General features: G+C 38.2%; 1 protein-coding gene and 2 long non-coding RNA genes across 6 annotated transcripts in view; 2 read left to right on the top strand and 1 right to left on the bottom strand.

The window, feature by feature from the left end:
• LOC127946691 (2-oxoadipate dehydrogenase complex component E1) overlaps positions 1–4,794 on the top strand; it is a 13,824-nt gene extending 9,030 nt beyond the window's left edge. Inside the window, exons 16-17 of the mRNA XM_052543405.1 lie at positions 3,787–3,872; positions 3,984–4,794. Coding sequence (XP_052399365.1) covers positions 3,787–3,872; positions 3,984–4,085 — 188 coding nt within the window. The 3' untranslated portion in view covers positions 4,086–4,794. The remainder of the gene's footprint in view (positions 1–3,786; positions 3,873–3,983) is intronic.
• Positions 4,795–22,477: 17,683 nt separating this feature from the next.
• Positions 22,478–46,405, top strand: LOC127946694 (uncharacterized). Of its 4 annotated transcripts, none has more exons than XR_008151138.1 (3): positions 22,478–23,912; positions 33,981–34,373; positions 45,919–46,405. It is a non-coding gene; the product is annotated as an uncharacterized LOC127946694 (long non-coding RNA). The 4 variants fall into 4 exon arrangements; XR_008151140.1 differs by lacking the exon at positions 45,919–46,405 and adding an exon at positions 39,636–39,774 and having other exon boundaries at positions 33,981–36,244; XR_008151139.1 differs by lacking the exon at positions 45,919–46,405 and adding an exon at positions 38,015–38,560 and having other exon boundaries at positions 33,981–36,244.
• On the bottom strand, positions 24,950–34,174 carry LOC127946695 (uncharacterized). The gene is made up of 3 exons (XR_008151141.1): positions 34,010–34,174; positions 26,633–27,256; positions 24,950–25,022 (listed from the first exon to the last, which is right to left on the bottom strand). It is a non-coding gene; the product is annotated as an uncharacterized LOC127946695 (long non-coding RNA).
• Positions 46,406–72,089: the final 25,684 nt, after the last annotated feature.

The following is a 72,089-nucleotide window of genomic DNA, read 5'->3' as shown; positions in this document are numbered from 1 at the left end:
TAAAAATAGTTGTGCTGCTTAATATTTTTGTGCAAACCATGATAAATTTTTTTTGTCTCAATGCATAGAATATTCAAAAGGACAGCAGTATTTTTAAATGGAAATCTCACTTTGGAACAATTTAAACACTTATGATCAATTTAATGCATCCTTGTTGAATTAAAATAGTCATTTATATATAAAAAAATATATATATATATATATATATATATATATATATATATATATATATATATATATATATATATATATATATGACCCTAACCTTTGGAGCAGTATCCATCCATCCATCCATCATCTTCCGCTTATCCGGGGCCGGGTCGCGGGGGCAACAGTCTAAGCAGAGACGCCCAGACTTCCCTCTCCCTAGCCACTTCCTCCAGCTCTTCCGGGGGGACCCCGAGGCGTTCCCAGGCCAGCCGGGAGACATAGTCCCTCCAGCGTGTCCTAGGTCTTCCCCGGGGCCTCCTCCCGGTGAGACGTGCCTGGAACACCTCCCTGGGAAGGCGTCCAGGAGGCATCCGAAATAGATGCCCGAGCCACCTCAGCTGGCTCCTCTCGATGTGGAGGAGCAACGGCTCTACTCTGAGCTCCTCCCGAGTGACCGAGCTTCTCACCCTATCTCTAAGGGAGCGCCCAGCCACCCGACGGAGAAAGCTCATTTCGGCCGCCTGTATCCGGGATCTTGTCCTTTCGGTCATGACCCACAGCTCATGACCATAGGTGAGAGTAGGAACGTAGATTGACCGGTAAATCGAGAGCTTTGCCTTACAGCTCAGCTCCTTCTTCACCACGACAGACCGGTACAGCGACCGCATTACTGCAGAAGCTGCACCGATCCGTCTGTCAATCTCACGTTCCATCCTTCCCTCACTCGTGAACAAGACTCTAAGATACCTGAACTCCTCCACTTGAGGCAGGAACTCTCCACCAACCTGAAGTGGGCAATCCACCCTTTTGCGACTGAGAACCATGGCCTCGGACTTGGAGGTGCTGATTCTCATCCCAGCCGATTCACACTCGGCTGCAAACCGTCCCAATGCACACTGAAGGTCCTGGTCTGAGGATGCCAACACGACAACATCATCCGCAAAAAGCAGCGACGAAATCGTATGGTCCCCAAACCGGACACTCTCCGGCCCTTGGCTGCGCCTAGAAATTCTGTCCATAAAAATTATGAACAGAACCGGTGACAAAGGGCAGCCCTGCCGGAGTCCAACATGCACCGGGAACAGGTCTGACTTACTGCCGGCAATGCGAACCAAGCTCTTGCTCCGGTCGTACAGGGACCGAACAGCCCTAAGTAGGGAGCCGCCGACCCCATACTCCCGGAGCACCCTCCACAGGATGTCGCGAGGAACACGGTCGAATGCCTTCTCCAAGTCCACAAAACACATGTGGACTGTTTGGGCAAACTCCCATGAACCCTCCAGCACCCTGGAAAGGGTATAGAGCTGGTCCAGTGTTCCACGACCGGGACGAAAACCACACTGTTCCTCCTGGATCCGAGGTTCCACTATCGGCCGAATTCTCCTCTCCAGTACCCTGGCATAGACTTTTCCAGGGAGGCTGAGAAGTGTGATCCCCCTATAGTTGGAACACACTCTCCGGTCCCCCTTCTTGAAAAGAGGGACCACCACCCCGGTCTGCCAGTCCAGAGGTACTGTCCCCAACCGCCATGCGATGTTGCAGAGGCGTGCCAGCCAAGACAGCCCCACAACATCCAGAGACTCGTCCACCCCCGGTGCCTTGCCACCGAGGAGCTTTTTAACTACCTCGATGACTTCAGCCCGGGTGATGGACGAGTGCCCCTCCGAGTCCCCAGCCACTGCTTCCTCAACGGAACACAAGTCGGTGGGATTGAGAAGATCCTCGAAGTATTCCTTCCACCGCCCGACGATATCCCCAGTTGAGGTCAACAGGTGCCCATCTCTACTGTAAACAGTGTTGGTAGGGCACTGCTTCCCCCTCCTGAGGCGTCGAACAGTTTGCCAGAATCTCTTCGAGGCCAACCGATAGTCCTTCTCCATGGCCTCACCGAACTCCTCCCAGGCCCGAGTTTTTGCCTCCACGACTACCCGGGCTGCAGTCCGCTTGGCCTGCCGGTACCTGTCAGCTGCCTCCGGAGTCCCACAAGCCATCCAGGCCCGATAGGACTCCTTCTTCAGCTTGACAGCATCCCTTACTTCCGGTGTCCACCACCGGGTTCGGGGATTGCCGCCTCGACAGGCACCGGAGACCTTACGGCCACAGCTCCGAGCAGCCGCAGCGACAATGGAGGTGGAGAACATGGTCCACTCAGACTCAATATCTCCAGACTCCCTCGGGATCCGGTCGAAGCTCTGCCGGAGGTGGGAGTTGAAGATCTCTCTGACCGGGGGCTCGGCCAAACGTTCCCAACAGACCCTCACAGTACGTTTGGGTCTGCCGAGTCTGTCCAGCTTCCTCCCCCGCCATCAGATCCAACTCACCACCAGGTGGTGATCAGTTGACAGCTCCGCCCCTCTCTTCACCCGAGTGTCCAAGACATATGGCCGAAGGTCTGATGACACGACCACAAAGTCGATCATCGACCTCCGGCCAAGGGTGTCCTGGTGCCACGTGCACTGGTGGACACCCTTATGCTTGAACATGGTGTTCGTTATGGACAAACCGTGGTTAGCACAGAAATCCAATAACAGAACACCGCTCGGATTCAGGTCAGGGGGGCCGTTCCTCCCAATCACGCCCCTCCAGGTGTCACTGTCACTGCCCACGTGAGCGTTGAAGTCCCCCAGTAGAACGACGGAGTCTCCAGTCGGAGCACTTTCCAGCACCCCTCCCAGAGACTCCAAGAAGGCCGGGTAGTTCGCACTGCCGTTCGGCCCGTAGGCACAAACGACAGTGAGAGACCTATCCCCGACTCGAAGGCGCAGGGAAGCGACCCTCTCGTTCACCGGGGTAAACTCCAACACATGGCGGCTGAGCTGGGGGGCTATTAGCAAACCCACTCCAACCCTCCGCCTCTCACCATGGGCAACTCCAGAGTGGTAGAGAGTCCAGCCTCTCTCAAGAAGTGTGGTTCCAGAGCCCAAGCTGTGCGTTGAGGTGAGCCCGACTATCTCTAGTCGGTACCTCTCGACCTCCCGCACAAGCTCAGGCTCCTTCCCCGCCAACGAGGTGACATTCCACGTCCCTAAAGCCAGATTCCGTGTCCAGAGATCGGGTCGTCGGGGGTCTCGCCTTCGACTGTCGCCCGATCCTCTATGCACCGGCCCCTTACGCTCCCTCCTGCAGGTGGTGAGCCCACAGGAGGGCGGCCCCACGTCACTCCTTCGGGCTAAGCCCGGCCGGACCCCATGGGGGAAGGCCCGGCCACCAGGCGCTCGCATACGGGCCCCAACCCCGGGCCTGGCTCCAGGGTGGGGCCCCGGCTGCGCCATGCCGGGCGACGTCACGGTCCTTGATTTTAATTTTGCCATAAGGGGTTTTATGAACTGTTCTTAGTCTGGCCCGTCACCAAGGACCTGTTTGCCTTGGGAGACCCTACCAGGAGCATATAGCCCCAGACAACATAGCTCCCAGGATCATTCGGGTACTCAAACCTCTCCACCACGATAAGGTGACAGTTCAAGGAGAGGCAGTGGAGCAGTAGTGTATATTTAATGCTTATTAAAGTGTTTTGTTGTGAACACTGTAAACTGCAAACTGTATTGTAAGCCGGCACATTTAAACAGAGAACATATCCAGCTTCTTATTATATTATATTATATTATATTATATTATATATTTCCTTTTCCTTTACAGATTTGATCTGGAGTCAAGAGGAGCCACAGAACATGGGCTGCTGGTCATTTGTATCACCGAGATTTGAAAAACAGTTAGCCTGCAAGGTCAGGTCACCACTTCACGCTAATAGATAGCCTCTTAGCTTAAATTGTTGACATTCATTAGATGAACACTGATTTATTGCTAAATGTTGATCTTGTGATTTGTGTCCTCAGTTGAGATTAGTCAGTAGACCAGCATTACCGGCTCCTGCCGTGGGGATCGGTACCCTCCACCATCAGCAGCATGAAGCCATCCTGACCGCGTCTTTCTCCTGAGACCACACAACCATAAACTTCAAGAAGTGATCGTCTTAGTGTCGCAAACAAGCGATGACTGATACACTGACAACAAACGCCAAGTGCTATTTGTAGCCTGAGCACTAAACAGAGGTTTGGCTGTTTAATGCATCCCCTTATTTAGGGATAAGGGAACTTTTTGAAAGTATCATAACTGATATTTCAGAAGTAATATTTGGCACATAAAAAATTGTTTTTGTATAGAAGAAATGTAGAAAACGAACAAAGCAAACATGCGTGTTTTAAGCACTTTTCAATTAAATTTGATATACATGGAGAAGGCGGAGGCAAATATAAAAATATAAATAATATTGAGATGAATATTGCGATGTGAACTAGTAGTGGCTCAGGATCAAGATGTTAGTGCATTAAATGTGTGCATAGGAATTAGATACATGTCTATGAATGTAGAATCCGAAATAACTGATTTTTAGAAAAATTGTTACTTGTTTACGAAGTGAAAGTATTAATGTAAAATTCATAATACTGGTTTGATATCTAGTTAACATTGCTGTCAGTTTTTACCCTTGATGACAATCCCATCCAAAATGCAATTTATAATGTTGAATTATAGGCATTGTTTTCAGTAATCGTAATGTTGTTGATAGATACTGAATTTGTACTTGAATACATATTCTGGAGACCATTAACATACTCATCGTGCAAAGCAAATATATTAATAATTAAAGCTGCAAGCAGCGATGAACGGGCCCTCGCACCCGGGCTCACCGGCAGCGAGTGGCTTTAGTTAATAGGTGAACGGTTAGAAATATGCGTTTAAACTCATAAATATAAGTAGAATATATCAATGTTTATTCCATATATGTGCCAATCTTCCTGTTGCCAGCAGGTGGCGCTATCATTATAATGGAATATTGGCCTTCAGATGTGTTCAGGGCAGGACTTTTATCGAACATGTGAGGTTTGGGGAGGATTGGACATTTTATGCCTGAGTTGCAACAACATCCTATTTCATGGCGAAACATCGAAATTTGTCAGGCCGCCATGGACACGCCCTTTAACGAAACCTCAAGATCTTTGCAATTTAAGATCGCAAAAGGCTTTAGATTACACTGACCAAGTTTGGTGTTGATCTGAATAAATATCTAGGAGGAGTTCGTTAAAATACAACCCCTGAAAATGGCCAAAACAACACTAATTTTGCAGAGAAAATTCGAAATAACTGACTTCCTGTTGGGATTCGGATTTCGTACCAAAATACTTTTTTGTAGATATTGGTGTGTTACATGTGTATACCGATTTTTGTACATGTACGTGAAACATAGCTCGAGGCACACTCCGTTTAAAGCGTATACTCACTCCGTTGAAAGTGTATAGGTGGCGCTATCGAGCCATTTTGCCACACTCGATGGAATATTGGCCTTCAGATCTGTTCAGGCCAGGACCCTTATCACACAAGTGAAGTTTGGGCAAGATCGGACATTTTATGCCTGAGTTATAACATCTTTTATTCCCATGGCGAGACATCGAACTTCATCACGGCGCCATGGACACACCTTTTAACAAAAACTCAAGATCTTCACAACTAAACATCACGCAGGTCTTTAGATTAGACTGACCAGAAAAAAGACATTGATGTCATAAAATTTCTAGGAGTAGTTTGTCGCAGTGTAAAATATGTAACTTCCTGTTGCCAATAGGTGGCGCTATGACTATAACTGAATATTGGCATTTAGATCTGTTCAGGTCAAGAGTCTTATCCAACATGTGAAGTTTGGGGCAGATTGGACATTGTATGTCTGAGTTACAGCAACTTCCTTTTTCATGGCGAAACATCGAAATTTGTCAGGCCGCCATGGACCCGCCCTTTAACGAAACCTCAAGTCCTTCGCAATTTATTATCGCAAAGGGCTTTAGATTACACTGACCAAGTTTGGTGTTGATCTGAATAAATCTCTAGGAGGAGTTTGTTAAAGTACAACCCCTGAAAATGGCAAAAACAACACCAATTTTGAAGGGGAAATTCTAAATAACCGACTTCCTGTTGGGATCCGGATTTCGTACCAAGAGACTTTTTTGTAGGTATTGGAGTGTTACATGTGTGTACCAATTTTGGTACATGTACGTGAAACATAGCTCGAGGCGCACTCCGTTGAAAGTGTACAGGTGGCGCTATAGAGCTGTTCTGCCACACCCGGTAAAATATTGGCCTGCAGATCTGTTCAGGCCAGGACTCTTATCACACATGTGAAGTTTGGGGAAGATCGGACATTTTATGCCTGAGTTATAACATCTTTTATTCCCATGGCGAGACATCGTACTTCGTCGCGGCGCCATGAACAGGCCTTTTAACGAAAACTCAAGATCTTCACAACTGAACATCGCACAGGCCTTTAGATTAGACTGACCACAAAAAAGACATTGATGTCATAAAATTTCTAGGAGTAGTTCGTCGCAGCGTAAAATATATCACTTCCTGTTGCCAATAGGTGGCGCTATGACTATAACTGAATATGGGCATGTCAATCTGTTCAGGTTCGGAGTCTCATCAAACATGTGAAGTTTGGGGCAGATTGGACATTGTATGTGTGAGTTATAGCAACTTCATTTTTCATGGCGAATCATCGAAATTCGCCAGGCCGCCACGGCCACGCCCTTCAACGAAAACTCAAGATCTTCGCAATTTAACATCGCAAAGGCCTTTAGATTAGGCATACCAAATTTGGTGTTGATTTGAGGAACTCTCTAGGAGGAGTTCGTTAAAATACAACACATGGAAATGACCAAAATTACACAAAATATGCTCATAATATTAAAAATAACCGACTTCCTGTTGGGTTTAGAATTTCGCTCCAAGAGTCTTTTTTGTAGGTATTGGTGTGTTACATATGTGTGCCAATTTTCGTGCATGTACGTGAAACATAGCTGGAAGGCTATTGATTTTCTTGGTATAGGTGGCGCTGTCGAGCCATTTTGCCACACCCTCTTCTGAATCCTATATCAGACGAAAATTTTCACCAGGTTTGACGCGTGTGCAAAGTTTCATGACTTTTTGAGCATGTTAAAGCCCTCAAAAATGCGATTCATTCGGGAGAAGAAGAAGAAGAAGAAGAAGAAGAAGAAGAAATATAGCTGCAAGCAGCGATGGCGGGCTCAAGCCACCAGTGCCATCGCCACCCCGGTGGCACCAGGTAAACTGTGCCCAGCGGACACATGCATTCACAATATCCCTCTGGCAGTGAGGTTTTAAAGGATATGGCGGTTAAAGGGTTAATCCGAATCATCTAGACTTTAAAATCACATTCACAGAACTATATATATATATATATATAACTTTAGTAACACTTTACAATAAGATTCCATTCATAAACATTATGTTAACATGAACAATGTTTATATAGCATTCATTCACGTCAGTTAATATTCCAAACTTAAACATTAAAACATTGTTTTATTGTGATTTTTTTCCAAGCATTTTTTACCAATTCCAAACCAAATCAATCTTAATAACTACCATTATTTTTTATTTAATCATTTATGAGTGCTATACAATAGTCCAGGAAAGCTGGAAGAGAAAAACAGGTCAAGAAGAACTGACAAAAAGAATTGCAAAATAATTAGGAATTAATGTGAAGATTAATTTTTAGTCAATTCTGCAAGACAGACTTTCAGGAAAGGAGGTGGAATAAAAATGAGCTCTTAAATCTTAATCCTGGATTCTGGAAGATATACTCCTCAAACCATCGAACAAGAGGAGGTGGTGCTGGTCCTTCACGAGTCACTCTAATCTGTTCATAAAGCCTATATATAAAGCCTTAATATATAGTATTTCACAATACTTCATGGTATTCTAATTAAATCATTTTTTGGGATCTTAAGTCTCTCAGAGCCGGACACCGAGTAATTCTGGAGACTCCAGGAAAGTGGCAGTTCTGTAAAATGTTGGCGCTGGAGACTAAATGCTCACTGATAGTTTCACACCTAATTCACTTAACACACACACACACATTACCCACAGTGACAGTGGGACTGAGTGACATTAGATGTATGATAGTTTTTTTATTTTCTATCATCCATATAGTGTTGTATAGTCATGAAACTATTGTCATGAGACCAGTCATTCTGAGGAAATATGCCTCAGAATGACTTGTCTTTTATGTGTACATTTTTTTTAAGTGTTTAGAAGCTGCACTTTAAAAAAAATAAAAAGACATTTACTGGTTCCTTTTTTACTATTATTTCAAAAAATCACCACGACAAAACCATTCAAGCTATCCAAAATTCATTCACACCTGTTCTGTAAGATTAGTTCTTTAAACAGTGGTAAAAGAGGATGTGGTGCTGATCCTTCAAGAGTCACTCAAAACGTATCTGTCCATAAAGCCTATAAAGAATTATTCTTAATATACAGTTCACAATACTTCAGCTTGTTATTCTAATTAAGTCAGGGTCATTTTTATCAGTAAAATTCCTAAAATACATATTATTTTATTTGAAAGATTTCTATAAATTATTTAAATCATACTCGTTTCTACAATAATTATTTAAAAGTAATCCTATAGCTCCCTCTGGTGACCATTATTGGTACTAAGAATTGCAAGCTTGATTTATAAGTTATGATAGTTTTAATTTTAGGCTGGCTCTTGAAAATGAAAAAGCTATGAAACTTACTGTGCTTCCTTCAAATGAGGACTTCTACTTATATAAAAAATTATGAAGAGTTAGAATGAAAAATTTTAAAGATATAGTAAAATAACTATTGTATTTTTTTATGTTACATTAATAAATCTCTATGGCAACACCATTTAAGCTATCCTAAACCCATTCACAATTTAACATCTCAGTATATTGGCATCATGTTGAAAAAGGAGTATGGAGTAGTATGAGGAGGAGTATGAATTCATTTACAGGCTGATTTTATCATAAATCCACAATAAAATTTATTTTTCTGTTCTGTATCAATCTGTGTTGTTGTTTGTTTATTTTTATCTTTTATTTTTCATAGGAAGATAACTGACCCTTTACTCTCCTTTTTAATAAATGTGCTTATAAACCAAAAACAAGCTATTTATAGCTGTATTTATAAACTGCTTACTACTGACTATTAATATTGGGACAAGGCTTTATAAAGCATGAACTGACTATTTACTTTTTGAGTTTGAAATTATTATTTGCAGCACAAATTAGGGTTTTTTAGGATTTTTAAAAATCCCTAAAACTGTCAGAAAAGGATAAGGCCTAAGATTTCTATGTGAGTGGCTACATTTATTTGTTTTATAACTATAATGCATAAACTATGAAATTATACAAAATGTATAAAAAAGTACAACAGTCATTGTTTTCCAATGTTTTTTTTTTTTTTTTTTTTTTTTTTTTTTTTTTTTTGGATTTACATTAAAAAAAATTAGCCTACTGCAATCATTCTAAACAGCTTGAATAAAACCTGTTAATATTTATTATAGACCACTGTAACTGTGTATAATCTAACAAACAAGTTTATTATGAAAATAAAAGTGTGTACACCAGATAAATTGGACGATAAAGAAATTGCTAACAATAGTATAATAGAGCATGTTTTAGGTTTTTAGGCGTTTAGATGCAGATATGGACAAATCAAATGTAAAATAAAATGTAATTGATTTAATTAAATATAGATTAATTCTTGTTAGAGCAAAATAATAAATAAATAAATAAATACGTACACACATTAAAAAAGCAGCCAAGATGAATGAATTTCATTTTTTATATAGATTAAAATTGAAGACAGAAGCAGCTGGTATATGCGGTCACTTAATATTAAAATCCAGTAGATCCACTTCAGATATATTTCTCAACAGTTTATGTTCACGTGGCTGTTTTCGTTTATATTCGCCAAGCTATTATGTATTTTGAAATAATCTTGTCCGTTATGTGTTCGTTCGTACGACGAAAGCCAGAATCCTGCAGCTCGAGAGATATATGTTATTCTGCCAGTCGCGCTTTCAAATAGTCTTGCACACTTAAACGGGTCACAAACACCTGCATTTACCTCTTGATGTGTTACAATGGGTTTATTGTGTGCATTTGTGGTAATGTTTTATTTAAAAAAGCTCTTAAACAAGAATAAATTCGTTTGTTTTGAGCTCGACACTGTAAGCGCTGATCGGAGGCCTGATTTCAGATAGGCAGCCACAAATATTTCATTTTCACACAAACAGTTCAAAAACATCTGAATTTAGCTCTTGGTGTGTTCTAATTGGTTGATTGTGTGATATCGCTGTAATAATTTATTTTTAAAAGCTATAAAACAGGAATAAATTAGTTTTTTCTGAGCTCTTTACTCCAGACGCTCGTGGTCACAGCGGTGATTCATCTCTCCTATTTCTCACGTATCTCTGGCCAGAAATAATTTATCCATGAGCCCTGAACCGGTAATAATCAGATATGTTGGTTTAGCTTGTCAGTGTGAATTAAATCTAAGTATTTATTTGTATTTTTAACCGATTTAAAAGTGAAAGTTAATTCAGTTCATTCAAAAGTCCGGTAATTCAGTGGCGTAGGCAGAAATTGTATTTTGGGCGGGCCATTAAAAAAGTGGGTGGGCCTATAGTTTTTCCTAGAAAAAATATGACTTAAATAACCTTAGAGAGTGGAAAAAAGAATAGAAAAACTGCAAAAACAGTTACACCTTTATTTTGCAATATTCGGCAAGGCAATAACAAAACACTGTCTAATCATCATGTTCAACCAACAGAGCTCAATAAAGGCTGGACAAACCACCAGCATAGACAATAACCTGTCTATTTCATTCAAGTTACTCAGCAGTGCAGACAGTTCACCCGAAAATATAGGCTAAAAGTAAAAGAAATTAAAATAATGAAAACTCAGCAGAGCATGGTTTGAAATAAATAACAACACGCTCCCTAATTTCTGTTAAATCAACCATATACAATGCAATGGTGGAAATTAAACTTTTGTGCCAAAAAAATAGCAACTCATTTAAACAATGTAGAAATACTTTCAGATTGGGTTGTGAAGGTGGTTCATCTATTGCAGTTAGATCGGCGGGTAAACCCGCGTCAGGCTGACCGGGAGAGAGCACTGGCACTGCCGCCAGGGAGCACGCGGCGGCCGCCACCGGCGCCTGACTAGCCTTCTTGTGGGTTAATGAGTCTGAAGAGCTGGGCTGGGTGGACTCGACAGATGAAGGCAGTGGCGTGTCTTCTTCCTCAACTCTTTTTTTTTTTAATTTAAATAAAACATTAAAGAAACTTGTTTAGCCATTATTATGGCGATGTTAATACATTGGCTAAAGGCCGCCAGAGCCCGCCGCTCAGAGAGTCTTCCTGTCGCCCTAGCAACCATAGCAACCAATTAGGCCTAGGTTCAGGAGGGACGCTTTCTACAACTTGCTTCAACAATTCCATTTTATTCGGAAAACAAATTAAACACACACACACACCAGTCAACAATAAATCAGGTTTATATTAATATATTTTCTTAAATACATTTGAATAATAAAAATAAACTAAAAATGTATTTTAATCAAACTTGCCTGGGCGGGCCAGTGAGTAATGTGGGCGGGCCAGTGCCGCCCTGGCCCATTACTGGCTACGCGCCTGCGGTAATTGCACCTGTAGGGGCGCAATTTCTCTCAGACAATGGAAGTCTGAAGCACATATACTCAAACAGAGGGACAAAGTGAGATGAGATGTCTGAGAGTTTTTTAATTTTCTGTTATCCATACAGTGTTGTAAAGTATTGAAACTATGCATATTTCCTCAGAATGACTTTTTCATCTGTATGAAAAAATTCTTTGACGTGTTTGGAAGCTGCATTTTAAAAATACAATAATGATTCCCTTTGTAAGGTAATTTCAAAAAATCACCACGGCAAAACCATTCAAGCTATCCAAAATCCATTCACAATTTAAGTTCCTATCAGAAATACTGATGTGTGTTCAGAGTTTTGTGAAATTCTAAGTATGTTATTTGCCTCAAAATCACCTGAGAAGTATTCCAGTTTGACATGTTGCCACGCCAACAATTTTTTAGATATCAATATCCCCCTTGCAGATTTATATCGGCTGTGTTTTAACATTATTCTGATGAAGTTTGAAGCAAATCGAGTAATAATAAGATGCTGAATTCAAATCATTTTGAAAATGACACACTTCCTTCTGCCAGTTGGTGGCGCTATAACTTTGACTCCTAATAGTCACATATATGCGATCGACATCATACAACGAATAATCTGATGAAGTTTGATTAAAATCAGGAACTGTATGTGGATGGTATTAGACACTTCCTGTTTCTCATTTCTCGCCATAATTTCAACGCCTCGCCACGAGCAAACCGTTCGAGATATCAAAAATCCCCTGGCAATTTTTCATCCCCAGTGTCTTGAGATCATGTTGACCGAGTTTGGCGGCAATCGAGAAAAAAACCTATGACAAGTATTTCAAATTCCAGAGCATGCGCTTTTTACATAACTCTAAATAGCTGACTTCCTGTTGGGTGGAGCCTATGACATGCAATACGAAAGTTGTTCGGCACGATGAGATCTATATGTGTACTGAGTTTCATATGAAAATGTGCAAGTATGTGTGAGCTATACATCAACATTTCTGACTGTGTTCCAGGGGGCGCCATAGAGCCCCTGTGCCACGCCCGGGTCCCAGCCTCTGCAGGCTCCTAAAGGCCACAGATTCCAAAGTGTGTGCAAATTTTCAAGAGTTTTTGAGTATGTTAAGGACCCCCAAAGCCCCCACAACTTTGACGAAAAATTTGAATACTAAACCCTAAATAGCCAACTTCCTGTTGGGCGGAGCCTATGATATGCAATACAAAAGTTGTTTGGATTGATGAGATTTATATGTGTACCGAGTTTCATACGTCTACGAGCAAGAATGTATGATATATGGCCCTCCATATTCCAGGGGGCGCTGTAGAGCCCCTGTGCCACGCCCGTGTATCAGTCTCTGCCCGGCCCTAATGGCCGCAGGTTCCAATCTGTGTGCCAATTTTCAAGACTTTTTAAGCACGTTAAGGGCCCCAAAAGCCCCCGAGACGTTGGAAAAAAAAAATAATAATAATAATAATAATAATAATAATAATAATAATAATAATAAAAAATAATCCTAAGGAAAACAATAGGCCTCTCGCCCTTTGGGCTTGAGCCCTAAATATAGCTGCAAGCAGCGATGGCGGGCTCAAGCCACCAATGCCATCGCCACCCCGGTGGCATCAGGTAAACTGTGCCCAGCGGGCACATGCATTCACAATATCCCTCTGGCAGTGAGGTTTTAAAGGGTATGGCGGTTAAAGGGTTAATCCGAATCATCTAGACTTTAAAATCACATTCACAGAACAATATATATATATATATATATATATATATATATATATATATATATATATATATATATATATATATATATATATATATATATATATTAGGGGTGTAACGATACGCGTATTCGTATTGAACCGTTCGGTACGACGCTTTCGGTTCGGTACGCGGTATGCATTATGTATACCGAACGGTTCGTTGGAGTAATTAATTATTTGAAAAAAAAAAAAAGAGAGAGAAAGAAATATAATGATATGCGTTCAACAAGGTAGCCCAATAACCCAAACAACGTAACAGGCAACGCCCCTGACACTCCCGAAGAAGAAAAAAACACCATCTTATATGTTTATGTTAGGCTGCTCAGCAGGCGCTCGCTCACTCAGTACACGCTGAAGGCTCGTTGCAAAATAGCCAATGCGTTTAACAGACTAGAAATGAGAAGATCCTCCAATAACCAACAGGTCTGGTGTTTGGGTGCACTTTGGATTCCCTTTAAGCTATAATGGTGATGGCAAGAGAGTGGTGGATAAAAAAACAACGGTATGTCGCATCTGCAACATGACAGGGTACACCAGCGGGATTACAAAAAAAAAAAAAAAAAAAACCAGCGGGAATATCTGGGATATATGCGTCAGTACTATCTGGGAAAAGACGAAAAAAAGGAGAAACATGCACGCAGCAAACTATCCCTGCAGCATTTAGAAACTATAGCTTACAGGGAATCCAACCCAAACACCAGACCTGTTGGTTATTTTAGGATCTTATATTTCTGGTCTGTTAAATGCATTAGACATTTTGCAACGAGCCTTCAGCGCGTGCTGAGTGAGCGAGCGCCTTAGGGGCCGTTCACATATCGTGCCTAAAAACGCGTGGAAAACGCTAAGCGCGTCTTTCTCCTCCTTTCCAAAGCGCTCGGGCAGAAGCGCTCATGTGGCGTCTGTCTTTGCTAAGCAACAATGACGTGCTCTCTCCATGAGACGCGGAAATTTCAGCAAAGGATAAATGGATTTGCAGCTCTAAAAATCGCTTGCAGTAGCTCTGCTACTGAATTTATTTCAAAATTGCAATCCATATACAACTATGATCAGCTGTTCCTTCATCTTGGCTGAGCTCTCAACGTTGTTATGGGAAAGGATGAAGCTGATTGGTTGGTTCTTGTCACATGACCCGCGGTGCGCTTGCGGCATTCTGAAAAGTTGAGATGTTTTTACATTTTGCTGTATCTAAAACGTATCGAACCGAACCGAACCGAACCGTGACATCAGTGTATCGTATCGAACCGAACCGTGAATTTTGTGAACCGTTACACCCCTAATATATATATATATATATATATATATATATATATATATATATATATATATATATATATATATTTAGTAACACTTTACAATAAGATTTCATTTATAAACATTATGTTAACATGAACAATATTTATATAGCATTCATTCATGTCATTTAATATTCCAAACTTAAACATTAAAACATTGTTTTATTGTGATTTTTTTTCCAAGCACATTTTACCAATTCCAAGCCATATCAATCTTAATAACTACCATTATTTTTTATTTAATCATTTATGAGTGCTATACAATAGTCCAGGAAAGCTGGAAGAGAAAAACTCCTTATATTCATGTGCAGAATCATTAGGCATGTTTTCTTTTACAGATGAAATGCGCTAAAAAAGAGTTTTAACTCAAACGTTTTTAACTCAAAGTCGAAAATTATGAAATACCCATGAGAAATATCAAACACAAATGCAATACAGAAATGGATAAGTTAAGATTTGACCATTGTACAAAAATGCTGACTGGGTCATGAGGTCAGAAAAGAAGAAGAAGAAAAAAAAAACAGGTCAAGAAGAACTGACAAAAATAATTGCAAAATAATTAGGAATTAATGTGAAGATTAATTTTTAGTAAATTCTGCAAGACAGACTTTCAGGAAAGGAGGTGGAATAAAAATGAGCTCCTAAATCTTAACCCCGGATTCAGGAAAATATATTCCTCAAACCATCGGACAAGAGGAGGTGGTGCTGGTCCTTCACGAGTCACTCTAATCTGTTCATAAAGCCTATATATAAAGTCTTAATATGTAGTATTTCACAATACTTCATGGTATTCTAATTAAATCATTTTTTGGAATCTTTGATTTCTCAGAACCTGACACATTGTAATTCTGAGACTCCAGGAAAGTGGCAGTTCTGTAAAATGTTGGCACTGGAGACTAAATGCTCCCTGATAGTTTCACAACTAATTCACTTAACACACACACACACACACACACACACATTACCCACAGTGACAGAGGGACAGAGTGACATCAGATGTATGATAGTTTTTTAATTTTCTATCATCCATATAGTGTTGTATAGTCATGAAACTATGCATATTTCCTCAGAATGACTTGTCTTCTATGTGTAAATTTTTTTTAAGTGTTTAGAAGCTGCACTTAAAAAAATAAAAGACATTTACTGGTTACTTTTTTACTAATATTTTAAAAAATCACCACGACAAAACCATTCAAGCCATTCAAAATTCATCCGCACCTGTACTGTAAGATACATTCTTTAAACTGGTAAAAGAGGATGTGGTGCTGATCCTTCAAGTCACTCAAAACGTATCTGTCCATAAAGCCTATAAAGAATTATTCTTAATATACAGTTCACAATACTTCAGCTTGTTATTCTAATTAAGTGAATGTCATTTTATCAGTAAAATACATAAAATTCATATTATTTTTCTTTGAAAGATTTCTATAAATGATTTAAATCATACTTGTTTCTACAATAATTATTTAAAAGTAATCCTATAGCTCCATCTGGTGGCCATTATTGGTACTAAGAATTGCAAGCTTGATTTATATGTTATGATAGTTTTAAATTTATGTTGGCTCTTGAAAATGATAAAGCTATGAAACTTACTGTGCTTCCTTCAAATGATGACTTCTACGTATATAAAAAATTATGAAGAGTTGGAATTAAAAATTTTAAAGATATAGTAAAATTACTATTGTATTTTTTTTATGTTACTTTAATAAATCGCTATGGCCACACCATTTAAGGTATCCTAAACCCATTCGCAATTTAACATCTTCAGTATATGGCTTCATGTTAAAACAGTTTGGTGTGAACTACTTGTGTCTTCTTGGAGGAGAATGAATTCATTTACAGGCTGAGTTTATCATAAATCCACAATAACATTTATGAGTTCTGTATCAATCAGTGTTGTTGTTTGTTTATTTTTTATTTATTTTTTTCATAGGAAGATAACTGACCCTTTACTCTCCTTTTTAATAAATGTGCTTATAAACCAAGAACAAGCTATTTATAGCTGTATTTATAAACTGCTTACTACTGACTATTAATATTGGGACAAGGCTTTATGAAGCATGAACTGACTATTTACTAATGAGTGCAGTTATTATAAAGTGTTATCAATGCATTTGCTAATGTTAACAAATTAGACATTATTTTACAGTGTTATAAAATCCCTTAAATGATTTGTAAGTGTTTTGTAATGATTTTATTGACCTAAAAGCATTTGTGAAAGTTCTGCTTGCATTAGAGCTTAGTCTTGATCTGTGAGCTGAACAGATTTACTGTTACATCCATGAGATTATGTAAATTCAAATAAATATCATGTCACAGGATATCAGAGGTCAGTATCAAATTAGTTTGAAATTATTATTTGCAGCACAAATAAGGTTTTTTAGGATTTTTAAAAATCCCTAAAACTGTCAGAAAAGGATAAGGCCTAAGATTTCTATGTGAGTGGCTAAATTTGTTTGTTTTTATAACTATAATGCATAAACTATGAAACTATACAAAATGTATAAAAAAGTACAAGTTATTCTTTTCCAATGTTTTTAATTTATTTAAATTTTTTTTTTTTTTTTTTTTTTTTTGGATTTACATTTTAAAAAATTAGCCTACGGCGATCATTCTAAACATCTTGAATAAAACCTGTCAATATTTATTATAGACCACTATAACTGTGTATAATCTAACAAACGAGTTTATTATGAAAATAAAAGCGTGTACACCAGATAACTTGGACGATAAAGAAATTGCTAACAATAGTATAATAGAGCATGTTTTAGGTTTTTAGGCGTTTAGATGCAGAAATGGACAAATCAAATGTAAAATAAAATGTAATTGATTTAATTAAATATAGATTAAGTCTTGTTAGAGAAAAATAATAAATAAATACGTACACACATTAAAAAAGCAGCCAAGATGAATGAGTTTAATTTTTTTATATAGATTAAAATTGAAGACGGAAGCAGCTGGTATATGCGGTCACTTAATATTAAAATCCAGTTGATCCACTTCAGATTTAATTCTCAACAGTTTATGTTCACGTGGCTGTTTTCGTTTATATTAGCCAAGCTATTATGTATTTTGAAATAATCTTGTCCGTGATGTGTTCGTTCTTACGACGAAAGGCAGAATCCTGCAGCTCGAGAGATATATGTTATTCTGCCAGTCGCGCTTTCAAATAGTCTTGCACACTTAAACGGGTCACAAACACCTGCATTTAGCTCGTGTTGTGTTATAATGGATGTATTGTGTGCATTTATGGCAATAATTTATTTTAAAAAGCTCTTAAACAAGAATAAATTCGTTTGTTTTGAGCTCTGAGACACTGTGCGCGCTGATCGGAGGCAGTGATTTCATATAGGCAGCCGCAAATATTTCATTTTCACACAAACAGTTCAAAAACATCTTAATTTAGCTCTTGGTGTGTTCTAATTGGTGAATTGTGTGATATCGCTGCAATACTTTATTTTTAATAGCTATAAAACAAGAATAAACTAGTTTTTTCTGAGCTCATCATTCCACACGCTCCTGCTCAGAGCGGTGATTCATCTCTCGTGTTTCTCACGTATCACTGACCACACATCCATTATTAATGAGCCCTGACCTGATAATAATCATATATGTTGGTTTAGCTTGTCACTGTGAATTAAATCCAAGTATTTATTTGTATTTTAACCGATTTAAAATCGAAACCAAAAGACAGTCTCCTCCCTTTTTTAGTCCGGTAACTGAACCTGTAGGGGCGCTATTTCTGTCAGACAATGGAAGTCTAAGCACACACACTCAAACAGATGGACAGAGTGAGATGAGATGTCTGACAGTTTTTTAATTTTCTGTTATCCATACAGTGTTGTAAAGTCATGAAACTATGCATATTTACTCAGAATAACTTTTTTTTCTGTATGAAAAAAGGTTTTGAAGTGTTTGGAATTTAAAAATGCAGGAAAATTAATAATTCCATCTTTATTGTCATTTAAAAAAATCACCACGACAAAACCATCCAAGCTATCCAAAACCCATTCACAATTTAAGTTCCTCAATGTTTTTTCAACATGTAGACCAAGTTTGGTGTGTATAGTGTTACTCTCCTCTGAGCAGTATGCATTAATTCACGGCTAAATGTAAAAAATAATCCACATTCAAATCAAAATAGCCGACTTCCTGTTGGTCGTAGCTGATGACTGTGAATTAGAAAGTTGTCCGTCTTGATAAGAACAATTTTTGTACTGAGTTTGGTGTCTGTAGCTAAAACTAACCCCCCCACTTTTGACAAAAGGTGGCGCTATAGAGTGCCTATTCAACGCCCTCTTATGAACTTTTGCCAGTGTCTAGCTGTCACTAATACTGATATGTGTTCTGAGTTTGATGAAATTCTAAGCATGTTATATGCCTCAAAATCACCTGAGAAGTATTCCAGTTTGACATGTTGCCACGCCAACAATTTTTTAGATATCAATATCCCCCTTGCAGATTTATATCGGCTGTGTTTTAACATTATTCTGATGAAGTTTGAAGCAAATCGAGTAATAATAAGATGCTGAATTCAAATCATTTTGAAAATGACACACTTCCTTCTGCCAGTTGGTGGCGCTATAACTTTGACTCCTAATAGTCACATATATGCGATCGACATCATACAACGAATAATCTGATGAAGTTTGATTAAAATCAGGAAATGTATGTGGACGGTATTAGACACTTCCTGTTTCTCATTTCTCGCCATAATTTCAACGCCTCGCCACGAGCAAACCGTTCGAGATATCAAAAATCCCCTGGCAATTTTTCATCCCCAGTGTCTTGAGATCATGTTGACCAAGTTTGGCGGCAATCGAGAAAAAAACCTATGACAAGTATTTCAAATTCCAGAGCATGCGCTTTTTACATAACTCTAAATAGCTGACTTCCTGATGGGCGGAGCCTATGACATGCAATACGAAAGTTGTTCGGCACGATGAGATCTATATATGTACTGAGTTTCATATGAATATGTGCAAGTATGTGTGAGCTATACATCAACATTTCTGACTGTGTTCCAGGGGGCGCCATAGAGCCCCTGTGCCACGCCCGGGTCCCAGCCTCTGCAGGCTCCTAAAGGCCACAGATTCCAAAGTGTGCGCAAATTTTCAAGAGTTTTTGAGTATGTTAAGGACCCCAAAAGCCCCCACAACTTTGACGAAAAATTTGAATACTAAACCCTAAATAGCCAACTTCCTGTTGGGCGGAGCCTATGATATGCAATACAAAAGTTGTTTGGATTGATGAGATTTATATGTGTACCGAGTTTCATACGTCTACGAGCAAGAATGTATGATATATGGCCCTCCATATTCCAGGGGGCGCTGTAGAGCCCCTGTGCCACGCCCGTGTATCAGTCTCTGCCAGGCCCTAATGGCCGCAGGTTCCAATCTGTGTGCCAATTTTCAAGACTTTTTAAGCACGTTAAGGGCCCCAAAAGCCCCCGAGACGTTGGAAAAAAATAATAATAATAATAATAATAATAATAAATATAGCTGCAAGCAGCGATGGCGGGCTCAAGCCACCAATGCCATCGCCACCCCCGGTGGCATCAGGTAAACTGTGCCCAGCGGGCACATGCATTCACAATATCCCTCTGGCAGTGAGGTTTTAAAGGATATGGCAGTTAAAGGGTTAATCCGAATCATCTAGACTTTAAAATCACATTCACAGAACAATATATATATATATATATATATATATATATATATATATATATATATATATATATATATATATATATATATATATATATATATATATATATATATATTTAGTAACACTTTACAATAAGATTTCATTTATAAACATTATGTTAACATGTACAATATTTATATAGCATTCATTCATGTCAGTTAATATTCCAAACTTAAACATTAAAACATTGTTTTGTGATTTTTTTCCAAGCACATTTTACCAATTCCAAACCATATCAATCTTAATAACTACCATTATTTTTTATTTAATCATTTATGAGTGTTATACAATAGTCCAGGAAAGCTGGAAGAGAAAAACTCCTTATATTCATGTGCAGAATTATTAGGCATGTTTTCTTTTACAGATGAAATGCACTAAAAAAGAGTTTTAACTCAAACTATTTTAACTCAAAGTCGAAAATTATGAATTACCCATGAGAAATATCAAACACAAATGCAATACAGAAATGGATAAGTTAAGACTTGACCATTGTACAAAAATGCTGACTGGGTCATGAGGTCAGAAAAGAAGAAGAAAAAAAAAACAGGTCAAGAAGAACTGACAAAAATAATTGCAAAATAATTAGGAATTAATGTGAAGATTAATTTTTAGTCAATTCTGCAAGACAGACTTTTCAGGAAAGGAGGTGGAATAAAAATGAGCTCCTAAATCTTAATCCCGGATTCTGGAAGATATATTCCTCAAACCATCGGACAAGAGGAGGTGGTGCTGGTCCTTCACGAGTCACTCTAATCTGTTCAAAAAGCCTATATATAAAGTCTTAATATATAGTATTTCACAATACTTCATGGTATTCTAATTAAATCATTTTTTGGAATCTTAGATCTCTCAGAACCTGACACATTGTAATTCTGAGACTCCAGGAAAGTGGCAGTTCTGTAAAATGTTGGCGCTGGAGACTAAATGCTCCCTGATAGTTTCACACCTAATTCACACACACACACACACACACACACACACACACACAATATAGCTGCAAGCAGCGATACCGGGGCCAAGCCCTGAAGGGCTGTAGCCAGAGCAACGAGCGGGACGAAGCAAAATGGCCAAAACAGAACTTCCATCGGACCGACGTTACCCACCCCGGATTCGATCCCACGACCTCTCGGGTTTGGGACGAGTGCCTTAGCGAAGTGCGCCACATTAGTTGACACACAGTTCGCATGGCACAGAAGAGAGGTTAAGGTGTGAGAATTAAATCTCAAAAGCCCAAATCAGCATTTTAGCCAGATTAGCATGCTACGCTAAAAAATGCTAACGTTGCTCAAAGTTAACCAGATAGCTCAGGAGACCCATTAGAGTCAATAGAAACGTGTTAGCATTTTAGCTAATTAGCATGCTAAGCTAACTAGCATAAATCAACCAGCACAGGCACGGTCAACTTCAGAGCTGTACATATCGGGAACGTGAGTGAATATCAAAAATCTGTTCAGTCATTTCTGTCAGGCCCGGTCTGAAGTTCATCTGATAAAATTTTGAACAAAATTGAACAAGATTTCAGGGAGGAGTAGCGAAAAAACTGTATTTAAATCCATTCAATATGGCGGACAGACGCCATATTGGAAAATGGCAAATGAGACATCATCTGATTCGGCATAACCCACGGAATCAAATGACATAAAAATATCAAAAATCGATCAAAATTTACAGTAGTTATAAGGGGTTTTGCAAGAATCGTTATATCTCTTGAACACTAGGTGGCGCTGTCTTCTAACTTCCGGGGTACCTCAGGCACATGTTGTTGATGATGCCTATCGATTTTTGTGAAGATATGTACAATAGATCAAAAGATATAGCAATTTATGACAAAATTCAAAATGGCGGACGGGTGGTCCTGGTGGTCTCGACAAAATTGACATCCACAGATCCGGAATGATCTAAAGAATCCATAGACATCAAGATCATAATTTTCTGATGAATTGTTCAGAAGTTATAAGCAAAAAAGTGCATTTTTGGTATCTCGACACCCATAGGTGGCGCTATTCCCAAATTCGGCATGGACCCCCAGATCATGGTGTAGATGAAGTGTACCGAGTTTGGTTTCGATTGATCAAAGTTTGGCCGAGATACAGCATCTCAACCGATTTTAGGTCAGCCTCAGTAAGTTCACAGCATCATAACTTTTTTTTTCACTAGTGTTCAAAAAATTCTGTTCAGTCATTTCTGTGCGGCTCAGTCCAAAGAACATCTGAGCCAAATTTCAGAAGAATTGGACCAATTTTGAAGGAGGAGTAGTGTTTAGACTGAATACTGTACTTTTCAAAATGGCCGCCACTGTAATGGGCGGAGTCTTAATGTAAGATATGGAATGGAATCTCCATGAAGAGACAAAATAGATGTACTAAGTTTTATTTTCATAGAATTAGTGGTTCAAGAGTTATTAACGTTTGAATGTTGAATTTTTGGACTGCTGGTGGCGCTATAGAGTTTGGCCTAGAGACCCCAAAGTTGGTCAGATCTCTAATAATGACCAGTTCTACAAGTGTGCCAAATTTCATCATTTTCCCATGTTTCCTTCATAGGGCTGCCATAGACTCCCATTGGAGAGGAAGAAGAAGAAGAATAATAATAATTAAAGCTGCAAGCAGCCTTTCTGGGGCCAAGCCCTTATTGCTCTTTGGCTTTTAAGGTTTTTTCAAGCAACTTTTTCAGCACTTTTTACAGAACAGATAGATTCAGAATTACAGATAAGGTGAAATCAGAAGGTCTGATGAGAACGAACGCAGAATGAAGTTACAAAAACACACTTATTTTTGATCCCATTTTAAGAAACTTTAGTACAGCTCTTAACCATGTAATAAAGGAATTGAAATGACAACTTTATACCCAATTTTAAATTTTTCCCATACAGGTTTCGAACCCACAACCTCACAGGTTCAGAACCAACGCCTTAGCTAAGTGCGCCACATTAGTTGACACACAATTTACATGGCACAGAAGAGAGGTCAAGGTGTGAGAATGATCTCTCACAAGCCCGAAGTAGCATTTTAGCCAGATTAGCATGCTACGCTAAAAAATGCTAACATTGTCAAAGTTAACCAGATTGCTCAAGAGACCCATTAGAGTGAATAGAAAAGTGTTAGCATTTTAGTTAATTAGCATGCTAAGCTAATTAGCATAAATCAACAAACACAGGCACGGTCAACTTCGGAGCTGTACATCTCTGGAACGGGAACGAATATCAAAAATCCGTTCTGTCATTTCTGTCAGGCCCGTTCTGAAGTTCATCTGATAAAACTTTTAACAAAATTGAACAAGATTTCAGGGAGGAGTAGTGAAAAAACTGTATTTCATTCCATTCAATATGGCGGACAGACGCCATGTTGGAAAATGACAATTGAGACATCCTCAGAATCGGCATAACCAAAGGAATAAAATGACATAAAAATAACAAAAATCGATCAACATTTACAGTAGTTATAAGGGGTTTTGCAAGAATCGTTATATCTCTTGAACACTAGGTGGCGCTGTCTTCCAACTTCCGGGGTACTTCCGGCACATGGTGTTGATGATGCCTATCGATTTTTGTGAAGATTTGTACAGTAGTTCAAAAGTTAGAGCAATTTTTGACAAATTTCAAAATGGCGGACGGGTGGTCCAGGTGGTCTTGACAAAATTGACATCCACAGATTCGAAATGATCTACAGAAACCATAGACATCAAGATCATAATTTTCTGATGAATTGTTCAGAAGTTATAAGCTAAAAAGTGCATTTTTGGTATCTCAACACCCATAGGTGGCGCTGTTCCCAAATTTAGCATGGACCCCCAGATCATGGTGTAGATGAAGTGTACCAAGATTGGTATCGATTGATCAAAGTTTGGCCGAGATACAGCATCTCTACCGATTTGAGGTCAACCTCTGTAAGTTCACAGCATCATAACTTTTTTTTTCACTAGTGTTCAAAAAATTCTGTTCAGTCTATTCTGTGCGGCTCAGTCCAAAGATTATCTGTGCCAAATTTCAGAAGAATTGGACCAATTTTGAAGGAGGAGTAGTGTTTAGACTGATTACTGTACTTTTCAAAATGGCTGCTACTGTAATGGGCGGAGTCTTAATGTAAGATATGGAATGGAATCTCCATGAAGAGACAAAACAGATGTACTAAGTTTTATTTTCATAGAATTAGTGGTTCAAGAGTTATTAACGTTTGAATGTTGAATTTTTGAACTGGTGGTGGCGCTGTAGAGTTGGTCCTAGAGACCCCAAAGTTGGTCAGATCACTAATAATGGTCATCTCTACAAGTGTGCCAAATTTCATCATTTTCCCATGTTCCCTTCATAGGGCTGCCATAGACTCCCATTGGACGAAAATAATAATAATAATAATAAAACGTACAGATACAATAGGGGCTACAGCCCTCTGGGCTTGGCCCCTAATAATAATAAAACATACAGATACAATAGGGGCTACAGCCCTCTGGGCTTGGCCCCTAAATAGCTGCAAGCAGCGATACCGGGGCCAAGCCCTGAAGGGCTGTAGCCAGAGCAGCGAGCGGGACGAAGCAAAACGGCCAAAACGGAACTTCCATCGGATCGACATTACCCACCCCGGATTCGATCCCACGACCTCTCGGGTCTGGGACCGGTGCCTTAGCGAAGTGCGCCACATTAGTTGACACACGATTTACATGGCACAGAAGAGAGGTTAAGGTGTGAGAATTAACTCTCAAGAGCCCGAAGTAGCATTTTAGCCAGATTAGCATGATACGCTAAAAATGCTAACGTTGCTCAAAGTTAACCAGATAGCTCAGGAGACCCATTAGAGTCAATAGAAACGTGTTAGCATTTCGGCTAATTAGCATGCTAAGCTAACTAGCATAAATCAACGAGCACAGGCACGGTCAAGTTCAGAGCTGTACATATCGGGAACGGGAGTGAATATCAAAAATCTGTTCAGTCATTTCTGTCAGGCCCGGTCTGAAGTTCATCTGATCAAATTTTGGACAAAATTGAACAAGATTTCAGGGAGGAGTAGCGAAAAAACTGTATTTCATTCCATTCAATATGGCGGACAGACGCCATATTGGAAAATAAAAATTGAGACATCATCAGATTTGACATAACCCACGGAATGAAATGACATAAAAATAACAAAAATTGATCAACATTTACAGTAGTTATAAGGGGTTTTGCGAGAATCGTTATATCTCTTGAACACTAGGTGGCGCTGTCTTCTAACTTCCGGGGTACCTCCGGCACATGTTGTTGATGATGCATATCGATTTTTGTGAAGATATGTACAGTAGATCAAAAGATATAGCAATTTTTGACAAATTTCAAAATGGCGGACGGGTGGTCCTGGTGGTCTTGACAAAATTGACATCCACAGATTCGGATTGATGTAAAGAATCCATAGATATCAAGATCATAATTTTCTGATGAATTGTTCAGAAGTTATAAGCAAAAAAGTGCATTTTTGGTATCTCAACACCCATAGGTGGCGCTATTCCCAAATTTGGCATGGACCCCCAGATCATGGTCTAGATGAAGTGTACCAAGTTTGGTATCGATTGATCAAAGTTTGGCCGAGATACAGCATCTCAACTGATTTTAGGTCAGCCTCAGTAAGTTCACAGCATCATAACTTTTTTTTTCACTAGTGTTCAAAAAATTCTGTTCAGTCATTTCTGTGCGGCTCAGTCCAAAGAACATCTGAGCCAAATTTCAGAAGAATTGGACCAATTTTGAAGGAGGAGTAGTGTTTAGACTGAATACTGTACTTTTCAAAATGGCCGCTACTGTAATGGGCGGAGTCTTAATGTAAGATATGGAATGGAATCTCCATGAAGAGACAAAATAGATGTACTAAGTTTTATTTTCATAGAATAAGTGGTTCAAGAGTTATTAACGTTTGAATGTTGAATTTTTGGACTGGTGGTGGCGCTATAGAGTTTGGCCTAGAGACCCAAAAGTTGGTCAGATCACTAATAATGACCAGTTCTACAAGTGTGCCAAATTTCATCATTTTCCCATGTTCCCTTCATAGGGCTGCCATAGACTCCCATTGGACGAGAAGAAGAAGAAGAATAATAATAATAATAAATATAGCTGCAAGCAGCGATACCGGGGCCAAGCCCTGAAGGGCTGTAGCCAGAGCAACGAGCGGGACGAAGCAAAACGGCCAAAACGGAACTTACATCGGATCGACGTTACCCACCCCGGATTCGATCCCACGACCTCTCGGGTTTGGGACGAGTGCCTTAGCGAAGTGCGCCACATTAGTTGACACACAGTTCGCATGGCACAGAAGAGAGGTTAAGGTGTGAGAATGAACTCTCAAAAGCCCGAAGCAGCATTTTAGCCAGATTAGCATGCTACGCTAAAAAATGCTAACGTTGCTCAAAGTTAACCAGATAGCTCAGGAGACCCATTAGAGTCAATAGAAACGTGTTAGCATTTTAGCTAATTAGCATGCTAAGCTAACTAGCATAAATCAACAAGCACAGGCACGGTCAACTTCAGAGCAGTACATGTCGGGAACGGGAGTGAATATCAAAAATCTGTTCAGTCATTTCTGTCAGGCCCGGTCTGAAGTCCATCTGATAAAATTTTGAACAAAATTGAATAAGATTTCAGGGAGGAGTAGCGAAAAAACTGTATTTCATTCCATTCAATATGGCGGACAGACGCCATGTTGGAAAATGACAATTGAGACATCATCAGATTCGGCATAACCAAAGGAATAAAATGACATAAAAATAACAAAAATTGATCAACATTTACAGTAGTTATAAGGGGTTTTGCAAGAATCGTTATATCTCTTGAACACTAGGTGGCGCTGTCTTCTAACTTCCGGGGTACCTCCGGCACATGTTGTTGATGATGCCTATCGATTTTTGTGAAGATATGTACAATAGATCAAAAGATATAGCAATTTATGACAAAATTCAAAATGGCGGACGGGTGGTCCTGGTGGTCTTGACAAAATTGACATCCACAGATCCGGAATGATCTAAAGAATCCATAGACATCAAGATAATAATTTTCTGATGAACTGTTCAGAAGTTATAAGCAAAAAAGTGAATTTTTGGTATCTCAACACCCATAGGTGGCGCTGTTCCCAAATTTGGCGTGGACCCCCAATTCATGGTGTAGATGAAGTGGACCAATTTTGGTTTCGATTGATCAAAGTTTGGCCGAGATACAGCATCTCAACCGATTTTAGGTCAACCTCATTAAGTTCACAATTGAATAACTTTTGAACAAAGGCGAAAATCAAAAATCTGTTCAGTCATTTCTGTGCGGCTCAGTCCAAAGAACATCTGAGCCAATTTTCAGAAGAATTGGACCAATTTTGAAGGAGGAGTAGTGTTTAGACTGAATACTGTACTTTTCAAAATGGCCGCTACTGTAATGGGCGGAGTCTTAATGTAAGGTGTGGAATGGAATCTCCACGAAGAGACAAAACAGATGTACTAAGTTTTATTTTCATAGAATTAGTGGTTCAAGAGTTATTTATGTTTGAATGTTGAATTTTTGAACTGGTGGTGGCGCTGTAGAGTTGGTCCTAGAGACCCCAAAGTTGGTCAGATCACTAATAATGGTCATCTCTACAAGTGTGCCAAATTTCATCATTTTCCCATGTTTCCTTCATAGGGCTGCCATAGACTCTCATTGGAGAAGAAGAAGAAGAAGAATAATAATAATAAATATAGCTGCAAGCAGCGATACCGGGGCCAAGCCCTGAAGGGCTGTAGCCAGAGCAACGAGCGGGACGAAGCAAAACGGCCAAAATGGAACTTCCATCGGACCGACGTTACCCACCCCGGATTCGATCCCACGACCTCTCAGGTTTGGGACGAGTGCCTTAGCTAAGTGCGCCACATTAGTTGACACACGATTTACATGGCACAGAAGAGAGGTTAAGGTGTGAGAATTAACTCTCAAAAGCCCGAAGTAGCATTTTAGCCAGATTAGCATGCTACGCTAAAAAATGCTAACGTTGCTCAAAGTTAACCAGATAGCTCAGGAGACCCATTAGAGTCAATAGAAACGTGTTAGCATTTTAGCTAATTAGCATGCTAAGCTAACTAGCATAAATCAACAAGCACAGGCACGGTCAACTTCGGAGCTGTACATGTCGGGAACGGGAGTGAATATCAAAAATCTGTTCAGTCATTTCTGTCAGGCCCGGTCTGAAGTTCATCTGATAAAATTTTGAACAAAATTGAACAAGATTTCAGGGAGGAGTAGCGAAAAAACTGTATTTAAATCCATTCAATATGGCGGACAGACGCCATATTGGAAAATGGCAAATGAGACATCATCTGATTCGGCATAACCCACGGAATCAAATGACATAAAAATATCAAAAATCGATCAAAATTTACAGTAGTTATAAGGGGTTTTGCAAGAATCGTTATATCTCTTGAACACTAGGTGGCGCTGTCTTCTAACTTCCGGGGTACCTCAGGCACATGTTGTTGATGATGCCTATCGATTTTTGTGAAGATATGTACAATAGATCAAAAGATATAGCAATTTATGACAAAATTCAAAATGGCGGACGGGTGGTCCTGGTGGTCTCGACAAAATTGACATCCACAGATCCGGAATGATCTAAAGAATCCATAGACATCAAGAAAATAATTTTCTGATGAATTGTTCAGAAGTTATAAGCAAAAAAGTGCATTTTTGGTATCTCAACACCCATAGGTGGCGCTGTTCCCAAATTTGGCGTGGACCCCCAGATCATGATGTAGATGAAGTGTACCAAGTTTGGTATCGATTGATCAAAGTTTGGCCGAGATACAGCATCTCAACCGATTTTAGGTCAGCCTCATTAAGTTCACAATTGAATAACTTTTGAACAAAGATGAAAATCAAAAATCTGTTCAGTCATTTCTGTGCGGCTCAGTCCAAAGAACATCTGAGCCAAATTTCAGAAGAATTGGACCAATTTTGAAGGAGGAGTAGTGTTTAGACTGAATACTGTACTTTTCAAAATGGCCGCTACTGTAATGGGTGGAGTCTTAATGTAAGATATGGAATGGAATCTCCATGAAGAGACAAAATAGATGTACTAAGTTTTATTTTCATAGAATTAGTGGTTCAAGAGTTATTAACGTTTGAATGTTGAATTTTTGAACTGGTGGTGGCGCTGTAGAGTTGGTCCTAGAGACCCCAAAGTTGGTCAGATCACTAATAATGGTCATTTCTACAAGTGTGCCAAATTTCATCATTTTCCCATGTTTCCTTCATAGGGCTGCCATAGACTCCCATTGGAGAAGAAGAAGAATAATAATAATAATAATAAAACGTACAGATACAATAGGGGCTACAGCCCTCTGGGCTTGGCCCCTAAATATAGCTGCAAGCAGCGATACCGGGGCCAAGCCCTGAAGGGCTGTAGCCAGAGCAACGAGCGGGACGAAGCAAAACGGCCAAAACGGAACTTCCATCGGACCGACGTTACCCACCCCGGATTCGATCCCACGACCTCTCGGGCTCGGGACCAGTGCCTTAGCTAAGTGCGCCACATTAGTTGACACACAGTTCATATGGCACAGAAGAGAGGTTAAGGTGTGAGAATGAACTCTCAAGAGCCCGAAGTAGCATTTTAGCCAGATTAGCATGCTACGCTAAAAAATGCTAACGTTGCTCAAAGTTAACCAGATAGCTCAGGAGACCCATTAGAGTCAATAGAAACATGTTAGCATTTTAGCTAATTAGCATGCTAAGCTAACTAGCATAAATCAACAAGCACAGGCACGGTCAACTTCGGAGCTGTACATGTCGGGAACGGGAGTGAATATCAAAAATCTGTTCAGTCATTTCTGTCAGGCCCGGTCTGAAGTTCATCTGATAAAATTTTGAACAAAATTGAACAAGATTTCAGGGAGGAGTAGCGAAAAAACTGTACTTCATTCCATTCAATATGGCGGACAGACGCCATGTTGGAAAATGACAGTTGAGACATCATCAGATTCGGCATAACCAAAGGAATAAAATGACATAAAAATAACAAAAATCGATCAAAATTTACAGTAGTTATAAGGGGTTTTGCAAGAATCGTTATATCTCTTGAACACTAGGTGGCGCTGTCTTCTAACTTCCGGGGTACCTCAGGCACATGTTGTTGATGATGCCTATCGATTTTTGTGAAGATATGTACAATAGATCAAAAGATATAGCAATTTATGACACAATTCAAAATGGCGGACGGGTGGTCCTGGTGGTCTCGACAAAATTGACATCCACAGATCCGGAATGATCTAAAGAATCCATAGACATCAAGAAAATAATTTTCTGATGAATTGTTCAGAAGTTATAAGCAAAAAAGTGCATTTTTGGTATCTCAACACCCATAGGTGGCGCTGTTCCCAAATTTGGCGTGGACCCCCAGATCATGGTGTAGATGAAGTGTACCAAGTTTGGTATCGATTGATCAAAGTTTGGCCGAGATACAGCATCTCAACCGATTTTAGGTCAGCCTCATTAAGTTCACAATTGAATAACTTTTGAACAAAGACGAAAATCAAAATTCTGTTCAGTCATTTCTGTGCGGCTCAGTCCAAAGAACATCTGAGCCAAATTTCAGAAGAATTGGACCAATTTTGAAGGAGGAGTAGTGTTTAGACTGAATACTGTACTTTTCAAAATGGCCGCCACTGTAATGGGCGGAGTCTTAATGTAAGATATGGAATGGAATCTCCATGAAGAGACAAAATAGATGTACTAAGTTTTATTTTCATAGAATAAGTGGTTCAAGAGTTATTAACGTTTGAATGTTGAATTTTTGGACTGGTGGTGGCGCTATAGAGTTTGGCCTAGAGACCCCAAAGTTGGTCAGATCACTAATAATGACCAGTTCTACAAGTGTGCCAAATTTCATCATTTTCCCATGTTCCCTTCATAGGGCTGCCATAGACCCAATGGGACGAAAAGAAGAAGAATAATAATAATAATAATAATAATAAAACATACAGATACAATAGGGGCTACAGCCCTCTGGGCTTGGCCCCTAATAATAAAGAAAACGTACAGATACAATAGGGGCTACAGCCCTCTGGGCTTGGCCCCTAAATATAGCTGCAAGCAGCGATACCGGGGCCAAGCCCTGAAGGGCTGTAGCCAGAGCAACGAGCGGGACGTTGCAAAACGGCCAAAACGGAACTTCTATCGGATCAATGTACCCACCCCGGATTCAATCCCACGACCTCTCGGGTTTGGGACGAGTGCCTTAGCTAAGTGCGCCACATTAGTTGACACACTGTTTGCATGGCACAGAAGAGAGGTTAAGGTGTGAGAATGAGGTCACTGAAGAAAGTTGCTTAGCAATTTAAGCAGCATGAAATGGAAAGTTAAGTAAATTGTAATTCAGACTTCTGAGGTATGTCCAGAACATGGTTTTAATAATCCCTAGCGATTATAGTAGAAATCTTTCTATGGGTTGAAAAGATATAGAAACTTAGGACACAATTCTTAATGTCAGGCAGTTAGTTTAGTTAATCCTGGCAAAATTTACATCCATGGATTCGGCATGATCCGAGGAATAGACAGACAACAAGATCATGATTTTCCAACTAATTGTTCAAAAGTTATAAGCAGAAATGTGAGTTTTTGGTATCTCACGACCTATAGGTGGCGCTGTTCCCAACTTTGGGATATATTCTCAGTTCATAGTGTTGATGAAGTGTAGCGAGTTTTGTGGCGATTGATCAAAGTACGGCCGAGATATAGCCTTTCAGACAATTTCAGTTTAACACTGTTAACTTCAGGGCATCATAACTCTTTTTTTGACCAGTAGGTCGAAAAATTCTGTTCAGTCATTTCTGTGCGGCTCGGTCCAAAGATCGTCTGAGGAAATTTTGAGAAGAATTGGGCCACATTTGAAGGAGGAGTAGCGAAAAAACGGAATACTGTACTTTTCTTAATGGCCTTCACTGTAATGGCAGGAATTTTAATGTACACTATTCAATGTGATCAGCGTGAAGAGAGGAATCAGGTGTACTAAGTTTTATGTTGATAGAAGAAGGTGTTCAAAAGTTATAAGGAAAAATGTGCATTTATGCTATATCATGACCCATAGGTGGCGCTGTGCCTAAATTCGGCATGAACCCTTAGATCATGGTGTTGATGAAGTGTATCAAGTTTGGTTTCGATTGATCAATGTTTGGCCGAGATACAGCCTCTTAACCGATTTTGGGTCGACCTCGTTATGTTCACAATTTAATAACTTTTTAACAAAGACGAATATCAAAAATCTGTTCAGTCATTTCTGTGCGGCTCGGTCCGAAGATCGTCTGTGGTAAATTTCAGAAAAATCAAACCACTTTTGAAGGAGGAGTAGTGTTTAAACAGAAACATTTAATTAGCTTAATAGCAATTACTGTAATGGGTGGAGACTTAATGTAAGGTATAGAGTGTAATCTCCATGAAGAGAGTAATCATGTGTACTAAGTCCTATCTGGATAGACCAAAGGGTTCATGAGTTATTAAAGTTTAAAAACTGAATTTTTGAACTGGTGGTGGCGCTGTAGAGTTGGTCTTAGAGACTCCAAAGTTGGTCAGATCACTATTGGTGACCATCTCTAGAAGTGTGCCAAATTTCATCATTTTCCCATGTTCCCTTCATAGGGCTAGCATAGTGATCGATTGTTTTTGCTCGAAAATTCTACCAAAAACAATCGCTATTAAAGCTGCAAGCAGCCTTTCTGGGGCCAAGCCCTTATTGCTCTTTGGCTTTTAAGGTTTTTTCAAGCAACTTTTTCAGCACTTTTTACAGAACAGATAGATTCAGAATTACAGATAAGGTGAAATCAGAAGGTCTGATGAGAACGAACGCAGAATGAAGTTACAAAAACACACTTATTTTTGATCCCATTTTAAGAAACTTTAGTACAGCTCTTAACCATGTAATAAAGGAATTGAAATGACAACTTTATTCCCAATTTTAAATTTTTCCCATACAGGTTTCGAACCCACAACCTCACAGGTTCAGAACCAACGCCTTAGCTAAGTGCGCCACATTAGTTGACACACAATTTACATGGCACAGAAGAGAGGTTAAGGTGTGAGAATGAACTCTCAAAAGCCCGAAGCAGCATTTTAGCCAGATTAGCATGCTACGCTAAAAAATGCTAACGTTGCTCAAAGTTAACCAGATACCTCAGGAGACCCATTAGAGTCAATAGAAACGTGTTAGCATTTTAGCTAATTAGCATGCTAAGCTAACTAGCATAAATCAACAAGCACAGGCACGGTCAACTTCGGAGCTGTACATGTCGGGAACGGGAGTGAATATCAAAAATCTGTTCAGTCATTTCTGTCAGGCCCGGTCTGAAGTTCATCTGATAAAATTTTGAACAAAATTGAACAAGATTTCAGGGAGGAGTAGCGAAAAAACTGTATTTCATTCCATTCAATATGGCGGACAGACGCCATGTTGGAAAATGACAGTTGAGACATCATCAGATTCGGCATAACCAAAGGAATAAAATGACATAAAAATAACAAAAATCGATCAACATTTACAGTAGTTATAAGGGGTCTTGCAAGAATCGTTATATCTCTTGAACACTAGGTGGCGCTGTCTTCTAACTTCCGGGGTACCTCAGGCACATGGTGTTGATGATGCCTATCGATTTTTGTGAAGATATGTACAATAGATCAAAAGATATAGCAATTTATGACAAAATTCAAAATGGCGGACGGGTGGTCCTGGTGGTCTCGACAAAATTGACATCCACAGATCCGGAATGATCTAAAGAATCCATAGACATCAAGATTATAATTTTCTGATGAATTGTTCAGAAGTTATAAGCAAAAAAGTGCATTTTTGGTATCTCAACACCCATAGGTGGCGCTGTTCCCAAATTTGGCGTGGACCCCCAGATCATGGTGTAGATGAAGTGTACCAAGTTTGGTATCGATTGATCAAAGTTTGGCCGAGATACAGCATCTCAACCGATTTTAGGTCAACCTCAGTAAGTTCACAGCATCATAACTTTTTTTTTCACTAGTGTTCAAAAAATTCTGTTCAGTCATTTCTGTGCGGTTCAGTCCAAAGAACATCTGAGCCAAATTTCAGAAGAATTGGACCAATTTTGAAGGAGGAGTAGTGTTTAGACTGAATACTGTACTTTTCAAAATGGCCGCTACTGTAATGGGCGGAGTCTTAATGTAAGATATGGAATGGAATCTCCATGAAGAGACAAAACAGATGTACTAAGTTTTATTTTCATAGAATTAGTGGTTCAAGAGTTATTAACGTTTGAATGTTGAATTTTTGAACTGGTGGTGGCGCTGTAGAGTTGGTCCTAGAGACCCCAAAGTTGGTCAGATCACTAATAATGGTCATCTCTACAAGTGTGCCAAATTTCATCATTTTCCCATGTTCCCTTCATAGGGCTGCCATAGACTCCCATTGGACGAAAATAATAATAATAATAATAAAACGTACAGATACAATAGGGGCTACAGCCCTCTGGGCTTGGCCCCTAAATATAGCTGCAAGCAGCGATACCGGGGCCAAGCCCTGAAGGGCTGTAGCCAGAGCAACGAGCGGGACGAAGCAAAACGGCCGAAACGGTACGCACGTCAGGACAACCGATCGGTTCAGAAGTAGAGAAGTTTGAAATTGAACAGAACTTTAGATGAGAAAGACCAAAAACACATTTTTGATTCAAGGCAAACACACTCAGAAAATCCAACGACTTGAACAGAAGCAACATTAACTGCCATTGATCCAAACCCATGAACTCAGAAACAACATTAACTGTCCTGGATTCGAACCCATGACCTCAGAATCTCTGAACCAGGGGCTTAACATACTGCACCACTGAGTCTTTACACATCCAGTGAGCTGCAGAAGAAAGGTTAAGGTGTGAGGATGAGGTCACTAAAGAAAGTTACCTAGCATTTTAAGGTAGTTTAGTCAATCCTGGCAAAATTTACATCCATAGATTCGGCATGATGCGAGGAATAGACAGAGACCAATATCCTGATTTTCTAACTAATTGTTGAAAAGTTATAAGCAGAAACGTGAATTTTTGGTATCTCACGACCCATAGGTGGCGCTGTTCCCAACTTTGGGATATATTATCAGTTCATAGTGTTGATGAAGTGTAGCGAGTTTTGTTACGATTGATCAAAGTACGGCCGAGATATAGCCTCTCATACAATTTCGATTCAACACTGTTAACTTCAGAGCATCATAACTTTTTTTTTGACCAGTAGGTCGAACAATTCTGTTCAGTCATTTCCGTGCGGCTCAGTCCAAAGATCGTCTGAAGAAATTTTGAGAAGAATTGGGCCACATTTGAAGGAGGAGTAGCGAAAAAACGGAATACTGTACTTTTCTTAATGGCCTTCACTGTTATGGCAGGAATTTTAATGTACACTATTCAATGTGATCAGCGTGAAGAGAGGAATCAGGTGTACTAAGTTTTATGTTGATAGAAGAAGGTGTTCAAAAGTTATAAGGAAAAATGTGCATTTATGCTATATCATGACCCATAGGTGGCGCTGTGCCTAAATTCGGCATGAACCCTCAGATCATGGTGTTGATGAAGTGTATCAAGTTTGGTTTCGATTGATCAATGTTTGGCCGAGATACAGCCTCTTAACCGATTTTGGGTCGACCTTGTTATGTTCACAATTGAATAACTTTTGAACAAAGACGAATATCAAAAATCTGTTCAGTCATTTCTGTGCGGCTCGGTCCGAAGATCGTCTGTGGCAAATTTCAGAAAAATCAAACCACTTTTGAAGGAGGAGTAGCGTTTAAACGGAAACACTTAATTAGCTTAATAGCAATTACTGTAATGGGTGGAGTCTTAATGTAAGGTATAGAGTGTAATCTCCATGAAGAGGGAAATCATGTGTACTAAGTTTGATCTGGCTAGAACAAATGGTTCAGGAGTTATTAAAGTTTCAAAATTGAATTTTTGAACTGGTGGTGGCGCTGTAGAGTTGGTCCTATAGATCCCAAAGTTGGTCAGATCACTATTGGTGACCATCTCTAGAAGTGTGCCAAATTTCATCATTTTCCCATGTTCCCTTCATAGGGCAGGCATAGTGATCGATTGTTTTTGCTCGAAAATTCTACCAAAAACAATCGCTAATATAGCTGCAAGCAGCCATACCGGGGCCAAGCCCTGAAGGGCTGTAGCCAGAGCAACAAGCGGGACGACGCAAAACGGCCGAAATGGAACCTACGTCAGGACAACAGATCGGTTTCAAAAGTAGAGAAGTTTGAAATTGAACAGAACTTTAGATGAGAAAGACCAAAAACATTTTTTATTCGGTGCGCACACTCAGAAAATCCAATGGCTTGAACACCAGCAACATTAACTGCCCTTCATTCAAACCCATGAACATAGACACAATATTACCTGCCCTGGATTCGAACCCATGATCTCAGAAGCTCAGAACCAGCGGCTTAACAGACTGCACCACTGAGTGGCTACACATTCAGCATGATGCAGAAGAGAGGTTAAGGTGTGAGAATGAGGTCACTGAAGAAAGTTGCCTAGCAATTTAAGCAGCATAAAATGGAAAGTTAAGTAAATTGTAATTCAGACTTCTGAGATATGTCCAGAACATGGTTTTAATAATCCCTACCGATTATAGTAGAAATCTTTCCATGGGTTGAAAAGATATAGAAACTTAGGACACAATTCTTAATGTCAGGCAGTTAGTTTAGTTAATCCTGGCAAAATTTACATCCATGGATTTGGCATGATCCGAGGAATAGACAGACAACCAGATCATGATTTTCCAACTAATTGTTCAAAAGTTATAAGCAGAAATGTGAATATTTGGTATCTCATGACCCATAGGTGGCGCTGTTTCCAACTTTGGGATATATTCTCAGTTTATAGTGTTGATGAAGTGTAGCAAGTTTTTTGGCGATTGATCAAAGTACGGCCGAGATATAGCCTTTCAAAAAATTTCAGTTTAACACTGTTAACTTCAGAGCATCATAACCTTTTTTTTGACCAGTAGGTCGGAAAATTCCGTTCAGTCATTTCCGTGCGGCTCAGTCCAAAGATCGTTTGAGGAAAATTTGAGAAGAATTGGGCCACATTTGAAGGAGGAGTAGCAAAAAAATGGAATACTGTACTTTTCTTAATCGCCTTCACTGTAATGGCAGGAATTTTAATGTAAACTATTCAATGTGATCAGCGTGAAGAGAGGAATGAGATGTACTAAGTTTTATGTTGATAGAAGAAGGTGTTCAAAAGTTATAAGGAGAAATGTGCATTTATGCTATCTCATGACCCATAGGTGGCGCTGTCCCCGAATTCGGCATGTACCCTCAGATCATGGTGTTTATGCAGTGTATCAAGTTTAATTTCGATTGATCAATGTTTGGCCGAGATACAGCCTCTTAACCAATTTTGGGTGAACCTCGTTATGTTCACAATTTAATAACTTTTGAACAGAAACGAATATCAAAAATCTGTTCAGTCATTTCTGTGCGGCTCGGTCCGAAGATCGTCTGTGGCAAATTTCAGAAAAATCAAACCACTTTTGAAGGAGGAGTAGTGTTTAAACAGAAACACTTAATTAGCTTAATAGCAATTACTGTAATGGGTGGAGACTTAATGTAAGGTATAGAGTGTAATCTCCATGAAGAGAGTAATCATGTGTACTAAGTCGTATCTGGATAGACCAAAGGGTTCATGAGTTATTAAAGTTTAAAAACTGAATTTTTGAACTGGTGGTGGCGCTGTAGAGTTGGTCTTAGAGACTCCAAAGTTGGTCAGATCACTATTGGTGACCATCTCTAGAAGTGTGCCAAATTTCATCATTTTCCCATGTTCCCTTCATAGGGCTAGCATAGTGATCGATTGTTTTTGCTCGAAAATTCTACCAAAAACAATCGCTAATATAGCTGCAAGCAGCGATACCGGGGCCAAGCCCTGAAGGGCTGTAGCCAGAGCAACGAGCGGGACGAAGCAAAATGGCCAAAACGGTACGCACGTCAGGACAACCGATCGGTTCAGAAGTAGAGAAGTTTGAAATTGAACAGAACTTTAGATGAGAAAGACCAAAAACACATTTTTGATTCAAGGCAAACACACTCAGGAAATTCAAATGCTTGAACAGAATCAACATTAACTGCCCTTGATCCAAACCCATATACACAGAAACAACATTAACTGCCCTGGATTCGAACCCATGACCTCAGAAGCTCAGAACCAGCATCTTAACATACTGCACCACTGAGTCTTTACACATCCAGTGAGCTGCAGAAGAAAGGTTAAGGTGTGAGGATGAGGTCACTAAAGAAATTTGCCTAGCAATTTAAGGTAGTTTAGTCAATCCTGGCAAAATTTACATCCATAGATTCGGCATGATCCGAGGAATAGAAAGACACCAAGATCATGATTTTCCAACTAATTGTTCAAAAGCTATAAGCAGAAATGTGAAATTTTGGTATCTCACGACCCATAGGTGGCGCTGTTTCCAACTTTGGGATATATTCTCAGTTTATAGTGTTGATGAAGTGTAGCAAGTTTTGTGGCGATTGATCAAAGTACGGCCGAGATACAGCTTCTCAAACAATTTCGATTCAACACTGTTAACTTCAGAGCATCATAACTCTTTTTTTGACCAGTAGGTCGAAAAATTCTGTTCAGTCATTTCCGTGCGGCTCGGTCCAAAGGTCGTCTGAGGAAATTTTGAGAAGAATTGGGCAACATTTGAAGGAGGAGTAGCGAAAAAACGAAATACTGTACTATTCGTAATGGCCATCACTGTAATGCCTGCAAAGTTAATGTAAACTATTCAATGTGATCAGTGTGAAGAGAGGAATCAGGTGTACTATGTTTTATCTTGATAGAAGAAGGTGTTCAAAAGTTATAAGGAAAAATGTGCATTTATGCTTTCTCATGACCCATAGGTGGCGCTGTGCCCGAATTCGGCATGAACCCTCAGATCATGGTGTTGATGAAGTGTATCAAGTTTGGTTTCGATTGATCAATGTTTGGCCGAGATACAGCCTCTTGACCGATTTTGGGTCGACCTCGTTATGTTCACAATTGAATAACTTTTGAACAAAGACGAATATCAAAAATCTGTTCAGTCATTTCTGTGCGGCTCGGTCCGAAGATCGTCTGTGGCAAATTTCAGAAAAATCAAACCACTTTTGAAGGAGGAGTAGCGTTTAAATGGAAACACTTAATTAGCTTAATAGCAATTACTGTAATGGGTGGAGACTTAATGTAAGGTATAGAGTGTAATCTCCATGAAGAGAGTAATCATGTGTACTAAGTCGTATCTGGATAGACCAAAGGGTTCAGGAGTTATTAAAGTTTCAAAACTGAATTTTTGAACTGGTGGTGGCGCTGTAGAGTTGGTCTTAGAGACCCCAAAATTGGTCAGGTCACTATTGGTGACCATCTGTAGAAGTGTGCCAAATTTCATCATTTTCCCATGTTCCCTTCATAGGGCAGGCATAGTGATCGATTGTTTTTGCTCGAAAATTCTACCAAAAACAATCGCTAATATAGCTGCAAGCAGCGATACCGGGGCCAAGCCCTGAAGGGCTGTAGCCAGAGCAACGAGCCGGACGAAGCAAAACGGCCGCAACGGTACGCACGTCAGGACAACCGATCGGTTCAGAAGTAGAGAAGTTTGAAATTGAACAGAACTTTAGATTAGAAAGACCAAAAACACATTTTTGATTCAAGGCAAACACACTCAGGAAATTCAAATGCTTGAACAGAATCAACATTAACTGCCCTTGATCCAAACCCATATACACAGAAACAACATTAACTGCCCTGGATTCGAACCCATGACCTCAGAAGCTCAGAACCAGCATCTTAACATACTGCACCACTGAGTCTTTACACATCCAGTGAGCTGCAGAAGAAAGGTTAAGGTGTGAGGATGAGGATGAGGCAATTTAAGGTAGTTTAGTCAATCCTGGCAAAATTTACATCCATAGATTCGGCATGACCCGAGGAATAGAAAGACACCAAGATCATGATTTTCCAACTAATTGTTCAAAAGCTATAAGCAGAAATGTGAAATTTTGGTATCTCACGACCCATAGGTGGCGCTGTTTCCAACTTTGGGATATATTCTCAGTCCATAGTGTTGATGAAGTGTAGCGAGTTTTGTGGCGATTGATCAAAGTACGGCCGAGATATAGCGTCTCATTCAATTTCGATTCAACACTATTAACTTCAGAGCATCATAACTCTTTTTTTGACCAGTAGGTCGAAAAATTCTGTTCAGTCATTTCTGTGCGGCTCGGTCCAAAGATCGTCTGAGGAAATTTTGAGAAGAATTGGGCCACATTTGAAGGAGGAGTAGCGAATAAACAGAATACTGTACTTTTCATAATGCGGGTTACTGTAATGGCAGGAATTTTAATGTAAACTATTCAATGTGATCAGCGTGAAGAGAGGAATCAGGTGTACTAAGTTTTATCTTGATAGAAGAAGTTGTTCAAAAGTTATAAGGAAAAATGTGCATTTATGCTATCTCATGACCCATAGATGGCGCTGTGCCCGAATTCGGCATGAACCCTCAGATCATGGTGTAGATGAAGTGTATCAAGTTTAGTTTCGATTGATCAATGTTTGGCCGAGATACAGCATCTCAACCGATTTTGGGTCGACCTCGTTATGTTCACAATTTAATAACTTTTGAACAAAGATGAATATCAAAAATCTGTTCAGTCATTTCTGTGCGGCTTGGTCCGAAGATCGTCTGTGGCAAATTTCAGAAAAATCAAACCACTTTTGAAGGAGGAGTAGCGTTTAAACAGAAACACTTAATTAGCTTAATAGCAATTACTGTAATGGGTGGAGACCTAATGTAAGGTATAGAGTGTAATCTCCGTGAGGAGAGTAATCATGTGTACTAAGTCGTATCTGGATAGACCATAGGGTTCAGGAGTTATTAAAGTTTCAAAACTGAATTTTTGAACTGGTGGTGGCGCTGTAGAGTTGGTCTTAGAGACCCCAAAGTTGGTCAGATCACTATTGGTGACCATCTCTAGAAGTGTGCCAAATTTCATCATTTTCCCATGTTCCCTTCATAGGGCTTCATAGTGATCGATTGTTTTTGCTCGAAAATTCTACCAAAAACAATCGCTAATATAGCTGCAAGCAGCGATACCGGGGCCAAGCCCTGAAGGGCTGTAGCCAGAGCAACGAGCGGGACGAAGCAAAAGGGCCGAAACAGAGTGTACGTCAGGACAACCGATCAGTTCAGAAGTAGAGAAGTTTGAAATTGAACAGAACTTTAGATGAGAAAGAACAAAAACATATTTTTGATTGAAGGCAAACACACTCAGGAAATGCAAAGGCTTGAACAGAAGCAACATTAACTACCCTTGATCCGAACCCATGAACTCAGAAACAACATTAACTGCCCTGGATTCGAACCCATGACCTCAGAAGCTCAGAACCAGCGGCTTAACAGACTGTACCACTGAGTTGTTACACATCCAGTGTGCTGCAGAAGAGAGGTTATGGTTAGAGAATGAGGTCACTAAAGAAAGTTGCCTAGCATTTTAAGGTAGTTTAGTCAATCCTGGCAAAATTTACATCCATAGATTCGGCATGACCCGAGGAATAGAAAGACACCAAGATCATGGTTTTCCAACTAATTGTTCAAAAGCTATGAGCAGAAATGTGAATTTTTGGTATCTCATGACCCATAGGTGGCGCTGTTTCCAACTTTGGGATATATTCTCAGTTCATAGTGTTGATGAAGTGTAGAAAGTTTTGTGGCGATTGATCAAAGTACGGCCGAGATACAGCTTCTCGAACAATTTCGATTCAACACTGTTAACTTCAGAGCATCATAACTCTTTTTTTGACCAGTAGGTCGAACAATTCTGTTCAGTCATTTCCGTGCGGGTCGGTCCAAAGATCGCCTGAGGAAATTTTGAGAAGAATTAGGCCACATTTGAAGGAGTAGTAGCGAAAAAACGGAATACTGTACTTTTCATATTGCGGGTTACTGTAATGGCTGGAATCTTAATATAAACTATTCAATATGAACAATGTGAAGAGAGGAATCAGGTGTACTAAGTTTTATCTTGAAAGAAGAAGGTGTTCAAAAGTTATAAGGAAAAATGTGCATTTATGGTATATCATGACCCATAGGTGGCGCTGTCCCCGAATTTGGCATGAAACCTCAGATCATGGTGTTGGTGAAGTGTATCAAGTTTAGTTTTGTTTGATCAATGTTTGGCCGAGATACAGCCTCTTAACCGATTTTGGGTGGACCTCATTATGTTCACAATTGAATAACTTTTGAACAAAGATGAATATCAAAAATCTGTTCAGTCATTTCTGTGCGGCTCGGTCCGAAGATCGTCTGTGGCAAATTTCAGAAAAATCAAACCACTTTTGAAGGAGGAGTAGCGTTTAAACGGAAACACTTAATTAGATTAATAGCAATTACTGTAATGGGTGGAAACTTAATGTAAGGTATAGAATGTAATCTCCAAGAAGAGAGTAATCATGTGTACTAAGTTTTATCTGTCTAGAACAAAGGGTTCAGGAGTTATTAAAGTTTCAAAACTGAATTTTTGAACTGGTGGTGGCGCTGTAGAGTTGGTCTTAGAGACCCCAAAGTTGGTCAGATCACTATTGGTGACCATCTCTAGAAGTGTGCCAAATTTCATCATTTTCCCATGTTCCCTTCATAGGGCTTGCATAGTGATCGATTGTTTTTGCTCGAAAATTCTACCAAAAACAATCGCTAATATAGCTGCAAGCAGCAATCCCGGGGCCAAGCCCTGAAGGGCTGTAGCCAGAGCAACGAGCGGGACGAAGCAAAACGGCCAAAACGAACTTCCATCGGATCGACATTACCCACCCCAGATTCGATCCCACGACCTCTCGGGTTCGGGACGAGTGCTTTAGCTAAGTGTGCCACATTAGTTGACACACTGTTTGCATGGCACAGAAGAGAGGTTAAGGTGTGAGAATTAACTCTCAAAAGCCCGAAGCAGCATTTTAGCCAGATTAGCATGCTACGCTAAAAAATGCTAACGTTGCTCAAAGTTAACCAGATAGCTCAGGAGACCCATTAGAGTCAATAGAAACGTGTTAGCATTTTAGCTAATTAGCATGCTAAGCTAACTAGCATAAATCAACCAGCACAGGCACGGTCAACTTCGGAGCTGTACACGTCGGGAACGGGAGTGAATATCAAAAATCTGTTCAGTCATTTCTGTCAGGCCCGGTCTGAAGTTCATCTGATAAAATTTTGAACAAAATTGAACAAGATTTCAGGGAGGAGTAGCGAAAAAACTGTATTTCATTCCATTCAATATGGCGGACAGACGCCATGTTGGAAAATGACAAAGGAGACATCATCAGATTCGGCATAACCAAAGGAATAAAATGACATAAAAATAACAAAAATCGATCAACATTTACAGTAGTTATAAGGGGTCTTGCAAGAATCGTTATATCTCTTGAACACTAGGTGGCGCTGTCTTCTAACTTCCGGGGTACCTCAGGCACATGTTGTTGATGATGCCTATCGATTTTTGTGAAGATATGTACAATAGATCAAAAGATATAGCAATTTATGACAAAATTCAAAATGGCGGACGGGTGGTCCTGGTGGTCTCGACAAAATTGACATCCACAGATCCGGAATGATCTAAAGAATCCATAGACATCAAGATCATAATTTTCTGATGAATTGTTCAGAAGTTATAAGCAAAAAAGTGCATTTTTGGTATCTCAACACCCATAGGTGGCGCTGTTCCCAAATTTGGCGTGGACCCCCAGATCATGGTGTAGATGAAGTGTACCAAGTTTGGTATCGATTGATCAAAGTTTGGCCAAGATACAGCATCTCAACCGATTTTAGGTCAGCCTCATTAAGTTCACAATTGAATAACTTTTGAACAAAGACGAAAATCAAAAATCTGTTCAGTCATTTCTGTGCAGCTCAGTCCAAAGATCATCTGAGCCAAATTTCAGAAGAATTGGACCAATTTTGAAGGAGGAGTAGTGTTTAGACTGAATACTGTACTTTTCAAAATGGCCGCTACTGTAATGGGCGGAGTCTTAATGTAAGATATGGAATCGAATCTCCATGAAGAGACAAAACAGATGTACTAAGTTTAATTTTCATAGAATTAGTGGTTCAAGAGTTATTAACGTTTGAATGTTGAATTTTTGAACTGGTGGTGGCGCTGTAGAGTTGGTCCTAGAGACCCCAAAGTTGGTCAGATCACTTATAATGACCATGACTACAAGTGTGCCAAATTTCATCATTTTCCCATGTTCCCTTCATAGGGCTGCCATAGACTCCCATTGGACGAGAAGAAGAAGAAGAATAATAATAATAATAAAACATACAGATACAATAGGGGCTACAGCCCTCTGGGCTTGGCCCCTAAATATAGCTGCAAGCAGCGATACCGGGGCCAAGCCCTGAAGGGCTGTAGCCAGAGCAACGAGCGGGACGAAGCAAAACGGCCAAAACGGAACTTCCATCGGATCGACGTTACCCACCCCGGATTCGATCCCACGACCTCTGGGGTTCGGGACGAGTGCCTTAGCTAAGTGCGCCACATTAGTTGACACACTGTTCGCATGGCACAGAAGAGAGGTTAAGGTGTGAGAATTAACTCTCAAAAGCCCGAAGCAGCATTTTAGCCAGATTAGCATGCCACGCTAAAAAATGCTAACGTTGCTCAAAGTTAACCAGATAGCTCAGGAGACCCATTAGAGTCAATAGAAACGTATTAGCATTTTAGCTAATTAGCATGCTAAGCTAACTAGCATAAATCAACAAGCACAGGCACGGTCAAGTTCAGAGCTGTACACGTCGGGAACGGGAGTGAATATCAAAAATCTGTTCAGTCATTTCTGTCAGGCCCGGTCTGAAGTTCATCTGATCAAATTTTGAACAAAATTGAACAAGATTTCAGGGAGGAGTAGCGAAAAAACTGTATTTCATTCCATTCAATATGGCGGACAGACGCCATGTTGGAAAATGGCAAATGAGACATCATCAGATTCAGCATAACCCACGGAATAAAATGACATAAAAATAACAAAAATCGATCACAATTTACAGTAGTTATAAGGGGTTTTGCAAGAACCGTTATATCTCTTGAACACTAGGTGGCGCTGTCTTCCAACTTCCGGGGTACCTCCGGGATATGGTGTTGATGATGCCTATCAATTTTTGTGAAGATATGTACAGTAGATCAAAAGATATAGCAATTTATGACAAAATTCAAAATGGCGGACAGGTGGTCCTGGTGGTCTTGACAAAATTGACATCCACAGATCCAGAATGATCTAAAGAATCCATAGACATCAAGATAATAATTTTCTGATGAACTGTTCAGAAGTTATAAGCAAAAAAGTGCATTTTTGGTATCTCAACACCCATAGGTGGCGCTATTCCCAAATTTGGCATGGACCCCCAGATCATGGTGTAGATGAAGTGTTCCAAGTTTGGTATCGATTGATCAAAGTTTGGCCGAGATACAGCATCTCAACCGATTTTAGGTCAGCCTCATTAAGTTCACAATTGAATAACTTTTGAACAAAGACGAAAATCAAAATTCTGTTCAGTCATTTCTGTGCGGCTCAGTCGAAACAACATCTGAGCCAAATTTCAGAAGAATTGGACCAATTTTGAAGGAGGAGTAGTGTTTAGACTGAATACTGTACTTTTCAAAATGGCCGCTACTGTAATGGGCGGAGTCTGAATGTAAGATATGGAATGGAATCTCCATGAAGAGACAAAATAGATGTACTAAGTTTTATTTTCATAGAATAAGTGGTTTAAGAGTTATTAACGTTTGAATGTTGAATTTTTGGACTGCTGGTGGCGCTATAGAGTTTGGCCTAGAGACCCCAAAACTGGTCAGATCTCTAATAATGACCAGTTCTACAAGTGTGCCAAATTTTATCATTTTCCCATGTTCCCTTCATAGGGCTGCCATAGACTCCCATTGGACGAGAAGAAGAAGAAGAAGAATAATAATAATAATAATAATAATAATAATAATAATAAAGAAAACGTACAGATACAATAGGGGCTACAGCCCTTTGGGCTTGGCCCCTAAATATAGCTGCAAGCAGCGATACCGGGGCCAAGCCCTGAAGGGCTGTAGCCAGAGCAACGAGCCGGACGAAGCAAAACGGCCGCAACGGTACGCACGTCAGGACAACCGATCGGTTCAGAAGTAGAGAAGTTTGAAATTGAACAGAACTTTAGATTAGAAAGACCAAAAACACATTTTTGATTCAAGGCAAACACACTCAGGAAATTCAAATGCTTGAACAGAATCAACATTAACTGCCCTTGATCCAAACCCATATACACAGAAACAACATTAACTGCCCTGGATTCGAACCCATGACCTCAGAAGCTCAGAACCAGCATCTTAACATACTGCACCACTGAGTCTTTACACATCCAGTGAGCTGCAGAAGAAAGGTTAAGGTGTGAGGATGAGGATGAGGCAATTTAAGGTAGTTTAGTCAATCCTGGCAAAATTTACATCCATAGATTCGGCATGACCCGAGGAATAGAAAGACACCAAGATCATGATTTTCCAACTAATTGTTCAAAAGCTATAAGCAGAAATGTGAAATTTTGGTATCTCACGACCCATAGGTGGCGCTGTTTCCAACTTTGGGATATATTCTCAGTCCATAGTGTTGATGAAGTGTAGCGAGTTTTGTGGCGATTGATCAAAGTACGGCCGAGATATAGCGTCTCATTCAATTTCGATTCAACACTATTAACTTCAGAGCATCATAACTCTTTTTTTGACCAGTAGGTCGAAAAATTCTGTTCAGTCATTTCTGTGCGGCTCGGTCCAAAGATCGTCTGAGGAAATTTTGAGAAGAATTGGGCCACATTTGAAGGAGGAGTAGCGAATAAACAGAATACTGTACTTTTCATAATGCGGGTTACTGTAATGGCAGGAATTTTAATGTAAACTATTCAATGTGATCAGCGTGAAGAGAGGAATCAGGTGTACTAAGTTTTATCTTGATAGAAGAAGTTGTTCAAAAGTTATAAGGAAAAATGTGCATTTATGCTATCTCATGACCCATAGATGGCGCTGTGCCCGAATTCGGCATGAACCCTCAGATCATGGTGTAGATGAAGTGTATCAAGTTTAGTTTCGATTGATCAATGTTTGGCCGAGATACAGCATCTCAACCGATTTTGGGTCGACCTCGTTATGTTCACAATTTAATAACTTTTGAACAAAGATGAATATCAAAAATCTGTTCAGTCATTTCTGTGCGGCTTGGTCCGAAGATCGTCTGTGGCAAATTTCAGAAAAATCAAACCACTTTTGAAGGAGGAGTAGCGTTTAAACAGAAACACTTAATTAGCTTAATAGCAATTACTGTAATGGGTGGAGACCTAATGTAAGGTATAGAGTGTAATCTCCGTGAGGAGAGTAATCATGTGTACTAAGTCGTATCTGGATAGACCATAGGGTTCAGGAGTTATTAAAGTTTCAAAACTGAATTTTTGAACTGGTGGTGGCGCTGTAGAGTTGGTCTTAGAGACCCCAAAGTTGGTCAGATCACTATTGGTGACCATCTCTAGAAGTGTGCCAAATTTCATCATTTTCCCATGTTCCCTTCATAGGGCTTCATAGTGATCGATTGTTTTTGCTCGAAAATTCTACCAAAAACAATCGCTAATATAGCTGCAAGCAGCGATACCGGGGCCAAGCCCTGAAGGGCTGTAGCCAGAGCAACGAGCGGGACGAAGCAAAACGGCCAAAACGGAACTTCCATCGGATCGACGTTACCCACCCCGGATTCGATCCCACGACCTCTCGGGTTCGGGACCTGTGCCTTAGCGAAGTGCGCCACATTAGTTGACACACAGTTCGCACGGCACAGAAGAGAGGTTAAGGTGTGAGAATTAACTCTCAAAAGCCCGAAGCAGCATTTTAGCCAGATTAGCATGCTACGCTAAAAAATGCTAACGTTGCTCAAAGTTAACCAGATAGCTCAGGAGACCCATTAGAGTCAATAGAAACGTGTTAGCATTTTAGCTAATTAGCATGCTAAGCTAATTAGCATAAATCAACCAGCACAGGCACGATCAACTTCGGAGCTGTACATGTCAGGAACGGGAGCGAATATCAAAAATCTGTTCAGTCATTTCTGTCAGGCCCGGTCTGAAGTTCATCTGATAAAATTATGGACAAAATTGAACAAGATTTCAGGGAGGAGTAGCGAAAAAACTGTATTTCATTCCATTCAATATGGCGGACAGACGCCATGTTGGAAAATGACAATTGAGACATCATCAGATTCGGCATAACCAAAGGAATAAAATGACATAAAAATAACAAAAATTGGTCAACATTTACAGTAGTTATAAGGGGTTTTGCAATAATCGTTATATCTCTTGAACACTAGGTGGCACTGTCTTCTAACTTCCGGGGTACCTCTTGGATATGGTGTTGATGATGCCTATCGATTTTTGTGAAGATATGTACAGTAGATCAAAAGATATAGCAATTTATGACAAAATTTAAAATGGCGGACGGGTGGTCCTAGTGGTCTTGACAAAATTGACATCCACAGATTCGGAATGACCTAAAGAATCCATAGACATCAAGAAAATAATTTTCTGATGAATTGTTCAGAAGTTATAAGCAAAAAAGTGCATTTTTGGTATCTCATCACCCATAGGTGGCGCTATTGCCAAATTTGGCATGGACCCCCAGATCATGGTGTAGATGAAGTGTATCAAGTTTGGTTTCGATTGATCAAAGTTTGGCCGAGATACAGCATCTCAACCGATTTTAGGTCAACCTCATTAAGTTTACAATGGAATAACTTTTGAACAAAGACGAAAATCAAAAATCTGTTCAGTCATTTCTGTGCGGCTCAGTCCAAAGAACATCTGAGACAAATTTCAGAAGAATTGGACCAATTTTGAAGGAGGAGTAGTGTTTAGACTGAATACAGTACTTTTCAAAATGGCCGCTACTGTAATGGGCGGAGTCTTAATGTAAGATATGGAATGGAATCTCCATGAAGAGACAAAACAGATGTAGTAAGTTTTATTTTCATAGAATAAGTGGTTCAAGAGTTATTAACGTTTGAATGTTGAATTTTTGAACTGGTGGTGGCGCTGTAGAGTTGGTCCTAGAGACCCCAAAGTTGGTCAGATCACTAATAATGGTCATCTCTACAAGTGTGCCAAATTTCATCATTTTCCCATGTTCCCTTCATAGGGCTGCCATAGACTCCCATTGGAGAAGAAGAAGAATAATAATAATAATAATAATAATAATAAAGAAAACGTACAGATACAATAGGGGCTACAGCCCTCTGGGCTTGGCCCCTAATAAATATAGCTGCAAGCAGCGATACCGGGGCCAAGCCCTGAAGGGCTGTAGCCAGAGCAACGAGCGGGACGAAGCAAAACGGCCAAAACGGAACTTCCATCGGATCGACATTACCCACCCCGGATTCGATCCCACGACCTCTCGGGTTCGGGACGAGTGCCTTAGCTAAGTGTGCCACATTAGTTGACACACTGTTTGCATGGCACAGAAGATAGGTTAAGGTGTGAGAATTAACTCTCAAAAGCCCGAAGCAGCATTTTAGCCAGATTAGCATGCTACGCTAAAAAATGCTAACGTTGCTCAAAGTTAACCAGATAGCTCAGGAGACCCATTAGAGTCAATAGAAACGTGTTAGCATTTTAGCTAATTAGCATGCTAAGCTAATTAGCATAAATCAACCAGCACAGGCACGGTCAACTTCAGAGCTGTACACGTCGGGAACGGGAGTGAATATCAAAAATCTGTTCAGTCATTTCTGTCAGGCCCGGTCTGAACTTCATCTGATAAAATTTTGGACAAAATTGAACAAGATTTCAGGGAGGAGTAGCGAAAAAACTGTATTTCATTCCATTCAATATGGCGGACAGACGCCATATTGGAAAATGAAAATTGAGACATCATCAGATTCGGCATAACCAAAGGAATAAAATGACATAAAAATAACAAAAATTGATCAACATTTACAGTAGTTATAAGGGGTTTTGCAAGAATCGTTATATCTCTTGAACACTAGGTGGCGCTGTCTTCTAACTTCCGGGGTACCTCCGGCACATGTTGTTGATGATGCCTATCGATTTTTGTGAAGATATGTACAGTAGATCAAAAGATATAGCAATTTTTGACAAATTTCAAAATGGCGGACGGGTGGTCCAGGTGGTCTTGACAAAATGGACATCCACAGATTCGGAATGATCTAAAGAATCCATAGACATCAAGATCATAATTTTCTGATGAATTGTTCAGAAGTTATAAGCAAAAAAGTGCATTTTTGGTATCTCGACACCCATAGGTGGCGCTATTCCCAAATTCGGCATGGACCCCCAGATCATGGTGTAGATGAAGTGTACCAAGTTTGGTATCGATTGATCAAAGTTTGGCCGAGATACAGCATCTCAACCGATTTTAGGTCAGCCTCATCAAGTTCACAATTGAATAACTTTTGAACAAAGACGAAAATCAAAATTCTGTTCAGTCATTTCTGTGCGGCTCAGTCCAAAGAACATCTGAGCCAAATTTCAGAAGAATTGGACCAATTTTGAAGGAGGAGTAGTGTTTAGACTGAATACTGTACTTTTCAAAATGGCCGCTACTGTAATGGGTGGAGTCTTAATGTAAGGTATGGAATGGAATCTCCATGAAGAGACAAAATAGATGTACTAAGTTTTATTTTAATAGAATAAGTGGTTCAAGAGTTATTAACGTTTGAATGTTGAATTTTTTAACTGGTGGTGGCGCTGTAGAGTTGGTCCTAGAGACCCCAAAGTTGGTCAGATCACTAATAATGGTCATCTCTACAAGTGTGCCAAATTTCATCATTTTCCCATGTTCCCTTCATAGGGCTGCCATAGACCCAATGGGACGAAAAGAAGAATAATAATAATAATAATAAAGAAAACGTACAGATACAATAGGGGCTACAGCCCTCTGGGCTTGGCCCCTAAAAACGTACAGATACAATAGGGGCTACAGCCCTCTGGGCTTGGCCCCTAAATATAGCTGCAAGCAGCGATACCGGGGCCAAGCCCTGAAGGGCTGTAGCCAGAGCAACGAGCGGGATGAAGCAAAACGGCCAAAATGGAACTTCCATCGGATCGACGTTACCCACCCCGGATTCGATCCCACGACCTCTCGGGTTTGGGACCAGTGCCTTAGCTAAGTGCGCCACATTAGTTGACACACAATCTGCATGGCACAGAAGAGACGTTAAGGTGTGAGAATTAACTCTCAAAAGCCCGAAGCAGCATTTTAGCCAGATTAGCATGCTACGCTAAAAATGCTAACGTTGCTCAAAGTTAACCAGATAGCTCATGAGACCCATTAGAGTCAATAGAAACGTGTTAGCATTTTAGCTAATTAGCATGCTAAGCTAATTAGCATAAATCAACAAGCACAGGCACGGTCAACTTCAGAGCTGTACACGTCAGGAACGGGAGTGAATATCAAAAATCTGTTCAGTCATTTCTGTCAGGCCCGGTCTGAAGTTCATCTGATAAAATTTTGGACAAAATTGAACAAGATTTCAGGGAGGAGTAGCGAAAAAACTGTATTTCATTCCATTCAATATAGCGGACAGACGCCATATTGGAAAATGGCAAATGAGACATCATCTGATTTGGCATAACCCAAGGAATCAAATGACATAAAAATATCAAAAATCGATCAAAATTTACAGTAGTTATAAGGGGTTTTGCAAGAATCGTTATATCTCTTGAACACTAGGTGGCGCTGTCTTCTAACTTCCGGGGTACCTCAGGCACATGTTGTTGATTATGCCTATCGATTTTTGTGAAGATATGTACAATAGATCAAAAGATATAGCAATTTATGACAAAATTCAAAATGGCGGACGGGTGGTCCTGGTGGTCTCGACAAAATTGACATCCACAGATCCGGAATGATCTAAAGAATCCATAGACATCAAGAAAATAATTTTCTGATGAACTGTTCAGAAGTTATAAGCAAAAAAGTGCATTTTTGGTATCTCAACACCCATAGGTGGCGCTGTTCCCAAATTTGGCGTGGACCCCCAGATCATGGTGTAGATGAAGTGTACCAAGTTTGGTATCGATTGATCAAAGTTTGGCCGAGATACAGCATCTCAACCGATTTTAGGTCAGCCTCATTAAGTTCACAATTGAATAACTTTTGAACAAAAACGAAAATCAAAAATCTGTTCAGTCATTTCTGTGCGGCTCAGTCCAAAGAACATCTGAGCCAAATTTCAGAAGAATTGGACCAATTTTGAAGGAGGAGTAGTGTTTAGACTGAATACTGTACTTTTCAAAATGGCCGCTACTGTAATGGGTGGAGTCTTAATGTAAGGTGTGGAATGGAATGTCCATGAAGAGACAAAATAGATGTACTAAGTTTTATTTTCATAGAATTAGTGGTTCAAGAGTTATTAACGTTTGAATGTTGAATTTTTGGACTGCTGGTGGCGCTATAGAGTTTGGCCTAGAGACCCCAAAGTTGGTCAGATCACTAATAATGACCAGTTCTACAAGTGTGCCAAATTTCATCATTTTCCCATGTTCCCTTCATAGGGCTGCCATAGACTCCCATTGGAGAGGAAGAAGAAGAAGAATAATAATAATAATAATAATAAAACATACAGATACAATAGGGGCTACAGCCCTCTGGGCTTGGCCCCTAATAATAAGAAAACGTACAGATACAATAGGGGCTACAGCCCTCTGGGCTTGGCCCCTAATAAAACATACAGATACAATAGGGGCTACAGCCCTCTGGGCTTGGCCCCTAATTACCCACAGTGACAGAGGGACAGAGTGACATCAGATGTATGATAGTTTTTTAATTTTCTATCATCCATATAGTGTTGTATAGTCATGAAACTATGCATATTTCCTCAGAATGACTTGTCTTCTATGTGTATATTTTTTGAAGTGTTTAGAAGCTGCACTTAAAAAAAATAAAAGACATTTACTGGTTACTTTTTTACTGTTATTTCAAAAAATCACCATGACAAAACCATTCAAGCTATCCAAAATTCATTTGCATCTGTTCTGTAAGATACATTCTTTAAACAGTGGTAAAAGAGGATGTGGTGCTGATCCTTTAAGAGTCACTCAAAACGTATCTGTCCATAAAGCCTATAAAGAATTATTCTTAATATACAGTTCACAATACTTCAGCTTGTTATTCTAATTATGTGAGGGTTATTTTATCAGTAAAATACATAAAATACATATTATTTTTCTTTGAAAGATTTCTATAAATGATTTAAATCATACTTGTTTCTACAATAATTATTTAAAAGTAATCCTATAGCACCATCTGGTGGCCATTATTGGTATTCAGAATTGCAAGCTTGATTTATATGTTATGATAGTTTTAATTTTATGCTGGCTCTTGAAAATGATAAAGCTATGAAACTTACTGTGCTTCCTTCAAATGATGACTTCTACGTATATAAAAAATTATGAAGAGTTGGAATTAAAAATTTTAAAGATATAGTAAAATAACTATTGTATTATTTTATGTTACTTAATAAATCGCTATGGCCACACCATTTAAGGTATCCTAAACCCATTCGCAATTTAACATCTTCAGTATATGGCTTCATGTTAAAACAGTTTGGTGTGAACTACTTGTGTCTTCTTGGAGGAGAATGAATTCATTTACAGGCTGAGTTTATCATAAATCCACAATAACATTTCTGAGTTCTGTATCAATCTGTGTTGTTGTTTGTTTATTTTAATTTTTTTATTTTTCATAGGAAGATAACTGACCCTTTACTCTCCTTTTTAATAAATGAGCTATTTATAGCTGTATTTATAAACTGCTTACTACTGACTATTAATATTGGGACAAGGCTTTATGAAGCATGAACTGACTATTTACTAATGAGTGCAGTTATTATAAAGTGTTATCAATGCATTTGCTAATGTTAACAAATTAGATATTATTTTACAGTGTTATCAAATCCCTTAAATGATTTGTAAGTGTTTTGTAATGATTTTATTGACCTACAAGCATTTGTGAAAGTTCTGCTTGCATTACAGCTTAGTCTTGATCTGTGAGCTGAACAGATTTACTGTTACATCCATGAGATTATGTAAATTCAAATAAATATCATGTCACAGGATGTCAGAGGTCAGTATCAAATGAGTTTGAAATTATTATCTGCAGCAATAATAAGGTTTTTTAGGATTTTTTTAAAAAACCTAAAACTGTCAGAAAAGGATAAGGCCTAAGATTTCTATGTGAGTGGCTAAATTTATTTGTTTTTATAACTATAATGCATAAACTATGAAATTATACAAAATGTATAAAAAAGTACAACAGTTATTGTTTTCCAATGTTTTTTATTTATTTAATTTATTTTTTGGGATTTACATAAAAACAAATTAGCCTACTGCAATCATTCTAAACAGCTTGAATAAAACCTGTTAATATTTATTATAGACCACTGTAACTGTGTATAATCTAAGAAACAAGTTTATTATGAAAATAAAAGTGTGTACACCAGATAAATTGGACGATAAAGAAATTGCTAACAATAGTATAAAAGAGCATGTTTTAGGTTTTTAGGCGTTTAGATGCAGAAATGGACAAATCAAATGTAAAATCAAATGTAATTGATTTAATTAAATATAGATTAATTCTTGTTAGAGCAAAATAATAAATAAATACGTACACACATTAAAAAAGCCGCCAAGATGAATGAGTTTCCTTTTTTATATGTAGATTAAAATTGAAGACAGAAGCAGCTGGTATATGCGGTCACTTAATATTCAAATCCAGTAGATCCACTTCAGATTTATTTCTCAACAGTTTATGTTCACGTGGCTGTTTTCGTTTATATTCGCCAAGCTATTATGTATTTTGAAATAATCTTGTCCGTGATGTGTTCGTTCTTACGACGAAAGGCAGAATCCTGCAGCTCGAGAGATACATGTTATTCTGCCAGTCGCGCTTTCAAATAGTCTTGCACACTTAAACGGGTCACAAACACCTGCATTTAGCTCGTGTTGTGTTATAATGGGTGTATTGTGTGCATTTATGACAATATTTTATTTGAAAAAGCTCTTAAACAAGAATAAATTCGTTTGTTTTGAACTTGTGACACTGTGCGCGCTGATCGGAGGCAGTGATTTCAGATAGGCAGCCGCGAATATTTCATTTTCACACAAACAGTTCAAAAACATCTTAATTTAGCTCCTGGTGTGTTCTAATTGGTGAATTGTGTAATATCGCTTTAATATTTTAATTTTAAAAGCTATAAAACAAGAATAAACTCGTTTTTTTCTGAGCTCATCATTCCACACGCTCCTGCTCAGAGCGTGATTCATCTCTCGTGTTTCTCACATATCACTGACCACACATCAATTATTAATGAGCCCTGACCTGGTAATAATCATATATGTTGGTTTAGCTTGTCAGTGTGAATTAAATCTAAGTATTTATTTGTATTTTAACCGATTTAAAAATGAAACTAAAAGAGAGTCTCCTCCCTTTCAGTCGAATTTCCCTTTCAGGAATTGCACCTGTAGGGGCGCATTTTCTCTCAGACAATGTAAGTCTCAGCACATAATACTCAAACAGAGGGACAGAGTGAGATGAGATGTCTGACAGTTTTTTAATTTTCTGTTATCCATACAGTGTTGTAAAGTCGTGAAACTATCCATATTTACTCAGAATGACTTTTTTTCTGTATGAAAAAAGGTTTTGAAGTGTTTGGAATTTAAAAATGCAGGACAATTAATAATTCCATTTTTACTGTCATTTAAAAAAATCACCACGACAAAACCGTTCAAGCTATCCAAAATTCTTTGGCAATTTAAGTTGTTTAAAATGTTTTGGCATCATGTAGACAAAGTTTGGTGTGTATAGTGTTACTTTCCTCTGAGCAGTATGCATTAATTCACAGCTAAATGTAAAAAAAAATCCACATTCAAATCAAAATAGCTGACTTCCTGTTGATCGTAGCTGATGACTGTGAATTAGAAAGTTGTCCGTCTTGATAAGAACAATTTTTGTACCGAGTTTGGTGTCTGTAGCTAAAACTAACCCCCCCACTTTTGACAAAAGGTGGCGCTATAGAGTGCCTCTTCCACGCCCTCTTATGAACTTTTGCCAGTGTCTAGTTATCATAAATACTGATATGTGTTCTGAATTTCATGAAATTCTAAGAATGTTATATGCCTTAAAATCACCTGAGAAGTATTCAAGTTTGACATGTTGCCACGGCAACAATATTTTAAGATATCAATATCCCCCTAGCAGATTAATATAGGCTGTGTTTTAACATTATTCTGATGAAGTTTGAAGCAAATCGAGTAAAAATAAGATCCTGAATACAAAGCATTTTGAAAATGACACACTTCCTGCTGCCAGTTGGTGGCGCTATAACTTTGACTCCTAATAGTCACATATATGCGATCGACATCCTACAAAGAATAATCTGATGAAGTTTGATTAAAATCAGGAAATGTATGTGGATGGTATTAGACACTTCCTGTTTCTCATTTCTCGCCATAATTTCAACGCTTCGCCACGAGCAAACCGTTTGAGATATCAAAAATCCCCTGGCAATTTTTCATCCCCAGTGTCTTGAGATCATGTTGACCGAGTTTGGCGGCAATCGAGTAAAAAACCTATGACAAGTATTTCAAATTCCAGAGCATGCGCTTTTTACATAACTCTAAATAGCTGACTTCCTGTTGGGCGGAGCCTATGACATGCAATACGCAAGTTGTTCGGCACGATGAGATCTATATGGGTACTGAGTTTCATATTAATACGTGCGAGTATGTGTGAGCTATACATCAACATTTATGACTGTGTTCCAGGGGGCGCTGTAGAGCCCCTGTGCCACGCCCGTGTCCCAGCCTCTGCAGGCTCCTAAAGGCCACAGATTCCAAATTGTGCGCAAACTTTCAAGAGTTTTTGAGTATGTTAAGGACCCCAAAAGCCCCCACAACTTTGACGACAAATATGAATAATAAACCCCAAATAGCCAACTTCCTGTTGGGCGGAGCCTATGATATGCAATACGAAAGTTGTTTGTATTGATGAGTTCTATATGTGTACCGAGTTTCGTACGTCTACGTGCAAGTATGTATGATATATGGCCCTCCATATTCCAGGGGGCGCTGTAGAGCCCCTGTGCCACGCCCGTGTATCAGTCTCTGCCCGGCCCTAATGGCCGCAGGTTCCAATGTGTGTGCCACTTTTCAAGACTTTTTAAGCATGTTAAGGGCCCCAAAAGCCCCCGAAACCTTGAAGAAAAATAATAATAATAAATAATAAATATAGCTGCAAGCAGCGATGGCGGGCTCAAGCCACCAATGCCATCGCCACCCCGGTGGCATCAGGTAAACTGTGCCCAGCGGGCACATGCATTCACAATATCCCTCTGGCAGTGAGGTTTTAAAGGATAAGGCAGTTAAAGGGTTAATCAGAATCATCAAGACTTTAAAATCACATTCACAGAACAATATATATAACTTTAGTGACACTTTACAATAATATTTCATTTCTAAACATTATGTTAACATGAACAATATTTATATAGCATTCATTCATGTCAGTTAATATTCCAAACTTAAACATTAAAACATTGTTTTTTTGTGATTTTTTTCCAAGCACATTTTACCAATTCCAAACCATATCAATCTTAATAACTAATTCACTTAAAACACACACACACACACACACACACACACACACACACACACAGACACATTACCCACAGTGACAGAGGGACAGAGTGACATCAGATGTATGATAGTTTTTTAATTTTCTATCATCCATATAGTGTTGTATAGTCATGAAACCATGCATATTTCCTCAGAATGACTTGTCTTCTATGTGTACATTTTTTTGAAGTGTTTAGAAGCTGCACTTAAAAAAAGTAAAGACATTTACCGGTTACTTTTTTATTGTTATTTCAAAAAATCACCACGACAAGACCATTCAAGCCATTCAAAATTCATCCGCACCTGTACTGTTAGATACATTCTTTAAACAGTGGTAAAAGAGGATGTGGTGCTGATCCTTCAAGAGTCACTCAAAACGTATTTGTCCATAAAGCCTATAAAGAATTATTCTTAATATACAGTTCACAATACTTCAGCTTGTTATTCTAATTAAGTGAGGGTCATTTTATCAGTAAAATACATAAAATTCATATTATTTTTCTTTGAAAGATTTCTATAAATGATTTAAATCATACTTGTTTCTACAATAATTATTTAAAAGTAATCCTATAGCGCCATCTGGTGGCCATTATTGGTACTAAGAATTGCAAGCTTGATTTATATGTTATGATAGTTTTAATTTTATGCTGGCTCTTGAAAATGATAAAGCTATGAAACTTACTGTGCTTCCTTCAAATGATGACTTCTACGTATATAAAAAATTATGAAGAGTTGGAATTAAAAATTTTAAAGATATAGTAAAATAACTATTGTATTTTTTTTTATGTTACTTTAATAAATCGCTATGGCCACACCATTTAAGGTATCCTAAACCCATTCGAAATTTAACATCTTCAGTATATTGGCTTCATGTTAAAAAAGTTTGGTGTGAACTACTTGTGTCTTCTTGGAGGAGTATGAATTCATTTACAGGCTGAGTTTATCATAAATCCACAATAACATTTCTGAGTTCTGTATCAATCTGTGTTGTTTGTTTATTTTTTTTTATTTTTTTTTTCATAGGAAGATAACTGACCCTTTATTCTCCTTTTTAATAAATGTGCTTATAAACCAAGAACAAGCTATTTATAGCTGTATTTATAAACTGCTTACTACTGACTATTAATATTGGGACAAGGCTTTATAAAGCATGAACTGACTATTTACTAATGAGTGCAGTTATTATAAAGTGTTATCAATGCATTTGCTAATGTTAACAAATTAGACATTATTTTACAGTGTTATCAAATCCCTTAAATGATTTTTAAGTGTTTTGTAATGATTTTATTGACCTACAAGCATTTGTGAAAGTTCTGCTTGCATTACAGCTTAGTCTTGATCTGTGAGCTGAACAGATTTACTGTTACATCCATGAGATTATGTAAATTCAAATAAATATCATGTCACAGGATGTCAGAGGTCAGTATCAAATTAGTTTGAAATTATTATTTGCAGCACAAATAAGGTTTTTTAGGATTTTTAAAAATCCCTAAAACTGTCAGAAAAGGATAAGGCCTAAGATTTCTATGTGAGTGGCTAAATTTGTTTGTTTTTATAACTATAATGCATAAACTATGAAACTATACAAAATGTATAAAAAAGTACAAGTTATTGTTTTCCAATGTTTTTTATTTATTTATTTATTTTTTTTTGGATTTACATTTTAAAAAATTAGCCTAAGGCAATCATTCTAAACAGCTTGAATAAAACCTGTCAATATTTATTATAGACCACTATAACTGTGTATAATCTAACAAACAAGTTTATTATGAAAATAAAAGCGTGTACACCGGATAAATTGGACGATAAAGAAATTGCTAACAATAGTATACAATAGTTTTTAGGCGTTTAGATGCAGAAATGGAAAAATAAAATGTAAAATAAAATGTAATTGATTTAATTAAATATAGATTAAGTCTTGTTAGAGCAAAATAATAAATAGATACGTACACACATTAAACAAGCAGCCAAGATGAATGAGTTTAATTTTTTATATAGATTAAAATTGAAGACAGAAGCAGCTGGTATGCGGTCACTTAATATTAAATTCCAGTAGATCCACTTTAGATTTATTTCTCAACAGTTTATGTTCACGTGGCTGTTTTCGTTTATATTAGCCAAGCTATTATGTATTTTGAAATAATCTTGTCCTTGAAGTGTTCGTTCTTACGACGAAAGGCAGAATCCTGCAGCTCGAGAGATATATGTTATTCTGCCAGTCGCGCTTTCAAATAGTCTTGCACACTTAAACGGGTCACAAAAGACCTGCATTTAGCTCGTGTTGTGTTATAATGGATGTATTGTGTGCATTTATGGCAATAATTTATTTTAAAAAGCTCTTAAACAAGAATAAATTCGTTAGTTTTGAACTTGTGACACTGTGCGCGCTGATCAGAGGCAGTGATTTCAGATATAGGCAGCCGCGAATATATCATTTTCACACAAACAGTTCAAAAACATCTTAATTTAACTCTTGGTGTGCTCTAATTGGTGAATTGTGTGATATCGCTGCAATACTTTATTTTTAAAAGCTTTAAAACAGGAATAAATTCGTTTTTTCTGAGCTCTTTACTCCAGACGCTCGTGGTCACAGCGGTGATTCATCTCTCCTATTTCTCACGTATCTCTGGCCAGAAATAATTTATCCATGAGCCCTGAACCGGTAATAATCATATATGTTGGTTTAGCTTGTCAGTGTGAATTAAATCTAAGTATTTATTTGTATTTTAACCGATTTAAAAATGAAACTAAAAGAGAGTCTCCTCCCTTTCAGTCGAATTTCCCTTTCAGGAATTGAACCTGTAGGGGCGCATTTTCTCTCAGACAATGTAAGTCTCAGCACATAATACTCAAACAGAGGGACAGAGTGAGATGAGATGTCTGACAGTTTTTTAATTTTCTGTTATCCATACAGTGTTGTAAAGTCATTAAACTATGCATATTTACTCAGAATAACTTTTTTTCTGTATGAAAAAAGGTTTTGAAGTGTTTGGAATTTAAAAATGCAGGAAAATTAATAGTTCCATCTTTATTGTCATTTCAAAAAATCACCACGACAAAACCATCCAAGCTATCCAAAACCCATTCACAATTTAAGTTCCTCAATGTTTTTTCAACATGTACACCAAGTTTGGTGTGTATAGTGTTACTCTCCTCTGAGCAGTATGCATTAATTCACAGCTAAATGTAAAAAACAATCCACATTCAAATCAAAATAGCCGACTTCCTGTTGGTCGTAGCTGATGACTGTGAATTAGAAAGTTGTCCGTCTTGATAAGAACAATTTTTGTACTGAGTTTGGTGTCTGTAGCTAAAACTAACCCCCTCACTTTTGACAAAAGGTGGCGCTATAGAGTGCCTCTTCCACGCCCTCTTATGAACTTTTGCCAGTGTCTAGCTGTCACTAATACTGATATGTGTTCTGAGTTTGATGAAATTCTAAGCATGTTATATGCCTCAAAATCACCTGAGAAGTATTCCAGTTTGACATGTTGCCACGGCAACAATATTTTTAGATATCAATATACCCCCAGCAGATTTATATCGGCTGTGTTTTAACATTATTCTGATGAAGTTTGAAGCAAATCGAGTAAAAATAAGATGCTGAATTCAAAGCATTTTGAAAATGACACACTTCCTGCTGCCAGTTGGTGGCGCTATAACTTTGACTCCTAATAGTCACATATATGCGATCGACATCATACAATGAATAATCTGATGAAGTTTGATTAAAATTAGGAAATGTATGTGGATGGTATTAGACACTTCCTGTTTCTCAATTCTCGCCATAAATTAAACGCCTCGCTACGAGCAAACCGTTCGAGATATCAAAAATCCCCTGGCAATTTTTCATCCCCAATGTCTTGAGATCATGTTGACCGAGTTTGGTGGCAATCGAGTAAAAAACCTATGACAAGTATATCAAATTCCAGAGCATGCGCTTTTTACATAACTCTAAATAGCTGACTTCCTGTTGGGCGGAGCCTATGACATGCAATACGCAAGTTGTTCGGCACGATGAGATCTATATGTGTACTGAGTTTCATATTAATACGTGTAAGTATGTGTGAGCTATACATCAATATTAATGACTGTGTTCCAGGGGGCGCCGTAGAGCCCCTGTGCCACGCCCGGGTCCCAACCTCTGCAGGCTCCTAAAGGCCACAGATCCAAAGGTGTGTGCAAATTTCCAAGAGTTTTTGAGTATGTTAAGGACTCCAAAAGCCCCCACAACTTTGACGACAAATATGAATAATAAACCCTAAATAGCCAACTTCCTGTTGGGCGGAGCCTATGATATGCAATACGAAAGTTGTTTGTATTGATGAGTTCTATATGTGTACCGAGTTTCGTATGTCTACGTACAAGTATGTATGATATATGGCCCTCCATATTCCAGGGGGCGCTGTAGAGCCCCTGTGCCACGCCCGTGTATCAGTCTCTGCCCGGCCCTAATGGCCGCAGGTTCCAATGTGTGTGCCAATTTTCAAGACTTTTTAAGCATGTTAAGGGCCCCAAAAGCCCCCGTAACGTTAGAAAAAAATAATAATAATAATAATAATAATAATAATAATAATAAAAAATAATCCTAAGGAAAACAATAGGGCTCTCGCCCTCCAGGCTTGAGCCCTAATAATAAATATAGCTGCAAGCAGCGATGGCGGGCTCAAGCCACCAATGCCATCGCCACCCCGGTGGCATCAGGTAAACTGTGCCCAGCGGGCACATGCATTCACAATATCCCTCTGGCTGTGAGGTTTTAAAGGATACGCCAGATAAAGGGTTAATCCGAATCATCTAGACTTTAAAATCACATTCACAGAACAATATATATTTAACTTTAGTAACACTTTACAATAAGATTTCATTTGTAAACATTATGTTAATATGAACAATATTTATATAACATTCATTCATGTCAGTTCATATTCCAAAATTAAACATTAAAACATTGTTTTATTGTGATTTTTTTTCCAAGCACATTTGACCAATTCCAAACCATATCAATCTTAATAACTACCATTATTTTTCATTTAATCATTTATGAGTGCTATACAATAGTCCAGGAAAGCTGGAAGAGAAAAACTCCTTATATTCATGTGTGCAGAATTATTAGGCATGTTTTCTTTTACAGATGAAATGCGCTAAAAAAAGAGTTTTAACTCAAACTGTAAAGTCGAAAATTATGAAATACCCATGATAAATATCAAACACACATGCAATACAGAAATGGATAAGTTAAGACTTGACCATTGTACAAAAAATGCTGACTGGGTCATGAGGTCAGAAAAGAAGAAGAAAAAAACAGGTCAAGAAGAACTGACAAAAAGAATTGCAAAATAATTAGGAATTAATGTGAAGATTAATTTTTAGTCAATTCTGCAAGACAGACTTTCAGGAAAGGAGGTGGAATAAAAATGAGCTCCTAAATCTTAATCCCGGATTCTGGAAGATATATTCCTCAAACCATCGGACAAGAGGAGGTGGTGCTGGTCCTTCACGAGTCACTCTAATCTGTTCAGAAAGCCTATATATAAAGTCTTAATATATAGTATTTCACAATACTTCATGGTATTCTAATTAAATCATTTTTTGGAATCTTAGATCTCTCAGAACCTGACACATTGTAATTCTGAGACTCCAGGAAAGTGTCAGTTCTGTAAAATGTTGGCGCTGGAGACTAAATGCTCCCTGATAGTTTCACACCTAATTCATTTAACACACACACACACACACACACACACACATTACCCACAGTGACAGAGGGACAGAGTGACATCAGATGTATGATAGTTTTTTAATTTTCTATCATCCATATAGTGTTGTATAGTCATTAAACTATGCATATTTCCTCAGAATGACTTGTCTTCTATGTGTACATTTTTTTGAAGTGTTTATAAGCTGCACTTTAAAAAAATAAAATACATTTACTGGTTACTTTTTTACTGTTATTTAAAAAAAAATCACCACGACAAAACCATTCAAGCTATCCAAAATTCATTCGCACCTCTTCTGTAAGATAAATTCTTTAAACAGTGGTAAAAGAGGATGTGGTGCTGATCCTTCAAGAGTCTCTGAAAACGTATCTGTCCATAAAGCCTATAAAGAATTATTCTTAATATACGGTTCACAATACTTCAGCTTGTTTTTCTAATTAAGTGAGGGTCATTTTATCAGTAAAATACATAAAATTCATATTATTTTTCTTTGAAAGATTTCTATAAATGATTTAAATCATACTTGTTTCTACAATAATTATTTAAAAGTAATCCTATAGCTCCATCTGGTGGCCATTATTGGTACTAAGAATTGCCAGCTTGATTTATAAGTTATGATAGTTTTAATTTTATGCTGGCTCTTGAAAATGATAAAGCTATGAAACTTACTGTGCTTCCTTCAAATGATGACTTCTACGTATATAAAAAATTATGAATAGTTGGAATTAAACATTTTAAAGATATAGTAAAATAACTATTGTATTTTTTTTATGTTACTTTAATAAATCGCTATGGCCACACCATTTAAGGTATCCTAAACCCATTCGCAATTTAACATCTTCAGTATATGGCTTCATGTTAAAACAGTTTGGTGTGAACTACTTGTGTCTTCTTGGAGGAGAATTAATTCATTTACAGGCTGAGTTTATCATAAATCCAGAATAACATTTCTGAGATCTGTATCAATCTGTGTTGTTGTTTGTTTATTTTTATTTTATTTATTTTTCATAGGAAGATAACTGACCCTTTACTCTCCTTTTTAATAAATGTGCTTATAAACCAAGAACAAGCTATTTATAGCTGTATTTATAAACTGCTTACTACTGACTATTAATATTGGGACAAGGCTTTATAAAGAATGAACTGACTATTTACTAATGAGTGCAGTTATTATAAAGTGTTATCAATGCATTTGCTAATGTTTACAAATTAGACATTATTTTACAGTGTTATCAAATCCCTTAAATGATTTGTAAGTGTTTTGTAATGATTTTATTGACCTACAAGCATTTGTGAAAGTTCTGCTTGCATTACAGCTTAGTCTTGATCTGTGAGCTGAACAGATTTACGGTTACATCCATGAGATTATGTAAATTCAAATAAATATCATGTCACAGGATGTCAGAGGTCAGTATCAAATTAATTTGAAATTATTATTTGCAGCACAAATAAGGTTTTTTAGGATTTTTAAAAATCCCTAAAACTGTCAAAAAAGGATAAGGCCTAAGATTTCTATGTGAGTGGCTAAATTTATTTGTTTTTATAACTATAATGCATAAACTATAAAATTATACAAAATGTATAAAAAAGTACAACAGTTATTGTTTTCCAATGTTTTTTATTTATTTAAACTTTTTTTTTTTTTTTTTTTTTTGGATTTACATTTTAAAAAATTAGCCTACTGCAATCATTCTAAACAGCTTGAATAAAACCTGTTAATATTTATTATAGACCACTGTAACTGTGTATAATCTAACAAACAAGTTTATTATGAAAATAAAGTGTGTACACCAGATAAATTGGACGATAAAGAAATTGCTAACAATAGTATAATAGAGCATGTTTTAGGTTTTTAGGCGTTTAGATGCAGAAATGGACAAATCAAATGTAAAATAAAATGTAATTGATTTAATTAAATATAGATTAAGTCTTGTTAGAGCAAAATAATAAATAAATACGTACACATATTAAAAAAGCAGCCAAGATGAATGAGTTTAATTTTTTATATAGATTAAAATTGAAGACAGAAGCAGCTGGTATATGAGGTCACTTAATATTAAAATCCAGTAGATCCACTTCAGATTTATTTCTCAACAGTTTATGTTCACGTGGCTGTTTTCGTTTATATTCGCCAAGCAATTATGTATTTTGAAATAATCTTGTTCTTGATGTGTTCGTTCGTACGACGAAAGGCAGAATCCTGCAGCTCAAGAGATATGTTATTCTGCCAGTCGCGTTTTCAAGTAGTCTTGCACACTTAAACGGGTCACAAACACCTGCATTTAGCTCTTGTGTTATAATGGGTGTATTGTGTGCATTTATGGCAATATTTTATTTGAAAAAGCTCTTAAACAAGAATAAATTCGTTTGTTTTGAACTTGTGACACTGTAAGCGCTGATCGGAGGCGGTGATTTCAGATAGGCAGCCGCGAATATTTCATTTTCACACAAACAGTTCAAAAACATCTGAATTTAGCTCTTGGTGTGTTCTAATTGGTGAATTGTGTGATATCGCTTTAATATTTTATTTGTTAAAGCTATAAAACAAAAATAAACTCGTTTTTCTGAGCTCGTCATTCCACACGCTCTTGCTCAGAGCGGTGATTCATCTCTCGTGTTTCTCACGTATCACTGACCACACATCAATTATTAATGAGCCCTGACCCGGTAATAATCATATATGTTGGTTTAGCTTGTCAGTGTGAATTAAATCCAAGTATTATTTTGTATTTTAACCGATTTAAAAATGAAACTAAAAGAGAGTCTCCTCCCTTTCAGTCGAATTTCCCTTTAAGGAATTGAACCTGTAGGGGCGCATTTTCTCTCAGACAATGTAAGTCTCAGCACATAATACTCAAACAGAGGGACAGAGTGAGATGAGATGTCTGACAGTTTTTTAATTTTCTGTTATCCATACAGTGTTGTAAAGTCGTGAAACTATCCATATTTACTCAGAATGACTTTTTTTTTGTATGAAAAAAGGTTTTGAAGTGTTTGGAATTTAAAAATGCAGGACAATTAATAATTCCATTTTTACTGTCATTTAAAAAAATCACCACGACAAAACCGTTCAAGCTATCCAAAATCCTTTGGCAATTTAAGTTGTTTAAAATGTTTTGGCATCATGTAGACAAAGTTTGGTGTGTATAGTGTTACTCTCCTCTGAGCAGTATGCATTAATTCACAGCTAAATGTAAAATAAAATCCACATTCAAATCAAAATAGCCGACTTCCTGTTGATCGTAGCTGATGACTGTGAATTAGAAAGTTGTCCGTCTTGATAAGAACAATTTTTGTACCGAGTTTGGTGTCTGTAGTTAAAACTAACCCCCCCACTTTTGACAAAAGGTGGCGCTATAGAGTGCCTCTTCCACGCCCTCTTATGAACTTTTGCCAGTGTCTAGTTATCATAAATACTGATATGTGTTCTGAATTTCATGAAATTCTAAGTATGTTATATGCCTTAAAATCACCTGAGAAGTATTCAAGTTTGACATGTTGCCACGGCAACAATATTTTTAGATATCAATATCCCCCCAGCAGATTTATATCGGCTGTGTTTTAACATTATTCTGATGAAGTTTGAAGCAAATCGAGTAAAAATAAGATGCTGAATACAAAGCATTTTGAAAATGACACACTTCCTGCTGCCAGTTGGTGGCGCTATAACTTTGACTCCTAATAGTCACATATATGCGATCGACATCATACAATGAATAATCTGATGAAGTTTGATTAAAATCAGGAAATGTATGTGGATGGTATTAGACACTTCCTGTTTCTCATTTCTCGCCATAATTTCAACGCCTCGCCACGAGCAAACCGTTTGAGATATCAAAAATCCCCTGGCAATTTTTCATCCCCATTGTCTTGAGATCATGTTGACCGAGTTTGGCGGCAATCGAGTAAAAAACCTATGACAAGTATTTCAAATTCCAGAGCATATGCTTTTTACATAACTCTAAATAGCTGACTTCCTGTTGGGCGGAGCCTATAACATGCAATACGCAAGTTGTTCGGCACGATGAGATCTAAATGTGTACTGAGTTTCATATTAATACGTGCAAGTATGTGTGAGCTATACATCAACATTTATGACTGTGTTCCAGGGGGCGCTGTAGAGCCCCTGTGCCACGCCCAGGTCCCAGCCTCTGCAGGCTCCTTAAGGCCACAGATTCCAAAGTGTGCGCAAACTTTCAAGAGTTTTTGAGTATGTTAAGGACCCCAAAAGCCCCCACAACTTTGACGACAAATATGAATAATAAACCCCAAATAGCCAACTTCCTGTTGGGCGGAGCCTATGATATGCAATGCGAAAGTTGTTTGTATTGATGAGTTCTATACGTGTACCGAGTTTCGTACGTCTACGTACAAGTATGTATGATATATGGCCCTCCATATTCCAGGGGGCGCTGTAGAGCCCCTGTGCCACGCCCGTGTATCAGTCTCTGCCCGGCCCTAATGGCCGCAGGTTCCAATGTGTGTGCCAATTTTCAAGACTTTTTAAGCATGTTAAGGGCCCCAAAAGCCCCCGAAACCTTGAAGAAAAATAATAATAATAAATAATAATAATAATAACAAATAATCCTAAGGAAAACAATAGGGCTCTCGCCCTCCAGGCTTGAGCCCTAATAATAATAACAAATAATCCTAAGGAAAACAATAGGGCTCTCGCCCTCCAGGCTTGAGCCCTAATAATAAAATATAGCTGCAAGCAGCGATGGCGGGCTCAAGCCACCAATGCCATCGCCACCCCCGGTGGCATCAGATAAACTGTGCCCAGCGGGCACATGCATTCACATTATCCCTCTGGCAGTGAGGTTTTAAAGGATATGGCAGTTAAAGGGTTAATCCGAATCATCTAGACTTTAAAATCACATTCACAGAACAATATATATATATAACTTGAGTAACACTTTACAATAAGATTTCATTCATAAACATTATGTTAACATGAACAATATTTATATAGCATTCATTCATGTCAGTTAATATTCCAAACTTAAACATTAAAACATTGTTTTATTGTGATTTTTTTCCAAGCACATTTTACCAATTCCAAACCATATCAATCTTAATAACTACCATTAATTTTTATTTAATCATTTATGAGTGCTATACAATAGTCCAGGAAAGCTTGAAGAGAAAAACTCCTTATATTCATGTGTGCAGAATTATTAGGCATGTTTTCTTTTACAGATGAAATGTGCTAAAAAAGAGTTTTAACTCAAAGTCGAAAATTATAAAAAACCCATGAGAAATATCAAACACAAATGCAATACAGAAATGGATAAGTTAAGACTTGACCATTGTACAAAAAATGCTGACTGGGTCATGAGGTCAGAAAAGAAGAAGAAAAAAACAGGTCAAGAAGAACTGACAAAAAGAATTGCAAAATAATTAGGAATTAATGTGAAGATTAATTTTTAGTCAATTCTGCAAGACAGACTTTCAGGAAAGGAGGTGGAATAAAAATGAGCTCCTAAATCTTAATCCCGGATTCTGGAAGATATATTCCTCAAAACCATCGACAAGAGGAGGTGGTGCTGGTCCTTCACGAGTCACTCTGATCTGTTCATAAAGCCTATATATAAAGTCTTAATATATAGTATTTCACAAAACTTCATGGTATTCTAATTAAATATTTTTTTGGAATCTTAGATCTCTCAGAACCTGACACAGAATAATTCTGGAGACTCCAGGAAAGTGGCAGTTCTGTAAAATGTTGGCGCTGGAGACTTAATGCTCCTTGATAGTTTCACACCTAATTCACTTAACACACACACAAACACACACACTCACAGACACACATTACCCACAGTGACAGAGGGACAGAGTGACATCAGATGTATGGTAGTTTTTTAATTTTCTATCATCCATATAGTGTTGTATAGTCATGAAACTATGCATATTTCCTCAGAATGACTTGTCTTCTATGTGTACATTTTTTTTGAAGTGTTTAGAAGCTGATCTTAAAAAAATAAAAGACATTTACTGGTTACTTCTTTACTGTTATTTCAAAAAATCACCACGACAAAACCATTCAAGCTATCCAAAACTAATTCGCACCTGTTCTGTAAGATAAATGCTTTAAACAGTGGTAAAAGAGGATGTGGTGCTGATCCTTCAAGAGTCACTCAAAACGTATCTGTCCATAAAGCCTATAAAGAATTATTCTTAATATACAGTTCACAATACTTCAGCTTGTTATTCTAATTAAGTGAGGGTCATTTTATCAGTAAAATACATAAAATTCATATTATTTTTCTTTGAAAGATTTCTATAAATGATTTAAATCATACTTGTTTCTACAATAATTATTTAAAAGTAATCCTATAGCTCCATCTGGTGGTCATTATTGGTACTAAGAATTGCAAGCTTAATTTATATGTTATGATAGTTTTAATTTTATGCTGGCTCTTGAAAATGATAAAGCTATGAAACTTACTGTGCTTCCTTCAAATGATGACTTCTACGTATATAAAAAATTATGAAGAGTTGGAATGAAAATTTTTAAAGATATAGTAAAGTTATTATAAAGTGTTATCAATGCATTTGCTAATGTTAACAAATTAGACATTATTTTACAGTGTTATCAAATCCCTTAAATGATTTGTAAGTGTTTTGTAATGATTTTATTGACCTACAAGCATTTGTGAAAGTTCTGCTTGCATTACAGCTTAGTCTTGATCTGTGAGCTGAACAGATTTACTGTTACATCCATGAGATTATGTAAATTCAAATAAATATCATGTCACAGGATGTCAGAGGTCAGTATCAAATTAGTTTGAAATTATTATTTGCAGCACAAATAAGGTTTTTTAGGATTTTTAAAAATCCCTAAAACTGTCAGAAAAGGGTAAGGCCTAAGATTTCTATGTGAGTGGCTAAATTTATTTGTTTTTATAATTATAATGCATAAACTATGAAACTATACAAAATGTATAAAAAAGTACAAGTTATTCTTTTCCAATGTTTTTTTATTTATTTATTTTTTATTTATTTTTTTATTTTATTTTTTTATTTGGATTTACATTTTAAAAAATTAGCCTACAGCAATCATTCTAAACAGCTTGAATAAAACCTGTCAATATTTATTATAGACCACTGTAACTGTGTATAATCTAACAAACAAGTTTATTATGAAAATAAAAGTGTGTACACCAGATAAATTGGACTATAAAGAAATTGCTAACAATAGTATACTAGAGCATGTTTTAGGTTTTTAGGCGTTTAGATGCAGAAATGGAAAAATCAAATGTAAAATCAAATGTAATTGATTTAATTAAATATAGATTAAGTCTTGTTAGAGCAAAATAATAAATAAATACGTACACACATTAAAAAAGCAGCCAAGATGAATGAGTTTTTAATTTTTTATATAGATTAAAATTGAAGACAGAAGCAGCTGGTATATGCGGTCACTTAATATTAAAATCCAGTAGATCCACTTCAGATTTATTTCTCAACAGTTTATGTTCACGTGGCTGTTTTCGTTTATAGTCGCCAAGCTATTATGTGTTTTGAAATAATCTTGTCCGTGATGTGTTCGTTCGTACGACGAAAGGCAGAATCCTGCAGCTCGAGAGATATATGTTATTCTGCCAGTCGCGCTTTCAAATAGTCTTGAACACTTAAACAGGTCACAAACACCTGCATTTAGCTCTTGTTGTGTTACAATGGGTTTATTGTGTGCATTTGTGGTAATATTTTATTTAAAAAAGCTCTTAAACAAGAATAAATTCGTTTGTTTTGAACTGGACACTGTACGCGCTGATCGGAGGCGGTGATTTCAGATAGGCAGCTGCAAATATTTCATTTTCACACAAACAGTTCAAAAACATCTTAATTTAGCTCTTGGTGTGTTCTAATTGGTTGATTGTGTGATATCGCTGTAATAATTTATTTTTAAAAGCTTTAAAACAGGAATAAATTCGTTTTCTCTGAGCTCTTTACTCCAGACGCTCGTGATCACAGCGGTGATTCATCTCTCCTATTTCTCACATATCTCTGGCCAGAAATTATTTATCCATGAGCCCTGAACCGGTAATAATCAGATATGTTGGTTTAGCTTGTCAGTGTGAATTAAATCTAAGTATTTGTTTGTATTTTTAACCGATTTAAAAGTGAAAGTAAAAGTCCGGGAATTGAACCTGTAGGGGCGCAATTTCTCTCAGACAATGGAAGTCTGAAGCACATATACTCAAACAGAGGGACAGCGTGAGATGAGATGTCTG

The sequence above is a fragment of the Carassius gibelio genome, chromosome A25 (genome assembly GCF_023724105.1).
Source record: "Carassius gibelio isolate Cgi1373 ecotype wild population from Czech Republic chromosome A25, carGib1.2-hapl.c, whole genome shotgun sequence".
In the NCBI taxonomy this organism is placed as follows: Eukaryota; Metazoa; Chordata; class Actinopteri; order Cypriniformes; family Cyprinidae; genus Carassius; species Carassius gibelio.
Note: the sequence above shows the minus strand (reverse complement) of the source record. Positions and strands in the feature narration are given on the sequence as shown.